This window comes from Geotrypetes seraphini, chromosome 5, assembly GCF_902459505.1.
Source record: "Geotrypetes seraphini chromosome 5, aGeoSer1.1, whole genome shotgun sequence".
NCBI classification, from domain to species: Eukaryota; Metazoa; Chordata; class Amphibia; order Gymnophiona; family Dermophiidae; genus Geotrypetes; species Geotrypetes seraphini.
In genome coordinates, this window is record NC_047088.1 from 222,667,500 (window position 1) to 222,739,588 (window position 72,089).

A 72,089-nucleotide genomic window follows, 5' to 3' on the forward strand; every position below is an offset into this window, starting at 1 on the left:
ATTTCAATATTGAAGAGCCCGTTTGCATGCCAGTGTCATAGACTCCTAGAAAGCTTGCTAAATGCCGAGATAAGCTGTTTTGATAATCTGCCGCCAAAACACGTGCATGCTAAACCATCGGAAACCAGTTTAGCGACTGTGTTAAATGTTTTGAAAATCTGGCCCCTAGTGGCCAAACACCTCTCGGAAGATAAATATTTTTAGTCTGATTTTAAATTTCTCAAAGGAGCTTTCTAAGCAAAAGATGAAGGGGAAGAGTATTCCACAGGTAGTGGCCCGCTACTCTAAAAATCTTGGTCCTGATAGAGTTGAAACAGAGTTGTGTAAAAGAAAGGAGTATAAGGCAGTTCTGTTAGGTAGATCTAAAATTTGGATGGGGAAGAGGGAATACAGTGCTGCACAGGATTGAGGATTCTGGGAATCTCATGTAACCCACGGGATTCCCATTGGTCTAAAAAACAAAATTGCCATGGGATTCCTGCGGGAGTGTAGTCAAAATCTCTGTTGACTCTAGAATGAGGCTTGAAATATACTGAGAGAGGCAGCACCAGAATGAAGGCTTGAATATATGGAAAGAGGCAATTGAAGTGCCAGAATAAGGCTTGGAATACTCAGAGAGACAGCTGAAGCACCAGACTGAGGCTTAGATCACTCATTGGTTGAACAGTGCATACCATCCAAAAAACCCATGAGATGCTGTTGGGATTGGGAGGAAACAGTGAACTTAACAACAAAAATAAATAGACAACCCCAAACCCCAGAGAAAAATAGGAAAAAAAAGTTTTGTGATTATTTTTGAGGGGGTTGTTGTGGATTTTGTGAATATTTTTGTGCTTATGATGTTGGGGTTTTTTTTTTTTTTAGCATTAAATAAAAGCTCAGCTCATGGGAAAATGGGTGGAAATAGAGATTAATTGTAGGGATGGAATGGATCTTAGCGGGAATGGGTGGGTATAGATTAAATTCCACTGGGGATGGGAAGGGCTGGTGAAATTCTGTCCCTGTACAACTCTCTGAGAAATCAACAGACTGGAGGAGTACTATGGAGATTTTGAGTAATAAGTCTTTTGAACTACTGACAGGATTTTAAAGGTTATTCTATGGGTTAATAGCAGCCAGTGTTCTTCTCACAGGAAGAGGGTTATGTGATTGAATTTGTCAGATCCTGTCATCAATTTCACAGTCAGAAGACAAAGATTAGTAAATAGACATAAAACTTCACACCTGTAGGTTGCCAGGTCAAAGCTAGTTTCAGGTCATTAGTAGAAGAAAAAAAAATCACTACTAAGTGATTTGGTGTTCTCAGTCCAGGTTTCAATAGACAGGTGTTATATCACTGAAAGCACAACATGGCCACCTTTATTGATTCTTTGTATGGGCATGGAAACTGAATTTCTCAATCACTCACATTGATAGATCCTCCAGAATAGGTCTGAGACACATGAGCGGAGCAGTATAGGGAATTTTGTACTGACACTGTCGGTACTGTAGCTCTTTCATTTCGTTCCATTGATCTTTCATAAACATTAAAACTTCACTAGGGGAAAAAATGAATTAATTTAAAGACAGAAAAAACTTCAGCTTAATTGCTCGATAATGCGGACATACCTTGAGTACTTAGAAGGGCATAATCAAAAGATATGTCTAAGTCTGATTAGGACATATGTTAGATGACATATGCTAGATGTCCAAAGTCAGCAGGGAGAAAATGTCCATTTTTGAAAAATATGCCTACAACCCCAGTCGCCCTTATGGCTCCAGGTGCCACCTATATGGTAGTAGAGTAGGGTTTGAGGTGTGTGTGTGTGGGGGGGGGGGATTGGTGGGCTCGCATTTTAAACCCAAGAATGTAGTAGTTAGAGTGGCTTTTAGGCCTGGGTCCTCCTCTCTATGGTTCACTAGCCCACCTGTGTGTGCAGCTCTACTAGGCTTTCCTATACTAAGTGCTAATGTTCTGGAGACATGTATGTACATTTTTATTCTGATTTTTGTGGGGATGTGAGGGGATCAGTGAATACTGGGGGAGTGTGTGTGGGTCTTTATTTTGTCTCTGCAGTGGTTATCTGATCACTTTGGATACCTTTTGGGCACTTATACCAGTTTTTACATCATCTAACTCACAACGTATAAGTTCTGTCCAGGAAGTCACATAAAATCTTTGATTATCCCAGCAGGATGACTAATCCCCTCTTCTATGAAACCACGCTAGTGGTTTTTAGCACGGGGAGTCATGCTCAATGGCCCGCACTGCTCCCAACACTCATTGACTTCCTTTGAGCGTCGGGAGCAGTGCAGGCCATTCAGCGCAGATCCCTGCGCTAAAAAAATGCTACCGTGGTTTCATAGAAGAGAGGGTAAGTCTAGTTCGGCACACATCCCGCCCTAACCACTCCTCCAGATACATCCCTTTTATCTCTGGGCACACAGTGGCATTCAGAGGCTTAACAAGTCCCTGGATACGTCCAAAAAATAGGTTTGATTATCGGCACTTGGATGACCTGTCTTTTAGGTCATCTAAGTGCCGACTTGGGTGGGTTTTAAGATGTGCTTATGTTTCGATTATGAGCCCCTTAGTGTGCAGTTCCAGTTGCTGGGACTCTAAAAAAAGAGAAATACAAAAAATGCAGAGCAATATTGCTGTACCCTGTCTTGAGTGAATCACTTCATCCACACACTTACCCCCTCTTTTATGAAACTGCGATAGGAATTTCTAGCACAAGAAGCTGCGCTGAATGGCCCGCGCTGCTCCCGCCACTCAGCGCGGCTCCCCACGCTAGAAACTGCTATCACAGTTTCATAAAAGGAGGCCTTAGTAAATCCCTATAAATAAATAAAATTGAAAAAAAATACTAATGAGAAAGGGGATAGAACAGTTCCCTTATGAAGTTAAGACTCATCAACCTGGAGAAAAAAAGATGCAGAAAGGATATGATAGGGTTTTATAAAATGATATATTACACTAGTCTTTAAACCCATTACATTAACAGGTGCTAGAATAGATGTGTCTGTCTTTTTTTCTTTCTTTCTCTCTCCTTGGCCGCTTTCTGTCTGTGTGTCTTTCTTTCTTTCTCTCTCCCTCTCCTTGGCCACTGGCTAGCTGTATGTCTTTTTTTTTCTTTCTCTCCCTCTCCTTGGACGCTTTCTTTCTTTCTTTCACTCTTCCTGGTCCCCTGTCTGTCTTTCTCTCTGTCTCTCTCCCTGGCCCCCTGTCTGTCTGTCTTTCTTTCTTTCTGTCTCTCTCTTTGGTTCCCTGCCTGCCTGTATTTCTCTGTTGCGCCATGCCTACCTGTCTCTCCATGGCCCCCTTCTGTCTCCCCCCCAGAGCAAAGCATGATTGCTGTCTGCCCCCAGCACACTCCTCCCCCAAAGCAGCCCCCTTTCCCTCTCCCCCTCCACTTCCCTGTGCAGCAGTAGTAGAATTTTTAAAAGCATAGGACACCTTGCAGCACCTGCACGACACCCTCCTGCCATTGCTGAGACAAACCGCCAGTCATTCCACTGCACGCGCCCCAAGCCGGCGCATGCGCCGCAAGCCGCCCCAAGCTGGAGCACATGCTGCAAGCCACCCCAAGCCGGCGCATGTGACACAAGCCGCCCCATGTGCTGCAAATGGAATGCGGCCACGGAGGCACACATCACGGCGGCAGGGATCAAGGCCTCGTAAGTACGCATGCGCGCTTAGGATTTTATTATAGAGGATTACAAAAACTGCAGTAGCACTAAGGGACACTCAATCAAACCAGAAGATAGAAGGTTTAAAACAAATTCAAGAAATTATTTTATCAGTGGATAGACAAATACACTTGGACAAATTCTTGGAGAGCAGGTCCATAAAACATTATTAGTTAGACAGACTTGGGTGTCTGCACCTTTGACTTCTAAGACCAAACAATATAGAAAGAATTTTCCAGTTGAAATCTGCCTATTTCCCAGTGACCATAGGACAGGGTGCTGGGCTTGATGGCCCATTGGTCTGACCCAGCACGGCATCTCTTATACTTCTGTGAGCACTGTTTGCTCATCATGGATTTGTTTGCAATCTCATCTTGCATCTACAAGACAATTTTCAGAGGCTAAATAGTTATTTACGTGAGTAAATTGGTTGGGCTAAAAACTGACCTTCTTGGCTCAGATAAAAGTATGTAGGGCTTTCAGAGTGTAACCATTTAGCTGAGTTAAAAAATGATGATCACAGGGGTTGTGCTTATGTCAAGAGCAGAAAATAACATTCTTGCTGCTTAGATCCTGCTTTGCTGCTCATAAATATAGCAGGGGCATAGGACATGCACACTTTTAGGGGGTAATTTTATAAGGAGCCCCCTAAATTTTAGGTGTTAAGAACATGTGTAAATACTGTTATTTTACTCATTTACATGCATAAATGGGTATTTTTGCTTTTAAATTACTTCATATTTAACCAATCCTCTTCCTGAGTCCAGTGACCGTCCTACCAAATACCAATCCATTGTAGTCGTGACTTGAGTACCTTGAATCAGCCACAGAGCTGGACAAACATATTAACCTTGCCCAATCTATTCGAAATGGATTAGGGAAATTTTTAAAATAAGTTTGACTAAAATAAGAGTGATTTTAGCATAGACAGCATTTTATTCGGTTTTCCAAGTAATTGGTGACACAGTTAACTCAGATTAAAGTGGAGTTTGATGTATTAAACTACAAAATGTTGTTGATTGCATGACTTTCAATATATTAACCCCCCTCTCCTACAAAGCCACCCGGCAACAGCCCTGAAGCCCTTTAAATCTCTATATGCTTCGGGGCTGTTGCCACGCGGCAGCCGCTAGCGTGGCTTTGTAAAACATTTCAAATAATCTTAAATATGATTATAATAAATAGCTAAAACCAATTAAAATTAGGTTCAGTTGAACCTTTACATCAATTAAACCTCTGTTAAACTCATCCCTTCAAAGGCTAAGGTGTATAATAACTACTTAGAAGAAACAGCCTGGCATGACAGAACAGCTTCCTCAGAACTCAAAACCAGATAAGTATTAGCATGTATCTCTTACTACTTTTGTAAAGCTATTTAACTTTTACTTTTGCTTTAGATTTAAAAAAAATTGATTCTTTGGGAGTTTTTTTTCTCCTCTACAGATGAAGGTTTACAGTGTTTGAAAAATGCCTAAAGAATCCTTCATGATAACTACCACAAAGGTTAGTATTATTTTTGATTTCTCACTATGTATCTCTGCCTTTAATTGTCCCTTTTTCTCTTTCCACGTGCAGTCTTTCACTTATTTGTGGTCTTCTTCTTTTATTAGCTCTTCTCCTTTCCTTCTGTATGCAGTCCCTACTAACTTGTCCAAAAAAAGACTTAGGGCTCCTTTTACTAAGGTGTGCTAGCATTTTTAGTGCGCTAACCCCATGCTACATGCCAAAAACTAACGCCAGCTCAATGGTGGCATTAGTGTCTAGCGTGCGTGGCAATTTAGCGAGCATTTAAATTTACTAAGCGCGAGCGCAGCTTAGTAAAAGGGGCCCTTAATAAGACATACTGATTCCCTGTTCTATTGCTGTCTGATTCTTTCCCATCGACCTTAAACCTGCTACCAAAGTTACTGGATTTTTTTGAACTACCTAGGTAAAATAACCAATAATTCTTTTTCCCTGATTAGCTATTCTCATTTTGTACTTGGTTCTCTAATAGATGGGTTTGTCTTGTTTCAGCAGTGGTCACAGTAGCTCCAGTTTATAATCACACTGCATATTCGTTGGCTTTTATTAAACCATGGTAGAGCTTCTTACCGCGGGCCGATGAGGTAAATGCTCCAACGCTCATAGGAATTGAATGGTAAAAAGCTCTACCGTGGATTAGCAAAAGGAGCCCATAGAAATCACATTTACATATATACTCACACAGGCTGTACCCCCTGTTACAAAGCCAGGACTTTACCAGCCAAACTATTCCCGGTCAGGATATAGAAAGCCACACTCTAGAAACATAGAAACATAGAACATGACGGCAGAAAAGGGCCACGGCCCATCTAGTCTGCCCACACTAATGGCCCACCCCCTAACTACCTCCATGAAGAGATCCCACATGCCAATCCCATCTTTTCTTAAAATCTGGCACGCTGCTGGCCTCAATTACCTGTTGTGGAAGATTATTCCAGTGATCAACCACCCTTTCGGTGAAGAAATATTTTCTGGTGTCGCCATGAAATTTCCCACCCCTGATTTTCAACGGATGCCCTCTTGTTGCCATGGGTCCTTTAAGGAAAAAGAGATCCTCTTCCACCTCGATACGGCCTGTGACATATTTGAACGTCTCGATCATGTCTCCCCTTCTCGATCATGTCTCTTACAGGCCTTTCCTTCTACTCAGTAGGCTGCACTCAGCCTTCCTTTATTTTCACAGGCCAAATTAACTTAAATGGTGTGAAATATTGAAACCTACTTAAAATCTTCCAGTGTGTTGTCAATATTCTTTAAACTAGAGAATACTCTTCCTAAGTATGCATAACTTAACATACATCCATTATCCTCCTCATTTCATCTAATAGTCTCCCAGATCCTCAGTGGTGCCACCTTAGACTCAAATAAATCTCATAGTCAAAGGCTTTATGCTCCCACTCGTCACTGGATCTTGCTTATTTTAAATATTTAATAACTTATTAAACTTTACTTAAATATTATGTACTAAAATAGTACTTAGCTGCATGGTCTCTCATATTCAGGGAGAGTTACGCCAAAATGTTTCACCCGTTGATTTTTTCAAGGCTACTAACCCATACAGCAAAAAGAGAAAAAAAAAAGATCTGCACACTGAGCCGAGGGTTTCAACATATTCTCAATGATGACACCTAGGGCTCCTTTGACAAAGGTGCGCTAGCGGTTTCAGCGCACGCTAAAATGCCATGCGTGCTAGCCGCTCCCGCCTCCTTTTAAGCAGGCGGTAGTTTTTCGGCTAGCACGCACTAATCCTGTGTGTAAAACCGCTTAGATAACCTTGATAGGCGGTATATAAAAACCTAATAAACTTGAAACTTGAAATCTTTGTAAAAGGAGCCCCTAGATCCTTTTCCTGGGCAGTGATTCCTAACATGGATCCCTGCATCACGTCGCTATAATTCCTCTTTCCCTTATGCATCACTTTGCATTTGCTCACATTAAACCATCTGCCATTTTGACTCCCAGCCTCACAAGGTCCTTTTGCAATTTTTCACAATCTTCTTGCAATTTAACAGCTTTGAACAACTTTGTGTTATCAGCAAATTTAATTATCTCACGAGTTATTCCCATCTCTAGATCATTGATAAATATGTTAAAAAGAAGCAGTTCCTATTTACCATGAAGACATATAGTATTCCACCAAGCGTGGTAATCAACTGTTCTGTTATGTATTGTGATTTTTGGAAACTTAATAAAAAACATTGAACTAAAAAAAAAAAGAAGCAGTTCCAGCACAGACCCCTGGGGAACCCCACTATTTACCCTTCTCCATTGAAAATTTTAACCATTTAAACCTACTCTGTTTTCTGTCTTTCAACTAGTTCTTAATCCATAATAGGACATTACCTCCTATCCCATGACTCTCTAATTTCCTCAGAAGTCTTTCATGAGGTACTTTATCAAATGCCTTTTGAAAATCCAAGTACAAAATATCAACTGGCTCACTTTTATCCACATGTTCAATCACCCCTTCAAAGAAATGCAGTAGATTGGTGAGGCAAGATTTCCCTTGACTAAATCTATGCTGGCTTTCTCTCATTAATCCATGCTTAAGTATATGTTCTGTCATTTTATTCTTTATAATAGTCTCTACCATTTTGCCTGGCACTGAAGTAAGACTCACTGGTCTATAATTTCTCGGATCACTTCTGGAACCCTTTTTAAAAGTCGATGACATGTTGGCCACCCTCCAGTCTTTCAGTACTATGCTGGATTTTAGAGAAAAATTACAAATTACTATCAACATCTCTTCAAGTTCATTTTTCAATTCTATCAGCACTCTGGGATGTATACCATCTGGTCCAGGCAATTTGCTACTGTTTAATTTGTTAAATTACATCATCCAGTGTTACAAAGATTTGTTTGAGTTTCTCTGATTAATCAGACTTGAATATCATTTCTGGCACTGGTATCTCCCCTACAACTTCCTTGGTGAAGACTGAAGTAAAGAATTCATTTAATCTCTCCTCTATGGCCTTGTCATTCCCGATAGTCCCTTTTATCCCTTAATTGTTTAGCAGTCCAACTGATTCTCTTCATGGCTTCTTGCTTCTAATATACCTAAAAAAGTTTTTACTGCGTGTTTTTGCTTTCAGTGCAATCTTCTTTTCAAGGTCTCTCTTTGCCTTCGCCATTAGTGTGTTGCATTTGACTTGACTTGCTGTTTACAATTATTTTCAGTCGGATCCTTCTTCCACTTTCTGAAGGATTCTCTTTTGGCTCTCAAAGAGGTCAATTTTCATGAATAGATATTACCCACGGATTTTGTATCAGTTTCAAAGTGAAAATGAAATTTCTCACATATGGTACTTTCATATTAAGAATTGCCAAAGGAAACCTGCCTGCAGATAGTTGCATATTTCTTTTTTCTGCAGATTTCCTTTACAGCCAGAACACAGCACACTTTTTTGAAAAATACACAAGCACACTGCTTGTTGCAATCCCTATCTTAATCTCACTGAATGAAAACCATTTCCACTGATAAAACGCTGTTTAACATGAAGAAATAATTTGAAAATTGCCTTCTGTGGGTGCAACTGAATAGAGTATGTTCCACACACATAACATTTGCTTGAACTGAAGATGCACGGGGGATGCCGGTGTCAGCGTTTGGGAGTGCGCCGTCAACTTCACCAGTTTTCAGACCACCTGAGGAGTTCTGGTGGAGGAGATCTTCAGCTAGCAGGCTTGGGGATTCCTGCCAGCCAAGATATTAATTTTAACACCAGGGAAGATGGTCTGGGGAGGAAATGCATGAGCCCACCCAGAAATTCACTTCTGGCTGCACTAGTGGTTTCAATAATCTGGCAAATAAGATAATTGTAAAGAAAGGGAAGAAGAGGTGCAGGGCCAGATTAAAGCCTGTAAGCATTTACTAAATGCATGGAAAAATCTTAGGCAACAAAAGAAATTCTCAGTCAATGGAATTAGACATGTCTGAATTTTCTGGCATATTTGGAAAAAATTTCTAAAGTAGCTAGTTGGAAAGTACTTTGATAACAGGTTGTCTAAACATAGAAACATAGAAAAATGAAGGCAGATAAAGACCATATTATTCTAAGGGCTCCTTTTACAAAAGTGCGTTAGCGGTTTTAGCACACGCACCGGATTAGCGCACACTATAGCACGCACTAGCCAAAAATCTACCACCTGGTCAAAAGGAGGCGGTAGCGGCTAGCGCGCGGGGCAATTTAGCTCGTGCTATTCCGTGCGTTAAGGCCCTAGCGCGTCTTTGTAAAAGGAGCCCTAAATATCATTGTGCACAACTTAAACTGGATTCAGGTTTCAATGGGCAGCCAATGACGATATATAAAAAATTCTGTCATGTTTGTGGGCAGAGTATATCAAACGAGCAGCTGTTTGGAATTGTTTGGAATTTTTTAAGAAATTTATGACAACCCACATAAACCATCCTTAACACAATGTTCTTCGTATTTATTTATTTATTAATCTACCCACTATCACTTATAGTCCAAGCACACAGAATACTTTCTTGAGTGCCTATGGGGTATCAGTATACCCTCAGAGCAGCATAGCTCTTAAAGGGTTAATTCTTCATTTTTTGCCCCCAAAGGCAATATCTTCATTTTTCGGCGAGCGAAACACGTTGGTCGAGGGGATTACCAGTAATGGCTGGAAAGTTAAGTTAAGTAAATTATCAAGCATTTTTTGAATGAGATTATTTATTGAAGAATAGAAACAAAGTATTTATGAAGTTATTTAAGTAACTACGAGTATTTAAATAAAATGGAACAAGGAAATAAGAAAAATATGAAAATAGTGAAGATATTGCCTTCGGGCGAAAAATGAAGAATTAACCCTTTAAGAGCTATGCTGCTCTGAGGGTATACTGATACCCCATAGGCACTCAAGAAAGTATTCTGTGTGCTTGGACTATAACCCACATATACAACATTGCAATAATCCAACTGGGATAAAAACAAACATTGCACTACATATTAACCAGAAAACCAATAGATCAAAATAATTCATCACTCTCTGTAAATTTCTCACTAATAAGAATGTTTTCTTAGCCACCACATTCTCCTGTAGCTCCGGTGTCAAAGTGCTGGGTTACAAATACTCTTAAAATCTTTATACGAGCTTCAAATTTAAAGCTAGGATTTCCCAAACGGAGTATATTATCATTCCAGGTATTATCAGATTGTTTGGTTAGCAGAAACATAGATTTAATCTTATTCAATTTCAAAGAATGCCCCAAGATCCATGAATAATCAAATTGAGACTTTTTTTTTAAATTCTGATATTTCTCTAGCAGATTGTAATATAGGAAGTAAAACCATAATGTCATCAGCATAGATAAAAACCTTATACCCAGCTTGATTAAGTTGTTTTTCTTTGGGGGGTTTTTGTTGTTGTTGTTTTTTACCTAAGGAGCACATGAGTACCTTAAACAAGGTTGGAGACAGTGGTGATCCTTGAGGGACTCCACATTTTAGGGCTCCTTTTACTAAGGTGCGCTAGCGGTTTTAGCACGTGCTTAGTCCAGGCTACAGTGCCACGTGTGCTAAATGCCTCCATAGAGCTTGTGTTAGTATTTTTAATTTAATGCGTGGTTAGCGTGCGCTAAAACACTAGCGCACCTTAGTAAAAGGAGCCCTTAGCTTCCATGAATATGACATGGATCCCTGAAATTTTACTTTATATGTTCTAAGAGTTAAAAATCCTCTGAACCAGTGAAACACCCCCCACCCGATGTTTATAAATAATTAATTCAAGAGTCCTTCAATTCATTCTTCTTTATACTTATTCATTTTCTACTTATTTAGTTTTTTTACTTATTCAGTTATTTATTCAACCAGCTAGACACAGGAAATTATTGTGTGCTACGCTTCTAGAACTAATGCCAGCTCAATACTGGCGTTAAGGTCTAGTGCGCGCGGCAATGTAGCGTGCGCTATTCCGCGCATTAAAGCCCTAGCACACCTTCATAAAAGGAGCCATAGCTTGCTTAACAGTGCTGTTAAGCAAGCTAAGTACACTGTCGCTAATCTTATGTGTGTCTAGCTGGTTGAATAAATAACTGAATAAGTAAAAAAACTAAGTAGAAAATGAATAAGTATAAAGAAGAATGAATTGAAGGAATCTTGAATTAATTATTTATAAACACACACAAAAAAAACCAACGGACCTAATGAGGAGTCCAGCCAGCTTGAGTCTGTAGACCCAGCTGGTTTTCTGAAGACCCTATAGTTGAATGCTAGCAAGTTTGCATAGGTTTTGAAAATAAATTGCACTTGATGAATACTTTTCGTATGGTTGAGTTGAGATATTTATATGGCATCCTTTTTGTGAAGTTCACAGCAGTACCCTGTAAGGTGCCCCACTACTCTGTGGCCATGTCTGAGTGGCCAGTCCATCACTTTGCTGGCCCCTCCCATGTCCAAAAGGTCTGGTTCTTGGTGTTTGGGACGAGAATGTAGTATAAAGTTAGACATACTAGCGGTCTAGATGATCATATGGCTACATGTAGAAGTGGACGATTTATTTTATTTTATTTTATTTATTTTGGACATATTTTTTGAGAATGCTGACTTTGGGTGACTAGCGCCCTAGGCCCAAAATGGATTTAGACATTTGTTTTGATTATGCCCCTCCACCTCTACTGGATTTCTGGACATCTTTCCCAAACCCAGGAATTGCAACCTATTTGCTTAACCAAACATTTTAGGCTGCAAACTTAGGTCTTATTTAGACAGGATGCTTGCTTTTCAAGCAAGCAAACAACAGTCCTGGTTGGGTAATTATATCAGTGGAGCCATGCTGTCCTATGGCGCTTTTAGAAAAGAAATCAAGACAATATTATTTGATAAATTTATCTCTTAATCTGTGCTTTCATTTTTAACATAATTAATTTTATTCCATTAATGTTAAATTTGTAATGTCTTTTAATACAATAGGTTGTATTCATTTTTTACTATTTTGTATTTCACTGATTGTCCAGTTTTTTCTCTTTTGTGGAAACTGACTAGAATTCTTTTGATTAAGGCATCATAGAAAAATAAAGTTATGTTGTGTTATGTAAAACATCCAAACTCAGACTTAGACGTCCTATCGAAAATACCCCTCCATGTCAAGTAAACAATGTGAAGATCACAATATTAAATGAATGACACTTGCATCGGTCTAGAAATACTATAACTCTGTTATGTATTGCATTACTGGATTTATTTTTCATTTTCTGCAAATATACTATTGATAATATAAAACATTCTAGTGAGCTAAAATTATTAGTCTATCTTGTGAAGAATATTTTGCATTGCAGTTTTAGTATTTAACAATTAAACATATCAGATAATGTATTTTGAAACACACTGAAAATGTTTCTCATGGGATAAATATTCTAGTCACATTTATAAATATAATATGCTTGTAGGGTGAGGAATGTATGTTAACAATCCAGGCAATCTGCCGATATAAAATACATTCAAATATTGCACTATAAAATACTAGCATAAATGACCACATGCAATAATAAAGAACGAAGTGTATTTTGCTGATGGATTTATTGGAAAAATCACAACATTCCAACACAGGATAGATGATAAGAATGTTAGCACATAGCTATGTTTAACAGAGATTAATGGGCATGGTGATAGCTCTTAGTTTTCAAGGGCTAATTTCAAAGACTATTTCCCCCTCCCTCCCCCAAGCCGGTAGTGACACATCAAAGGCTATAAAGACAGAGATTGTGCAAAATGTGCCATCCAACAGCAAAGATCAGCTATATCTGCATGGGTGGTCCTTTAAATGAATCCATACAGTATTCAAAACACATTGCCAAAGCCTGTAGCTATTCTACCCACACTGGATTCCTCCTAGCAGAGGTATCTGTAATTTCTAGACATGACAGGGTTGCAGCACTGCAGCAAAGATATTTTGGACTTGTTAATTGCTCAGAAAGTATCATAACTGGTTAGTTAGCTGAGCCAGTCAATGCAGGTTTATTCAGTTGACTACCACATTTTTGAAATGAGTTTCTTAGTTCTTTTGTTAAAATACTTTACATTTAGTAGTTATCACACTATAACAGAAGAAATTAATGGCAAGGTAAGTGCAAATTAAACATGGCACTTATTAGGGGGCATCCCCAGCAATTCATTTGCAGGTTGAATGCTAAAATGTCCATTAGCACACAGTATCCTGGTCACAGTTAATGCAGATGCACTTAGCACCTCCTATTTTGCAGGCATTAAGGGCTTGATTCTATATATAGCATCCAAGAAATAGGCACCAACTAGAATGACAGCATGATTCCGCAAGGTGTGTTAAAACGCATGCAGATTGTGAAAAATGTCAGGCAGACCTTAGGAAACTGGAAGACTGGGAATCCAAGTGGCACATGAAATTTAATGTGGACAAGTGCAAAGTGATGCATTATTATGAAGATTAACCCAAATCACAGTTACCGGATGCTAGGGTCTACCTTGGGGCTTAGCACCCAAGAAAAGGATCTGGGTGTCATGGTAGACAATACGATGAAACCTTCCACCCAATGTGCAACAGAGGCCAAAAAAGCAAACAAGATTCTAGGAATTATTAAAAAGAGATGGTTAATAAGACTAAGAATGTTATAATGCCTCTGTATCGCTCCATGGTGAGAGCTCACCTGGAGTATTGCATTCAGTTCTGGTCTCCTTATCTCAAGAAAGATATAGGGCTTCTTTTACTAAGCTGCGCTAATGGTTTTAGCACGCGCTACAATGCCGCTAGATGCTAACACCTCCATAGAGCTGGTATTAGTTTTTCCACATAGCGCGGGGATTAGCGCGCGCTAATCTGCAGCGCACGCTAAAACGCTACTGCAGCTTAGTAAAAGGAGCCCATGGTGGCACCAGAAAAGGTTAAAAGAGTGACCAAGATGATAAAGGGGATGAACTCCTCTCGTATGAGGAAAGACTAAAAAAGTTAGGGCTCTTCAGCTAAGAAAAGAGACGGCTGAGGGGAGATATGATTGAAGTCTACAAAATTCCAAGTGGAGTAGAACGGGTACAAGTGGATCGATTTGTCACTCTGTCAAAATTACAAAGACTAGGAGACACTCGAAGTTACAGGGAAATACTTAAAACCAATAGAAGAAAATATTTTTTCTCTCGGAGAATAGTTAAGCTCTGGAACACATTGCCAGAGGTTGTGGTAAGAGTGGATAGCGTAGCTAGTTTTAAGAAGGGTTTGGACAATTTTGTGGAGGAAAAGTCTATAGTCTGTTATTGAAAAAGACATAGGGCAATCCACTGCTTGTCCTGGATCAGTAACATGGAATGTTGCTAATCTTTGGGCTTTGGCCAGTTACTAGTAACCTGGATTAGCCACTGTGAGAATGGGCTACTGGGCTTGATAGACCTTTGGTCTAACCCAGTAAGGCTATTTTTAAGTTCTTATGTTTGTACCTTTTATACAATAACACTAAATGCCTATGCATTGTTTCAGTTAAGCATAGGGTTGCCAGATTCCGCCCTGTTCTGCCTCCAGCCCCGTCCTGTTCTACCTCCTGTCCCACCCCTTTCTGCCTCCGGCTAAGCACAGTTCCTTCCCAGCCCCACCCTACAAACCTCCCGAGCTTGAAGTCCTTGTGCATGTGCGGTCATCGAAGCAATGATGTCACATGCATGTTGTAGCCAGGCCGTTACCTGTAGTTCAGGCCAACACGGCCCACGCTCCTTGTACGCTGCTCCGACGTGCCTCCCGAACTGAGGGAGGTCCTGCTGGATTCTATTCACTAGTTTCTCAGTGAAATAAAACAAAACAAACTGAGTCAATGTTCATCAAACATGAACTGTCCACTTTATTCGGTGGCCAATTTGTCTAGCTTGACCTAATAATTTGCTCCACAAATACACACTCTTAAAGCAAATACTTTAACTTAGGAACTCAAGCTGGAGTGGTTTCAAAAGGCAAAAGGAACCACTCTGTCCTTTCATCAGGTAAGTAGCCAAACATCAAAACATCAAAGGAAAAATAAAAGAGTGTAAACAGTTCTTTCCACTGGCACACCAAGTCCAATTTCTCTGCACCACTGAAACGGTTCAGGTGCACAAGCCTGCCGCTGTTCTGGCTTCTTCCCCAGCCAGCTCTTCAGGAGTTGGGGAGGGGAGCAAGAGAATTCACCTAACTTCATCTGTATTACAGACTTGCCAATAATGGCCCCACTATCCCAACCAGATGTATAGTGAATTCTTCCCCACTTACTTCCCTTGGGTTCCCTCACAACCCTGACACAATCAGTCAGCTTCACCTTCAGCTGACTCATTAGACTTGAAAAAAAAAAACGTTTTTTTTTTTTTTTTTTCCTTGCTGCTTAATTCAAGCAGGGCAGATACAGCCAGCACAAGTCCTTCAATGGGGTTTTCATTGTAAACACCCTTTCCCTAAGCCAAAAGGGAAAATGAACCTTACAATCTCTAACCCTGCCACTTAACTGACTTCCATAAGGACTTCCTCAGACAGACTGGAACTTTCAATACATTCCATGGGTTCCTCCCCAGATAGCTGACCGGCAACAGTGTCAGCATCAGGCTCCTGCATTTCCCAGTCTCTCGCCTCAGGAGTACATTCAGGAGGGTTCCTTCCCTTGGCTGGCTCAGCAAGGACTGACCTTCCTCTCCTTAGAGCAGCCTCCAAAGTAGTCAGAGAAAACTGCCCTGCCCTCTGAGGGGGAGGAGCTTTTGGCTTACTCTGCCTGCCTGCCTTTGGGAGCCTAATTATTCCCTTCAGCTGATAATCCCCTGGGAAAGAAAGGTTTCTCTGGGGCTGTTGTGGGCTGTTCCAACTCTCCTCTTCTCCTCCCTGGAGATCAGACCTGTCTGCTACCAAGGGAAAGCTAGGTTTTTCCTTAGGCTTGGTCACAATCCTATTCCCGTGATTTGCCCTCTGTATCCAAGGGCCAGGTTTAACAATAGCCTGCCCTGGCAAAGCTGCGTTTTAGGGATAGGATTGTGACAATGTGCATGTATGTATGACATCATGCTGATGGCTACGCATGTGCAAAGTCTTCCAGATGCATCCCCGAGCTCAGGATTTCCAAGACCCGGACAAACTGCCAGGTTTTGGAAATGCCGCTGGGCGCCCGGACAGTCTTCTTAAAAGAAGACATGTCCGGGTTTTCCCAGACGTATGGTAACCCTAGTTAAGCACATCCATTTAGGCCAGCTAAAACCAGGCCTAAATACCTGCGTCTAAATTGTGTGCATATTCTATAACAATGTGTCTAACTTTTAGGAATGTCCCCTTTTCAAATTTGCACACTGCAACTGGTGCCTACTTTTTATAAAATCTCGCCTCCCAAGTTGGAAGTGTGGAGGGGCATAATAAAAAAATACGTCTAAGTCCGTTTAGGGCCTAAGTCGTTAGTCGCCCAAAGTCGGACATTTCTAAAGTCCATTCTCGAAATATACGGCAAATATATATATTTTTTTTCAAGAATTGTCTACTTGTACATCCAACCGTTTGATCATCCAGACCGCTAAATCATCTATCTTTATACCCCATTCTCATCCAAAAAATCATCCAAGTCAAAAACACCTAGAACAAGACCTTTTGGATGTGGGAGGGGTCAGCAAAGTGATAGACTGGACACCCAGACATGGCAACAGAGTAGTGGGGTGCCTTACAGGGCACTGCTGTGAACTTCACACTAAGGGTGCCACATAAACATCTCACCACAACTCCCTTATAGTTCATGGTGAGCCCCCCCAAAACCTACTATACCCATCAGTCTACCACCCCAATAGCCCTTATAACTGCAGGTGCCATCTATATGGCAATACAATAGGGTTTGGGTGGGTGCACATGTTTCACCATGAATGCGGTGGTTAGAGTGGCTTATTGGCCTGGGTTCTCCTCTCTATGGTTCACTAGCCCACCCCTAGACTATTTAAGCCACCTGTGCAGCTCTACTAGGCTTTCCTATGCCAGATGCTGATATTATGGAGGCAGGTATGTATGTTTTTATTCCGATTTTTATGGCAGTGTGTGTGTGTGGGGGGGGGGAGTCAGTGATCACTGGGGGAGTTTGTGGGGGTCGGTACTTTGTGTCTGCAGTGGTTATCTGGTCACTTTGGATACCTTCAGGGCATTTAGATCTGTTTTTAGATCACCTAAGTCACTACATATATGTTCAGTCTAGGCAGTCATGTTAAACTTTCGGTACGACTAAGTCTAGGTCAGCCCATATCCCACCCAAATCCTGCCCTCACCAGTTCTCCTAAAATGCCCCCTTTCAGCTCTGGGTGTACAGTGGCACTGAAAAGGCCAAACCTTTTTTTAGATACGTGTAAAATCCGTTTTGATTATTGGCACTTGGACGACCTATCTTTAAGTGCCAATTTGGATGCCTTTAAGTGCCAATTTGGGTGGGATTTTAGATGTATTTCTGTTTCGATTATGAGCCCCCATAACTTTTAATTAGACCTCTCATCATACAATTCTATTCTTTCCTCTGCTCTGGACACCCTTGCTCCCCTTGTTTCCTGTTCTGTCAGGTGCACCAAACCTCAGCCTTGGTTCACTCCCAATATCCATTACTTACGTTCCTATACTCGCTCCGCTAAGCGCCTTTGGCTTAAATCTCGCACACATGTTGACTTCCTGCACTTTTAAACTTATGCTGACCTTCAATTCTGCTCTTACACTGGCTAAGTAAGACTACTACACCCAGTTAACTAAATCTCTTTCTTCCAACCCCTGCCATCTCCCTGCTATGTTGCACTCCCTACTCAAAGTGCCCCCTCCTCTGACCCCTCCTTCCCTCTCCCCCAAGACTATTGCTGAATACTTCCATGACAAAGTTCACAATATCACCCTTGAATTCACTGCAAAGTGTCATCTTTCTTCTCTTTCTCTAATCCACTCTCCTTACCTTCTTCTTTTGCCCGAACAACCCGGAAGGAACCCACACATCCTCCCCCATCCAGACCCACCTCCCCTTGCTTGGTTCCATCCTCTCGACCCTACATCAACTCCCATCAATGTTTCTTCTTCTCTGAAATCACAGAGGAAGAAACCATACAACTGTCCTCAGCCAAGCCCCCTCATACCTCTCTATCCCCATTCCCATCTCTCTACTTTACTCCATCTCACATACTGTTATCCCTGCTATCTGTCATATACTCAGTATATCCATTTCCACTGCAACTGTTCCCGAGGCTTTCAAACATGCAGTGGTTAAGGAGCTTCTAAAAAACCTTGCTGGACCCTACCTGCCCCTACAGCTATTGCTCATTGTTCTTCCGTTCCTATCCAAGTTACTTGAGAGGGCAGTCCTCTGTCACTGCCTTAACTTTTTTTCATCTCGACTGATTCTTGATCCTCTACAATCTGGCTATCATCCCCTATAACACACAGAGACTACCCTTACCATAGTCTGCAGTGACCTGCTCCTGGCCACATCCAAGGGTCTTGACCTGTCAGCTACTTTGACACTTTTAATCACTGCATACTCCTTGATACACTGTCTTCGCTTGGATTCCACAAATCTGTCCTTTCCTGGTTTGCCTCCTACCTCTCCCATTGCACCTTTAGTGTATGCGCTGGTGGATCCTCCTTGGCTGCTATCCCACTAGCAGTTGGTGTACCCCAGGGTTTTATCTTAGAACCTCTTATCTTCTCCCTTTACACCTATTCCCTTGGTGTCCTGATTTCTTCCCATGGGTTCAAGTATTACCTATATGCTGATGATTCCCAGATCTACCTCTCCACACTCTAGATTTCAACAAAAATCCAAGAAAAAGTCTCTGCTTGTTTGCTGCTTGTCCAACCACTACCAGAAACAAAGAGAACTGCTCCTCTTTCCTCCTAAATCCTCCTCTCCCTCCATTTGCCATCTCTGTAAATAATACTGTTATTGTTCCTGTCTCCTCGTCTCATCATCTTGGAGTCATCTTCAACTCGAACCTCTCATTTTCTACACACGTCCAGCAGATTGCTAAAGTCTGTCGCTTCTGTCTCTACAGCATCACCAAAATTCACCCCCTTCCTCTTTGAGCACACTACCTGGACCTTTATCCACACTCTTGTAACCTCATGTTTAGACTACAGCTGTATACTTCTAATAGGTCTCCCACTGAGCTGCCTCTCCCCCTGCAATCTATGCAATCTATGCAAACCTCTGCTGCATGACTCATTTTTTGCCAATTTTACTAGACTCACTTTACCCCTCTCCTCAAATTACTTCACTGGTTCCCTATCCACCTTTGCATACAGTTCAAACTCCTATCACTGACACAGAAGCAGTGGCGTACCTAGGGTATGTGGCACCCGGGGCCCATCATTTTTTGACACCCCCCCCCCCATGTAAAAAAATTTTTTTTTTTTTTTGCAATAACCATGAAATGGAATAAATGGTCAGAATAGAAACAGGCAGTGAAAATTTTCTTTTATTGAACCTCATATATGTAACCATTATTCCAAACATAACAAAACATAAATTATGTCTAAATTGTCATGACATTAGAAGTACATATGGAGTAGTTGCAGGCAGTGGCGTACTTAGGGTATGTGGCACCCAGGGCCCATCATTTTTTGACACCCCCCCCATCTATATGAAAAATATGATTTTTAGTACCAATCTACATATCGCACCACAAGAGTGTACCTAGGAAAAGGCTGCATCTTAAACACTGCAGTGAGCACTAGAACACCAACACATACATTGTAAAACTAAACAAGCCAGATCCCGCACAGTCAATTGGTCCTGTAGTCAATGCCAACTGAAAACTATGTCTTTTTCATACACACAGAACAGAGATACACCCTCGCCCAAAATGGAATAATCACAAACTAAAAATAGAAATATGTAGACAAAAGTTAAACTGATCCGCCAAGAAACCAGACCCTGGATACAATGCAACACCACAAAAAACAGTAACACATGTCCTCTAATACAGTGCAAAATATAAAGACAGTAGATGTAAATTTGAAAAAACTGATACATAACAATCACCACTTTATAAATTAACAAATAAAAATAAAACAAATAATGAGATATAAAAAAATACAATTTTATTGGACTAATCCCCGTAAGCTCGGTCCCCATCCCCGCAAACCACCTGATTCCATCCACACAAGCCTTGAATTGTTTATATTAAAGTATAAAAAGAAACAATATTCTGTACAATTGTCAATTTATAAATCAGCGTCTTCTCCCCACTCTCTTCCCCATTTCCCTTCAGCATCCTCAGCCCACTCTCTCTCCACTTTCCTTCAGTGCACGCACATAAAAACAAGCAAGTAATTTTATATCATTTTCATTCTATTCATTCATAGAAATTAAAGTCTAGATAATGCCAGTCACATAACAAAACATGATTTTACAAAAATAATTCCCTGCAGTCAAGCCTGCAAGGATTATTAGATGTCTTTCAGCAGTTCCCCTCCCTCCCTCCCCCTTACCTTTGTGGCCAAGTCAAAATGATCTACCAACAATAAAATTTTAAAAACACAAAGCACGCTGTACGCAGAGAAAATGTTAATTATCATTTATATTCCGCGGGTTTTCAAAGAGGTCAAGGCAGATGACTTTATGCAATGTCACCTCAGTAACAACTATACAAAAATAGACAAATATTCCCCCTCCCTTTTTACTAAACTGCGATAGCGGTTTTTAGCGTAGGGAGCTGCGCTGAATGCCCCACGCTGCTCTCGACGCTCATAGGCTCCCTGCGCTAAAAAACTCTATTGCGGTTTAGTAAAAGGGGGCCATAGTGCAAAATATAGACAGCAGATATAAATTTTCAAAACGGACACATTTTGATCACTAAGTTGAAAATAAAATCATTTTTCCTACTTTTTTGTCTGGTGATTTCATGAGTCTCTGGTCCTTCTTCTGATCCTTCTTCTTTCTCTCTCCCCCTGGCTCCCCTCTTTATTTCTGCCTTTCTTTCTCTCTCCTCCTGGCCCCCCTCTTTCTTTCTGCCTTTCTTTCTCTCCCCCTTGACCCCCTCTTTATTTCTGCCTTTCTTTCTCTCCCCTTGGTCCCCCTCTTTATTTCTGCCTTTCTTTCTCTCCCCCTGGCCCCCCCTCTTTATTTTTTCCTTTCTTTCTCTCTCCCCCTAGCCTGCACAAAGCCATCGTGCCGATTTCTCCACTTCCACGATTCTTTCCCTACCCTCACCCCCAAGCCAGCAGCCGATTTCTCCCTGCTCCTTCCCCGATGTCCTGATGTCCTGAACTTCATCGGGCAGCAGCAGCATTCACAATTCACTGATGTTGCCCGCTTCAGGCCTTCCTCTCTGTCGGGTCCTGTCTTCATGAAAACTGGAAGTAGGCAGGACCCGGCAGAGAACAAGGCCTGAAGCCGGCAACAGCAGCGAATTGTAAACGCTGCTGCTGCCCGAAGAAGGTAATGGAGCACCGAGGCAGTCCGCTTCTCCCCCCTCCCAGCCGAACCCCCGCTGACCCTCCTATCTCCCCCCCCCCGTGAACCTTTCCGACCTTCCCAGCGAGAGCAGCAAACCTCCTTCGCGGCTTTCTCCTCCCTCTGCCGCGTTACTGATGACGTCATCAGTGATGCGGCAGAGGGAGGATAAAGCCGACGCTACTGGAGGGAGGTTTGCTGCTTTCGCTGGGAGGGTCAGAAAGGTTCACTGGGGGGGGGAGAGAGATAGGATGGTCAGCGGGGTTTCGGCTGGGAGGGGGGAGAAGCGGTCTGCCTTGGTGCTCCAAGGCCTGGCGCCATTACCTTTTTCGATAATGGCGCCGATGCTGCTTTCGCTGGGAGGGTAGGAGCGCGATAGGGACCGGGCCAGCTGTGCACCCCCCCCTAAGGCGGCACCCGGGATGGACCTCCCCCTCGCCCCCCTTGGTACGCTACTGCCCTGTGGAAACAGCCTGCAACAAGATCGCGCGATGCCAGAGATCTTTGCCTGCTTCGGCTGTTTCCTCCGCCGCGGTCCCGCCCCTCCTCTGACATCAGAGGAGGGGCAGGACCGTGGCGGAGGAAACAGTCGAAGCAGGCAAAGATCTCTGGCATCGCGATCTTGCTGCAGGCTGTTTCCAGACGCGACACCCGGCGCAGGGGGGGGTAACTGGACCGGACCGGGAGCACCCCCTCAGGGCTTGGTACCCGGGGCGGACCGCCCCCCTCGCCCCCCCTTGGTACGCCACTGCACAGAAGTGTGTTCATTCTGCAGCTCCTCAGTATCTCTCCTCTCTCCTCATACTCCTCCCTGAGAACTCTATTCCTCATATAAGTTACTTTTATCTGAACACTTCTCCCCCACTGCCAATTCCAAACTTTGTTTCTTTCACCTTATTGCTCAGTATCCCTGACATAGACTACCTGAGTCCATGTGTCATGACTCTTCCCTTGTTCAAAAACAGACTGGAGGCCCACCTTCTCGAGATTGCCTTCAATGCATAACTTTTTCCCTCTGCTCATCACCATAGCCTGCAGGTTAACCATTCCAACTTGGCTTTGCGGTGGCAACTTGAAATGGATAGCAGTATGCTAACAGCTCCAAGCTGAAACAGTCTTCCCCTGAGGAAGAACACAAGGGGAGACATGACAGCTACGGAACCCATAAAGAAAGCTAAGGGCTCCTTTTACAAAGGTGCGTTAGGGCCTTAACGCGTGGAATATCGCACGCTAAAATGCCCCGTGCGCTAGCCGCTACCGCCTCCTCTTGAGCAGGCGGTAGTTTTTCGGCTAGTGCACGCTAATACTGTGCGTGCGCTAAAAACGCTAGCGCACCTTTGTAAAAGCAGCCCTAAGTCTGAGCTGTTCATTGAATTTTATTTTTTTTAAATCTTTATTCATTTTTATACTTCCAACAAGTGTTTCATAATACAATACAATCATACAAACTTTAATATCACTTTTCTTTATTGAATTTTTTTTGAAAAATATCTATATCTTTTTGAATAATATCTATATTTATAAAAAAAACCACAACTTTAGATTAAGCATTTCATACACTTTATATACAAGAATTAAGCAAAAGGAAAGAAAAGTAAAGAAAAAAAAACAGGACTAATGAGGATTGCAGCTGTGTGGGTTTTTAAATTTCCAGCGGCAGTCTGAAGATCCCTTATAAGTAGAAGAATTTACTTACCGGTAAGTGTTTATTAATGTAGTTCTGCTGATGTTCGAGTGGGACACAGTGAAGTGATTATCCAGTTTTGTGCAAGCATTGAGTATGGTTCTATCCCCAACACAGAATACCCTAAAGCGCGAATTAGTGAGTGCTAATTGTAAAATTAACATAGAAACAGTTATTGCATCTGTGCAATAGCACTCAATGTGCAACGATTCACGTTTTAAATGCACTTTAGTAAAAAGACCCTTTAGATTTCAAGGAAATTTCCATTTGTTTTGAAGGTATTAGAATGGTGGCATATCTACTCAAAATAATTTCATTCTAAGAATTTCCTCTGCATATTGCATATGTATGAGAATTTAAATTGATGGCAACTGTGCTCACAAATAATGCAAATCTAATTGCATGGATATCAGAAGAGCTCTTTGCATTCCAATACATATACTGTATTTATGTAGCTTTGGACTGCATTTTTATAACCTAAACTTGTCTATAGTCATGTGCTTGGATGTGAAAATATATGGGGACTGGGAGGCAGAAAAGCAGCAGAAATGTTACTTTATTATTTCTCTTAAGACCAACTTGTGGTTTTTGTAATATTTTCCTGGATCAAGTTTCCAATCATTCAAAATGGCAAGTTGGAGGACTGTGTTTACGTCTCCTTTAAAGTTCATATAGGCAAATCTGGCCAGCATAAATCACTTCTTAAATGTCTCTTCAAGGGCTCCCCACTGCTATTTTTATAACCAACTAGCTGATGCCCCGGCGTTGCACGCGTATTTAATTATAGCAATAACACTGTAAATGGATTCAAATAAAGATACTTTATAGTGGTGAATGAAAGTATTTTTTTACAGCTTTATAAAAAGTACTATATTCAAATTATAATGTGAAATATTTGACAAAATGAATACAATACAACTAACACAAAACTTGATTATAAACAACATTTTTAGTTTTACCTCCAGGAGCAAGAACATATAAATTCTTGGGTGAAGAGACCCCCAGAACATATCACCCCAGGTAGTGAGGGATCTGCATACCAAGTTTCGTTCAAATCGGTCAAGCCATTTTTGATGTACTATGAGAATGGCAGCTGTTTACATTTTTTCCATTGACATGAATGGGTGAAGTCTGATTTTCTGTTTGTAGCTCCGCCCACGTGTGCAGGTGGGCCGCGAGACCCCCAGAACATATCACCCCAGGTAGTGCAGGATCTGCATACCAAGGTTCGTTCAAATCGGTCAAGCCGTTTTTGCATGATCGCGGCACATACACACACACACACATACATACATACATACACACATACATACCTCCGATTTTATATATATAGATTTTCCTACTGTATAGTAATGCTGTTCATTTAGGCCTAGGCAATAAAACTTACAGAAAGTCAGATATATAAAAATGTACATTTTGTAGCATGCATTTGTTTCATTATTACTCCTTTAAAAATTTAGGGGTCCTTTCAATGGCATAGCAAGGGAAGTTTTCTCCTGGGATGGAGATGCCCAGCATCACTGTGCCATGAACCCCCACCCCCCAGTATTACAGTGTTGTGCAGCATCCCGATACTTCTTCAAATATTCGCCAACAGCGAACAGGATCCTCTACCCTGCTCACGCCTACTGAGCCATCCCTCTGATGTCGCTTTCTGGCCCTGGAGGGATGAGGCTGGCGCGGGCAGTGGGTAGGAGATCCTGCTCACTGCTGGAAAGATTTGAAGAGGTATGTGGGGGAAGGGGGTGTGCAGTTAAGAGACTCCTTCCATCACAAGGGTGGAGAAAAAGGAGAAATGCTGGCATTCCACCTCCCCTTGCTACACTGCTGGGTCCTTTTACTTAGGGTTACCAGATTTTCTGTAATGAAAATCTGGACCCATGACCCCGCCCCAGGCGGGAGGTTTCTCTCTCTCCCCCCTCCCCCCCGGATGTCTGAGCCACCGCCGCCCCCGGCGTTCATCGTGTGTCTCCCGATGTGACTTCCTTGAGGGAGACCCTGGCAGCAGGGGCTGTAGCTGAGCGAAAACTGCTGGAGGGAGGAGAAATCGGAGATAGCTCCTTAAAAAAGAAAATCTGGGGCAGTGTCGTTGGAGAGCATTTGGGAAGCTCTCATGAAGATCAATACTATAGTTTCCAACTCTTCTAGAGAAATTGCAGCGCTCGTGAGTACAGTTAATGCCTTGGGGGGGGAAAAAACTGCAAGGTACTACAGAGCAATTTAATAAGGAAATTTCTCAGGTTAAATCTCAAGTTTCTGATTTACAGAACCTATCTTCAGATCTGGTTCAACACAAACTAAATTTGAACGGGAAAATAGAACAGGAAAATTACAACAGAAGATTAAATGTGCAGATTCTAAATTTTCCTCAAGCTACTGGAGTGCCTCCTATAGAAATGTTAAGAAAATACCTCATTGAAGTTTTAAAATACTCATCTGAGCTAATTCCACCAGTTAATCGGGTATACTATATTCCTTCAAAGAAACAGATAGGAGCCACTCCTGAACTAGGAGCAGCTGTGGAACAATTAAATCTTACAGAAATAATTGAGTCATCAATTACAGGTTCCACAGAGAGAGCTACATTACTAGTTTCTTTTGTTTTTGAGCAAGACGCAAATTCCCTTTTGAGATTATATTTTCGGAACTCTCAACTACCATTTCTGGGGAGAAGGGTTTGGATATACCCAGATGTTGCAAGACAAACACAAGAGCGGCGTAAACTTTTTCTAGCAATGAGAACTGAGGCTGTGACACTGGGCGCATCCTTTCTGCTTGCCTATCCATGCAAATGTTTAGTCAAATACCTTGCAGTTAAATATGTTTTCTATTTACCTGAACACTTGTGCACATTTCTTGACCTGAAGAAGTTGTCTACTGGTAGTGTTAATTAATGTAATATAGGGAACCTTCTTCTAAGCCTATTCCACATTACCTATTACATTATTATTGTTGTTTATCTTCACATTTTCCAGGAACTCTCCGATCATGGATTGTGGTCTAAGAAGGTTTTAATAATTTTTTTTTTCTTGGGATTTACTTTGCATCGTAATGGAGCTGTTTTTCTTAAGCAAGATTATCTTGTGTTAATTTTGAAAATTCAATAAAGACAAAGTTTAAAAAAAAAATTACAAAGACTAGGGGACACTCGAAGTTACAGGGAAATACTTTTAAAACCAATAGGAGGAATTTTTTTTTTCACTCAGAGAATAGTTAAGTTGTGGAACGAGTTGACAGAGGATATGGTAAAAGCAGATAGTGTAGCTGGTTTTAAGAAAGGTTTGGACAAGTTCCTGGGAGAAAGACATGGGGGAAGCTGATGAAGGCTGGTAAGAAGAGAAAGCAGCTAATCCATTTGAGCAACAGGGAACCATGAATCCTGTGAAAAAAACTTTAGGATCCTATTAAAATTCTTCAATTTCTAATTTACATGTACAGGCCGGTGTTCGTTCTCTTTGGGAGTTAAAAGGTGTGTCCACTTGTTTTTTTGGTTTAGTTACTTAAATTATTGGTAATTTGGGGGGGGGGGGAAAAGGGGGGTTGAAGCCAAAACTAATTCAGAGCATTTTAGTATATTCTGCATTAGGTCATTTTTATTGCACTAGGGCCCTTTAGTCCACACAAAATCAATGAATTAATACATTTTAAGTAAATTAGTGCACATTAAACAGTTCTAGCGTGAAAAGAACTGGAAGCCGTGTAAACTTTTGAAAAAGCTCAAACTGAAAATTAACCAAGAGATTTTTGTCCTGTGCACATCCCTATGAGCTCACAAAAATTGTAACTTGCATTCAGCTACCAAGCAAAAACATATGAGCTCAATCCAAACAAATACGAGGTACAAGAAAATTTTATAAAGCCACCTAACGAGTGATTTAAAAAAAGTAAATATAAAAAATAATCCGCTCAAGCTATTGCCATGCATGGCAAAGCCAAATGTATTTACTAATAGTCTGAGTATAATGCTTTCCAAGAGCAAGTCAAACGGTATAAATACAGAAAACTAACCCTACTCGTACTTAATTCTCTTTCCCTCCCTATCTCTTTCCCTCTCTATTCTTCCTGATGGCTTCTAAGATATGTAGCTCGTGGAAGCCTTGTCAGTATGGAAGGCAGAAATGTAAGTTACTACATTCCAGGTGAAAGAGATCAAAAGAGGACAGACCACCCAATCTTCAGCGCTATTTACGTAGCTGGCCAGAAATGGTTCCTGGCCAGCTAAATAGTGCTAATCCAGCTAACTGCTAATATTCAACAGGAGATAGCTGGCTAATTCTCGCTGAATAGTCAGTTAGTGCCAACATTTGTTGGCTAACCAGCCAAGTTTAGTGGCCAGATCAACCCGTTTAAATAGCAGGTCTGTCTTTGGCAGCTATGACTTAGCCATTCAGCTGAAGAATATTGGTTTTGCCGGCTATGTCAAACTCAACTAAAAACAGACTGGAAATTCAATTTCTTCACACAACGTAATATGTAGAAATAAAACAAAGACATATAGAGAAAACATATCTACATTAACACCCCCTCACCCCCCTTTTACAAAACTGCAATATTGGTTTTTAGCACAGGCCGGTGCACTGAATGCTCTGTACTGCTCCCGACGCTCATAGGAATTCCTTTGTTTGTATATGTCGGAATGCAAATTTTAAGATGCTTATGCTACGATCTTTTTGGGTCCCCTTAATATGCTTGCTATCTTCTTGCTTAATTCCCTGTTTTTCACATGCACAAGATTATTTTACCATGCACACTAACATTTGCTGCAAAAACCCCTATTGGGTATAAATCTTTTGTTTCTATTGGCTAAAGTTTAGCAGAGCCATCCCAAAATGTCTACATGAGATGAAATTCAGATGTTTCAACTAAAAAATTAAACTTGTCAGTGTATGTCTTTTATTTCTGCGTGTGATATACAAATTGGCACATTACATGATACAAACGAAGTGATTCATATACTGAACCAACCCAGAAAAGAAAATAAAACCCAATGAGGTTTGCTTTAGGTTTCTGCTAAAAATTAAGACCTTTATGCTTGGAATCATTTACTCTGTATTTTGCTATATACATTGTTAACTTCCTTTTCAGCTCGTCTTTACACAGACCCACAAAGTTGGAAACTGCAGCCCTCTGTGGTTTACCCTCCACAGCGAGAGCTCTTCTGACCATGTTGGCTGAGCACACAGACAGCATGGATTGTTGGAAACTTCACGGGCTTTCATGGATAGCCACATTTTTCCCATTGTAATTTAATCTTATCCTTGCATTTAATTCTATCCTCAAAATCTTGTCTAATGTCATTAAATGCAGAATATTTTTTTTCATCAAGGATGCCCACTGCAATATTTCTGGAGTTCTGAAGTATGGCACTCTTATTTAAAAAAAAAAAAATAAAAATAACACACCTTTCACGCACATGCATCTTAAGGAGGAAATCTAAAAGGGCCCAATATTCAGATCATGGGAGTTAGCTGTCAGCGTTGAGCCTGGATATTCAAAGCCAAGCCATAAAGAATGACACGGTGACAAAATTCATCACCGTCCCCGTCCCCGCGGATAACCGCGGGAAATAATCCCATGTCATTTTCTAGTGTCTATTTCAACCTCAGTCCTTCTACGCCAGCATTCTTCAAAGCAAAGCTTGCGGGTCAGTGGTTGTGGCCATTAATACTCTGATTCTTCCCTCGCTCCTTAAAGAATGACATGAAGATGGTTTCCCGCGGTTATCCGCGGGGACGGGAACAGTGATGAATTTTGTCACCGTGTCATTCTCAATATTCAGTCTAACTTAGTCAGCCATGTCAATATTCAGCACTGGCCAGCTAACTTTATAGCAGCCAAAAAAAGACCAGTTATTTAAGCGGCCTGATGTCAGCTCGACTTTGCCAGCCGGCGGTATGAATTTTGCAGATAGCTGGCTATCCACTAATATTTAGTGGCCATCTTGATTTTACATTCTTTGTGTATGGCTCAATTAGATTATGCCAATGCAGTTTTATCAAAGTAGATTTACGCAAATTGCAGACTTTACAAAATACCACTATTCAGATGATGAGGGGAGCGTATAAACACGAGCATGTTACACCTCTTTATATTTTTCACCATTGGCTGCCAATGTATTATCCTTGCACTGATTGCACATTCAAAAACTCTGCACCTTCAAAGCCTTGGTCCTCGCTTTCAAAACCGTCCACGAAATGACTCCACACTATATGACGACTAAACTACAAATCTACCTTCCAAAGTGACCACTGAGATCCCAAGGAGAGAAACAACTGACTATGCCGCCTGGTCGCTCTCTCAAGACTGAAACAGCCCGCAAACGCTCCTACTCGCATTTATACCCAGACTATGGGACATCATCCCCCCATCTATTAGATCACTAAATGGACTATGGAGCTTCAGGAAGGCTGTAAAAACCGTCCTCTTTACAAACCCAGCGCATTAATGACATGGACCTAGGAACAACAGTCAGAGTTCAACGTACAGATACTACATAGTTAGCCCATGTATTTTTGTAAATTATATCATCTCTGTCCTGTCTCAACTTTATTGTGAATGTACCTTGCAACCCATTCTGGGTTCCTTTGGGAGAATGGGCTAAATAAATGAGCAAATACATAAATGTATAGTTTATAATTTTGGTGATAGTATATATTTATATATACAGTAAAACCATGGTTTGTGAGCATAATTTGTTCCAGAAGCATGCTTATAATCCAAAGCATTCATATAACAAAGCAAATTTTCCCATAGGAAATGATGGAAACTTAGACGATTTGTTCCACAACCCCAAAACTTTAATACAAAATACTATACGTACTCGTATTGCAAGACTTTGCTCGTTTAGAACAGTCACTATACTCCCGCAGCGTCAGAGAGAGAAGAACCATTGGCTCAGTTGTGATGTGTGTATATTGTATGTACTTGTATTGCAAGACTTTGCTTGTATATCAAGTTAAAATTTAATCAAATGTTTTCCTTGTCTTGCAAAACACTTGCAAACCAAGTTACTTGCAATCCAAGGTTTTACTGTGTGTATGTATATATATATATATATACACTAGTTGTTTAGCCCGTTACATTAACGGGTGCTAGCAGCCCTTCTCCCTTACTTTTACCTCCTCCCTGTCCAGCAGCACCCCCCCATTCCCTGCTCCCCCTGTCCAGCAGTAGCTCTTCTCCTTTACTTCCTGCTCCCCCCCTGTCCAGCAGTAGCTCTTCTCCTTTACTTCCTGCTCCCCCCCTGTCCAGCAGTAGCCCTTCAACCTTACTTGTACGTTCCCCACTGTCCATTAGGAACCCTTCTCCCTTATCTGTAAACCATGCAGCCTTACATTTTAGAAGTCCCCAACCCCATTCTGGCCAGCTCTCTTGCCAAATTTCAAAGCCGCAGGCAGCGGCGGCTCCTCACCCGATTCCTGCTTACAGCGGCCCCGCACTCGCGGTCTGGTTGGCTCCCTTGCTGGAGCTTTTCGCGGTGTTGTCTCCTCTTGGGCTTATCCGAGGGCTGGCTCCCATGAAAATGTTGTGTTGCTGTTCGGGGCCGCCGCGGCAGCTTCTCTCCGGAGGTGCACCGGCGTCGGAAGCCTTGTCTCTGACATCGGAGGGGTTTCCGACGCTGGTGCGGCTCTTGGGAGGGGCTGCCGCCGCGGGTTTGAATGGAAGGGTAGCATTTTCATGGGAGCCAGCCTTCGTGGAGGCTTTGGATGCGGGGCCAGATGCGGGAGGAGCAGCTACCATAGGGGGCTTTGGTGGGAGAGCCAGCCGGACGCATGGACCGAGCAGCTCGGGCCCCGACCACCCTCAGAGGCGTCCTCTGAGCCCCGGGAAGAGACGCAGCGGGGCGACTTGTCCGGTCGGTAAAAGGGGCGGATTTTAACCCTCCATTCACCACTCCCCCTTCTTCGCTCGCTCCACCATTTGCCGGGAAGGACTAAAGATCCTTGTAAGCGCGCATGCGCACTCTTGTGGCCACATCCCGACAGATCAGGACTCAGGGAACACGGGATAAGAGTGCGCATGCGCGCTTAGCATTTTATTATTAAATAAATATATATATATATATATATATATATGTGTATATATATATATATATATAATCTGCAAGGCGGAAACCTGTATTTTTGATTTATTTAACCCATGGCTGGAATAAAGCTATTTTTGTTTTGCCATCTCTGACTTGGACTCTTTGACCTTGCTTAATCCTAAGGCAGATATTGTGCTGATAGTAAGACCTGAAGGATCCCTTGGTAGTAAGGGACACGCTGGATCATAATTTTGGTCACGTACCCGTGTGGTCGCTGTGCCTACAGGAGCGCGGGTTGTGACAGTATGCTCAGCTAAGTGAAAATTGAGCAAGCATGGTGGGGGAAGGTCCAGAGTTGCAACAGCAGTAGTTGTGATTGGAGGAGCACTTCCACTGGCAAGACAGGGAGATCCCTGCCAGTCAGGAGCCTGAACAGAAATAGGGGGACCCAAGGCCCCACCCTGGCTATGCTCCTGTAAATGCCTCTCAACATCCCCTCCTCACTCACTCAGTAGAATTTAACCAGGGAGGAACCTCTTCTGTCTGGTTACATAATTTTGAATATTGAGCCCATTTTAAAGTAGAAACACTGAGCCAAGTAAAGATGCGTGTATAATTAATAAGAAAACATATTTGTAATCATCAAGATAGAAAATTCTCAAGTTCACAATAAAGAAGGAATGTGAAGCTGAAAAAGAAGAAAGAAAGAAAATCATGTGGTAAGGGGGTGTCTACAATGCTAAAATGAAGGCACAGGAACTATTAAAGACTTATGGAGCATTATCAGGGGGCCTACGTAGAGACTCCACAGGAAATCTCCACAGGAAGACAGAAATGCAGGTAATTTGGAAGGCTTAAAATATACATATTTCTGAGACTGATATTCACCACACACTTACAAATGAATTATAGAAAAAAAAACAATGCTCCTAAGTATAGTACACCTGGTCATGTCAGCAGAAATTGCTTCTGTCTTTTCGGAGATTCTTTAGATACGGTACATCCCGGAATGCCCAGACTTTTGAATTATAGAACGACATATCATGATTACAAAAATACATTTTTAACAGCCGTTCCCAATCCCTAGCCAAAGCAAAAGCTACTAACAAGCTTGCCAATATCTTAGAGTCTGTAAGTGATGTCTCCAACATATAGTTATAAAATAAAAACCACTTCTATTAGGTGATACCTGAAATAAAAGATATAAAATCCTTTCTTCAGGCAAATACAATAGACAGAATAAAAATACAAGCTCCTGGACTTAGGGCTCCTTTAAACTCCTCTTCCTTGTTCTCTTCTGTTGAATAGTTTTCAGGTGGCTACTTTCCTCTCCTTTGCCCCCTTCTTGCCACAGCTTCTCTTCCAATAGTTTTGGATGCTTTAGGATAGGGTTTAGAGAATGACACGGTGACAAAATTCATCACCATTCCCGTCCCCGTGGATAACCGTGGTAAACCATCTTCATGTCATGCTTTAAGGAGAGAGGGAACAATCAGAGTATGAATGGCCACAACATTGACCCTCAAGCTTTGATTTGAAGAATGCTGGTGTAGAAGGACTGAGGCTGAAATAGACACTAAAAAATGACATGGGATTATTTCCCGCGGTTATCCGCGGGGACGGGAACGGTGATGAATTTTGTCACCGTGTCATTCTCTAGTAGGGTTGACAGATTTTGCATTTATAAAATCCGGACCCCTAGGAACCCCCCCCCAATCCCCACCCCATTACATTTCAATCCTGCCCCTAGTCCCATCCTTGCCTCGCCCCCGCTGCTTGCTCTGGTCGGCCCTCTTACCTAACACAATTTGGGGGGAAGCTTTTCAAAACCCGGACAAAGTGCTGGGTTATGAAAAACTGTCCGGACCCCCAGATATGTCCTCTGGAAATCCAGGCGTCCGGTAACCCTACTTTAGGGTTCCTATTATGAAGCAGCAGTAGAGCTTTTTACTGCGGGCCAGCGAGGCAAATGCTCTGACACTCATTCAATTCCTATGATCGTCGAAGCATTTACCTCGCCAGCTCGCAGTGTACAGCTCAACCGCTGCTTGATAAAAGGAGCCCTTAGTTAAGTAGCCCAGTGTAACTATTGCTTGGGGGGCTTTCTAATGAAGAGGCTAGCTAGAAATAGGCTTAAAAAATACCCACCTCCTCTCCTTTCATGAGTGCAAGTGTCTCATGTCTGGGAGGTTTTAAATGAATGTCCTCTTTTTGGTGACGTGTAAATTTTAGACTACAGATCTTGTGCCTAAATTTACATGCATACATTTAAATCAGTGTATTGCAAACTGTGCCGTGGTGAGATTCTGGGTGTGCCGTGAGATGCTGGCAAGGAGGAGAGGTGCTGGCACTGGCTGACTGCTTACAGGACATGCCTCTCCTCCTCCAGCACCCCTCCACTGGCATAGTAATATCAGGCTCAGGATCCCATCTGGAGAGCTTCCGCACATGCACAGATGTCAACATGACATCACGCATGTGCATGATGTCATTGCATCAACGTCCACACATTTCTGGATGCCCTCCAGCCGCGGTCCCGAGTTTAGTGTGCCGCGGCGTCAAAAGGTTTGCAAGACACTGATTTAAATTATGACCAATTAATAATTGCTCAAAGCACCATTTATGGAATTTGGACGTGTACGTATGCATTTTTATCCATTTTTATGTATTTTTTTTTTTCCTGCCTAACCACTGAGCACATATACTATTGGTTGGCTGGTTTCACTTTGGTTTTGAAACTTTGAAATCTGATGGTTGATTCTTGCTGTGTTATGTTTGCCAACTGACGATATTTGAAGACTCTGTGACTCTTAAGAAAGGCACGTGCTGCTGAAACACTGGCATTGTCGAGTCTATATCCAATAAAGCACGATCAGTTGAAATCCTTTGTGGTTGATGACATCTTTCCTCACGACTCTTGTGTGTGGTGTAATTTTATAAAAGGCATTATACAAATGTATGTTGGCAAACACACCCAAAAATGCCTTCACAAAATTACCTTTCAATTGCTCAGCCCATGTCTTACCAAGTCTTCCTCTTCAGAAGGTCTTACAAGATACTTCAAGTTGTCTAGTTTTGTGATCTCTCCTTTTCCTCCTGCAGCTCCTGCTCTTCTGTTTCTCTGTCTTGATATTCCTCTTTCTCTTCTTCTCTCTCATATGCTCTCTCTCCCTCTCTCTATGTATGTCTCTATGCCCCCCCCCTTTACAAAACCGCACAAGAGGTTTATAGCGCCAGCCGGCGCACTGAATGCTCTGTGTTGCTCCAATGGTCATAGAGTTCCTTTGAGTGTCGGAGTAGCGCAAAGCATTCTGCGCACCAGCTGTTGCTAATACATCTTGTGGGATTTTGTAAAAGGGGGAGGAGGGGTAAATCTGTGAGACTTCAGCAATGATACTCCAAAGAACTTTGCTATTGCAATTACAGTATATATATATATATAGATAGATAGATTTTACCTGTGATCTTTATATGAAATTTATTTATATACCACTTATAGCCTATGTGGTTTACATTTGGGTACTTGAGCATTTTTCCCTATCTGTCCTGGTGAGCTCACACTCTGTCTAATGTACCTGGGGCAATGGGGGATTAGGTGACTTGTCCGGGGTCACAGGGAGCAGTGTGGGATTTGAACCTAGAACCTCAGGGTGCTGAGGCTGTATCTCTAACCACTGCGCCACACATTTTCCTTTCACATCTGGATGGATGGTGCCTGCAACACTTAATTTTGCAATAAATTTTTATTAGCCAAGAATTTACATTTTGCTAATATGCTGCTTAAACAGAATATTTAATTTTGTAATAAATTCTCATTAGCATGGAAATTTATGCATCACATAATTTTTGTCCAAAGGAGCTTTCTGAGTGGAAAAATAGACTTTTCATGCATTAAATCAATGCATTAATTTTTGTTTTTATTGAGTACAGCTATATACGAGTAAATGAAATACACATTATCACATTTTAATGAATAGAACTGAGTCATAAAACAACAGAAAAGGGCCCAATTAGTATGACCTCAGCGTAACCATAATACAGCTTATTTCCATGTGCCTCCAATCATTTCTAATACTGATTTCATAATGTTTCATCTTTACACTAGGAAAAGAGGGAGAAGGATATATTTTGGAGCTTTTTCCCAAGCCCCGCTAAAAAGTGGCCTGCGCTATCCCCATCCAGGTCCTTCCTACCCACTGAGGCCACTTAGCCCCATTTTTCATATTTCCTAATAATGGTCACATGATAACTAGAGTGTGGCCATTAGTGACTGCTTTATAGGTAATAAGAGCTCACATGCTATCTACATGCTAATTGGTTAGCGTATGACAATGTATCTGTTCTAACCAAATAGTGCAGAACATACCTATTCTCTGCCACAGAGGCCCCTTGGTGCTAAAAAAATAAATTGTTTTTTTTAGTGCGTGGACAGTGCATGCCAATCTCGAAATTAGCACAGGATGCCTGAGCATGCCCCGCAGTAGTGCATTTTAACCTGTGTTAAGCACATATTAGTGCTTACCGCAGCTTAGTAAAAGGACCCTTTTGTTAGCATTTGCAAAATGTATGTTCCTGCCAGAACCCAGGAAGCTCAAGCTTCAGAGTGCTATCCTGGACATGCTAACAGTTTCAGCTCCGACAGCCTGGCAGTTTCTGCAGGTCTTGGGTCTCATGGTGGTGTCTCTGCAGGTCTTGGGTCTCATGGTGGTGACCATGGCTGTGATTCCGTGGGCACGAGCTTACCTCCGTCCTCTCCAATTGTCCCTTCTGACTTGGTTGAATGCTCAGCGGGATGCACTGGGAGTAAAGTTGCCTTGGTTGGCGGCAGCGCGCAGCAGTATGCTTGGTGGTTGAACCTTGTTCCTCTTGTCAGAGGCCTCCTGAAAGCCTTAGATGGGCTGACCCTGACAATGGATGCGAGTCTCTCCGGTTGGGGAGCAGTTTGCAGGTCTGGGCTGGTGGACTGTGCTGGAGAGCAGGTGTTATCCTGTAGCTTGCATTACATAAGAACATAAGCAGTGCCTCTACTGGGTCAGACCAGTGGACCATCTTGCCCAGCAGTCCAGGACCTGTATAGTGATCTCTATCTATACCCTTATATCCCTTTTTTCTTCAGGAATCCAATCCCTTTTTGAACCCTGATACCGTACCCTGTCCTATCACACCCTCTGGAAGCGCATTCCAGGCATCTTCCTAGCATTGGTTCTGAATCTGTCCCCTCTTAATTTTTCCGAATGCCCTCTGGTTCTTGTAGTTTTTGAACGTTTGAAGAATCTGTCCCTCTCCGCTTTCTCTATGCCCTTCATGATCTTGTAAGTCTCTATCATGTCCCCTCTAAGCCTCCGCTTTTCCAGGGAAAAGAGCCCCAGTTTCTCTAATCTTTCAGCGTATGAAAGGTTTTCCATACCTCTTATCAATCGCGTCACTCTTTTCTGAACCCTCTTGAGTATCGCCATATCCTTCTTAAGGTACGGCGACCAATATTGGACGCAGTACTCCAGATGCGGGCGCACCATCGTCCAATACAATGGCAGGATGACCTCTTTCAATTTCGTAATCAATAAGTTAATAACTTGGCTTTTTAGCAGGTAAGTTATTAACTTATTGATTATAAATTAATAAAGAATATAAATTAAGAAGAACGTTATACATGATAAAATAATGCTATACCGGGAATTATGAAGAACACCACCACCACGAGTTAAACTACTTGGGTGGAGATCTGAACTTCCCTATAGTGATAGCATTATTGGTTATGCATAGGAAGAGATAAAGAGCGGATAAACAGTAAATTGAGCGCTACTGTAGTTGATGTTAGGACCTTAAATATAGACCAGCATTATGCAGGCCTACATTTAAGGTATCTGTCTCTCATCTATGGAGATGCGTACCGACGCTTAAACCTGCCCAAGGCCACTTCTGGGTGAAACCACACCCATACCTCACCTTGTGTAGTTATGCATCTCCATAGATGCACCACAGATGCTTTCCTTGCAGGCATTCTTCCTTGGCAGCATTTTTTCTAAAAATTTGCATCCCGATTGGCTGCCGGACAGTGGTAGGATGCCTACCACCGCCTAAAATCAGGATGGATGATTTGAGAATAAGCCTCTTAGTGTGTGCTAATTATTAGTGCACATTAAGGAGGGAATTCATCAACATGTGCTACTAAACTAAACTAAATCTTGGACTTGTATACCGAGACATCCTTGAGAAACAAGGCTCGACTCGTTTAACAATAGTTGTAGTTAATAGAAAGAATTTGCCTGATGGAAACTTATCTGCTTGAAAAAGCTGAAACAGAGTAATTTTCAGAATTCTTCAAAAAAACTTGAAGGGATAGACAGGATCTTATTTGAGAAAGTAGGTTGTTCCAAATTGCTGTTAGTAAATAGGGGAAGGAATGAACAATTTTACTGATGGATCTGGCATCTTTTACAGTGGGGAAAGAAAGTTTAAATTCATGGATAGTTCTGCAACTTGAATATCTCGAAGAATTTAAAGTTAGAAGGACCAACGAATCAAAGATACCATGCAAGATTTTAAAAACTATGCAGACTCCCAATTGAAAAGGAAGCCAATGTAAACGCCTTAACAGAGGTGACACATGGTCATACTTTGTTTTACCAAAGATCAATCTTGCGGCGGCATTTTGAATTAACTGGAATCTTTTTTTCATTTCCTTTGCTCAAACCCACGTAAATGGAGTTACAATAGTCCAGTTGTGCCAAAATGATGGATTGGACCAAAACTGAAAAATGATGTTGATAAAACAGGTGATGGACACTTTTCAGTGTACTCAGACTGAAAAAAAAGTTTCTTAATCAGATGGTTTACCTGACAATGGAAAGAGAGGGAGGAGTCTAAAAAGATTCCCAACACTATAGATGAAGACTCAATTGGAAGAACGTCACTGAATTCAGGGCTCCTTTTACGAAGGTGCGTTAGCAGGTTTAACGCGCGTGACTTTTCATCACGCGCTAACCCCCGCACTAGCCGAAAAACTACCACCTGCTCAAGAGGAGGCGGTAGTGGCTAGCGCGGCCGGCGGTTTAGTGCTCGCTATTACGTGCGTTAAACCGCTAATGCGCCTTCATAAAAGGAGCCCTAAGTGTAATTGAACTAGGAAGGTTTGCAATTTCTGACCCACACCAAACTAATTTTGTTTTTGTTTGTACTGTTAAGACGGGTTATTTTACCACAAGTCATGCTATTTTAGCGCAAGATCTCAGGCCCCTGTGCTAAAATAGTTTGACTTGTAGTGAAATAACCTGTCTTAACAGTAGCATCCATTGGTGAATTTCCCCCTAATTGCATTAGTGCACCTTAGTATAAGAAGCCCAGTGACAGTTTAGTATTCCAGCTCTGAATGCAGTATAGACAACTGATCCTCTCTTCTCTCTCCCCTCGGTAGCGATTAACTTGTTCTATTGATCACTCTCTCCTCAAAAATGGATTTCCTGTCCTATTAACCCTCTTACTTCCTCCCCTCTTAAAGTCAATCAATTTGTACCTTTGTAAACCGCATAGAACTTCACGGTATTGCGGTATATAAGCTGTTATTATTATTATTATAGTGTATCTAATCTAATACACAACGTATTAATCGCACTATACCACAAAGTTCAAGGTGATTTATATGCAAAGAAGCCATAAAATCTATAGGAGAATACGTAAACAATCAATAATTAAAATATTATCATACTATGAATATTACAACAAATCATAGAAAAAAAAGTTTTCCAATTTTTACAAAACCTTAAATAATTAATATTGATCCTAATGTGAACAGGTAGATTATTCCAAATTGTAATAGCAGCATCAGCAAAAGAGGAGTTGAACTGTTGTTTATACCGTACTCCTCTAATTTGTGGAAAGTGTAGCAATAAAGTACCTCATAATCTGGTGGAAGAATAATGCAAATGAGCAAAAAGCATAATCAGATTATCTGAAGAGTCAGCCTGTAATATATGATGAACTATGCAAGCTGATTTAAACTTAATTTGCCTCTCAATCAATAATCAATGAAAATTCTTATAGACTAATGCAACACTTTCATATCTCTTTAGACCCAAAATTAATCTAGCCGCAGTATTCTGGAGCAACAATTTTTTTGATGTTATGTTCAAATATAAAGAAATATAGTAATCAAGATGAGGTAGCATTAACATCTGAACGAACAGTGCAAAATGATGTTCAAAAAAGCATGACTTCACTAACCTAAGTTTCCTCATAATATATATAATCTTCCTCCATAAATTTGAAATTTGATTTTCAAATGTAAGAGAAGAGTCTAAAAGAATGCCCACAATTTATCTATTTTACCATGCATTCTTTAAAAAAAATAAAATCTCAGGAGTTTTATTTCAAACTTTTGATCGAGAGTTTCAGCACATTTCACTGCAAAGTAAGAAGCATTCATATTAGAGGCACAGCGTTTTAGAAGTGAAGCAATGTTTACAGTGTTCTGATAGATGCTTCTCCTGTGACATCAGATAATAAGCCCTGCATAATTATAGTGAAGCCAATTCCAGCTAAAGGTCAACAAGAGATTGTGGAGACACAAAAACACACCGAGAATCTGTGGTCATAACAAATGTGAACTGGAATCTGTGACCATCTTACAAAAAACCAATCGAGTCACTTTGAAATTCAGTGCATACTGGTACTGTCTTAGACATCTTAAACACTTTTGCTCAGTAAGCAATGAAAAACCACAGACTGAGGGACCAAAGCTGAAAAAGAAACATTGGCACATTTGGGAGAAAAAAAATGGCTGAGCATATATAATTTAGGTACCTCAAAATCTGACCACCTAAATTAAGATGACTTTCAGCTGAAACTAGCTGGCGATGTTTCAGGTTGAAGATTATCCTAAATCGAAATAGCTAAAATGAAGCACTTCAAATTAGGGTGTAAGCCTTTTGGTTACCCTAATCCAGTAGTCTCAAACTCAAACCCTTTGCAGGGCCACATTTTGGATTTGTAAGTACTTGGAGGGTCTCAGAAAAAAATAATGTCTTATTAAAGAAATGACAATTTTGCATGAGGTAAAACTATATAGTTTATAAATCTTTCCTTTTGGCTAAGTCTTAATAATAATATTGTAATTTATGATCAAGAAACTGTTTTATTTTACTTTTGTGATTATGATAAACATACCGAGTGCCTCAAAATAGTATTTGGTGGGCCTCATGTGGCCCCCGGGCCACGAGTTTGAGACCACTGCCCTAAACCCAGTTGATGCTAAAAATGAGGTACTTAGCAGTCTTTTATCAGTTATCTGAACTGTATGTTAAACCCAGGTCTGACAACCCCACCTACTTGAATTGGATGTCAAACCTAGGGAAGACAGAAGCTCAGTGTTTTCTCACCCAATAAATAGGTGGTCCACCAGCCTCCTGGCACACCTCTCTGTGTACTGCCTGATTCCCCTACTCCCAACTAAAATTAAAGAGACTGCCACAGATCTTTCTCCCACTTTTGGAAAATTAATCCTTGTAGGTGGAAAGGAGTGCAAAAGAACTTGGTTCCGTTGTATGGTATGAATTTTAAATTAATTCTGAAGTTTAAAATTCATCTTTTTTTTTCTGCAGATTTTGAGAACTCTACAGAAAGTCCATACTGGTTCAATCATGGATATCCATGGTGAAATCTTGTAGATTTTGCCATTTGTCATCTCCTCTCCACCTTCCCCCAAAAATTGCAACCCAGTTTTACGAACCAGCTGATTTTCTGCTGCTTCAGGGAATTAGACTATGAAGCTATTTAAAAGAATTCCCCAAATCCCTTTGCTTTGGTAACTTCCACTTGCTTGTCTACAATAAGATGATGCTATAAAAAAAAAACCCTAATAAAAAGAGCAACAGTATCCCACCCTGTGGTTTCTTTCAATCCTAAACTATGTTTTAGGTCAGTAGTCAGCAAAGACCAGATAAACTCCTATAATTCCACTGCTGCCTTGTGCCTTCAGTCTTAAAAGCACACTTAACTAAACCGTGAAAGCAGTTTTTAGTACTGGCCGGCACGCTGAATGCTGTGTGATGCTCCGATGCTCATAGGGTTCCCATGAGCATTGGAGAAGCACAGCATTCAGCGTGTTGGCCAGCGCTATAAACTGCTTTCTCGGTGAGGGTAAGCTATTTTAAAACATTTCTTCCTAATTGAGACTGCATTACGATCTGGAAAAACCTCTTGGCTCGGACTCAAAATGCACAGTAGCATGAAGATAGATAGATAAGAGATGGGATGTAGCTTACTCCTGACTGGGAAATCTTTTTTAAAACGTAATCTTCTGGCGTTCACAATCAGGATTAGCACTTAGATGAGATTCTGGAACATCAAAATATTTAAATCCCTCCATCGCCCTTAAAGGGCACTCTGGTAGATGTGCAACATCTTCAAATAAGCAATTATACTAAGGACCAAAACTTATACCTAGGTCATTTTCTAAAATAAAAGCTAGACGTCTGGCAAATGGACATTTTTTCTGCTGGGTTTGTGGTCGTCTTACCCAAAACGTCCAACCTCAGACTTACACGTCCTATCGAAATGCCCCTCCACGTATTCTTTAAAGTTGTTGTTAGGTGCCACTGACTTGTGTTTGAGTCCTAGCGACTTGATGATGATATCAAGTTTTCGTGTCAGAATACAGAAGTAGATTGCCGGGCCTTTCTTCTGCGCAGTTTAAATTCGATGTTGTCACTGTTATATCAAACGCGTTCCTCCGCCTCCAATACTGCCCATGCTGCTGCCCAGATGGGTACATCATTAGTCTGACATCGCCGCTCAAATCTGTCCACCTTGGGAAGCCCTGCTGGTAGTGAAACTACCGATGGTGTAGCTTTCAGCTTCATAGATGCGCGCAAGCCCCAGTGCCACAACAAGCCCAAGTATAATGACAGGGATTCTTTAAAGCAGGCATAGAAACATGATGGCAGATAAAGGCCAAATGGCCCATCTAGTCTGCCCATCCACAGTAACTATTATCTCTTTCTCTCTCCGAGAGATCCCACGTGCCTATCCCAGGCCCTCTAGAATTCAGACACCAGTCTCTGTTTCCACCACCTTTTCCAGGAGACTGTTCCACGCATCTACCACCCTTTCCATAAAAAAGTATTTCCACAGATTACTCCGGAGCCTATCACCTCTTAACTCCATCCTATACCCTCTCATTGCAGAGTTTCCTTTCAAATGAAAGAGGCTCGACTCATGTACATATGATATTGTCGTATGTGGAATGTTATTACTTCCTAAACCCCCTCTAGATCGATATAAAAATCGACTACTCCTTGTCATGACAGGAGTAGCTATGCAGATGATTACTCATAATTGGAAAAATTATGATCGCCTTTGTTTTCCTTTTTGGTGGGCAAATTTATGTGTAATCTACAGATATGAGAAAATGTATGCTGATATGTTGGGACATAATAATCTATTCAAACTGGTTTGGGGCCAATTGATGTCTTTTATTACCATGTTATAATAGTCTTTATTTGCACACACATCCAGGGCGGGAGGGAGGGAGGCAGGGAGGGGGGGATGGATATCTCTTTGATTCGTTTTAATCTTTGATTGAATATATTGGAAGAGATAGGGGGAAGTTATATTCTTATGCATGGTTATTGAATGAACATAAGTGCTTACTTTATGATTCATATTTATATACTGTTCTGCACTTTTTGTTATCTTAGAAAATTAATAAAGAATTATAATTATATTATGTAGGTATTTAAACAATTCTATCATATCTCTCCTCTCCCGTCTTTCCTCCAAAGTATACAGATTGAGATCTTTAAGTCTGTCCCCATACGCCTTATGATGAAGACCACGCACCATTTTAGTAGCCTTCCTCTGGACCAACTCCATCCTTTTTATATCTCTTTGAAGGTGCGGCCTCCAGAATTGTACACAATAGTCTAAATGAGGTCTCACCAGAGTCTTATACAGGGGCATCAATACCTCCTTTTTCCTACTAGCCATACCTCTCCCTATGCAACCTAGCATCCTTCTAGCTTTCGCCATCACCTTTTCAACCTGTTTGGCCACCTTAAGATCATCACATACAATCACACCCAAGTCCCGTTCTTCCGTTGTGCATATAAGTTCTTCACCCCCTAAACTGTACCATTTCCTCTGGTTTTTGCAGCCCAAATGTATGACCTTGCATTTCTTAGCATTAAATTTTAGCTGCCAAATTTCATTCCATTCTTCAAGCTTCGTCAGGTCTTTCTTCATGTTATTCACACCATCCAGCGTGTCTACTCTATTGCAGATTTTCGTATCATCTGCAAAGAGGTAAATCTTACCCGACAACCCTTCAGCAATATCATTGATAAAAATGTTAAAAAGAACAGGCCCAAGAACAGACTCTTGAGGCACACCACTGGTTACATCCCTTTCCTCAGAGCGATCTCCACTGATCACTACCTTCTGTCACCTTTTGTTTGTAGATCATCAACTCAAGTTACAGAAAACATTTAAGGTGCATTCACTTTTTCTACCCCTATAGCTGGTGATAAATTCCCATGCGTAGATATTTTGGAGGGGGCATGTCAGGGGCAGAGTGTAGAAGTTCCTTCCTTTTCCAGCTTATCATGTTATGATTAGCACATGCTAAATGAATAACACAGAGCTAACTTGTGAGCTTTAGTGCATGGCCTGTAAATAAAAGGTAAAAGCCCTAAAAATGTGCCACGTTAAATCCGGGCTTACTAGCACAAAGGAAAGGAAAGTCTCAGGTTAAAGTGCATAAAGCACAGATTTTGCCACACTTAGGCCCCTAAATTAGTAACTGGGATGCTAACTGTAGTTTTTAGAATGCACACTAGCAAAGTCTACTTGGCTTTTACAATCTTGGATCATTACAAAGAAAGAAAAGCATACATGAAAGCATTTTTTGGAGTGTAGAATAAATGAAACATGCCAACTTGTAACCAGTTTTTTCTTTAAAGGAAGAGAAATAAGGGTGGGGGGAGAGAAACCATAATCTTTATACTTGGCAAACACTGAACAGTAAATTGATTCCATGGATAGCAAAAGTAATAGTTCTTGAAAAAAAAAAAAAAAAAGCATCCCACAGATCTTTATTTTTCTGTTTGCTCAAAACATCATGGGCTTGATCAAACGATTCAAAATCCAAAAAATTATTATTATGCCTTGGAAACCCACACAGTGACACCAAAAGAACAGCTCGGCAGATGTTTGCACATAAGTAATTACTGCCTTGCACATTCTTGAACTCAACAGAGTCCTATAATAATATGCAATCACTGGAGTCTATTCAGAAGCATAAAAAGCTCTTTGAGCAAGTTTTCATGATTGGTTTATTAACTTCTCAATTCACTTTTTAAAACAAATCATGTGAATCCCTATAGAGAAAGACAAGTGGCATGCTAAGGAATATAACCTCAGATTTAATTTAATAGGTTCTTTGTAGCTTTGTTTATTTAATGTTAAGTCTTTGTAAATAAATAGGAGTGGAAAACACATAGACCATTAATTCACGAATCCCTTTTTGATTTGTATGGGACACTGAGGAAAGGAAAATACATTTTAAGAACTGTGAGTGACTGCTAATTAACAAAGAGGGAGATTACTGGGTCGGAGAGAGTTCTACTCACTTATCTCTTGTTAATCAGGTGTTCCCTGGATTTTCCAGTGGCATATAATCAGACGATACCACTGAAAATCCAGGGAGACTACCTTGGCACTGTGTATTTGATATGAATTCTATAATATAGTATAAATCAGGAATTAAGTTTGAATATCTATGCTAGCTGTAAAGGCTGGTGTAAATGCTTGCACCTAACTGATATTACTCTATAACTCGAGCAAATAACTGCTAGGCACCCCCTGACCCATCTATGCCCCTCCCAGGTTCATGCCCCACTTGCACTTGTGTGCAGTGGATTTTATGCGTACAATTTGCAGAATATCAAGTTAAGGCAATTAAGTGTGAACTGCTAAAAAGTGCCAATTATAGCCAGACGTACAGAATTTGAGATCACACACACACAAAAAAAAAGTGGCCAATATTTTGAAAATGCTTTTTAAAGTGTATGCTAACCCTCAAATTCTGTATATAGCACCATACATTGTGCACAGAAATCAGTGCACCTATCCCTGGGGAGAGTGTGGTGCAGTGGTTAAAGTTACAGCCTCAGTAGCCTGATAATGTGGGTTCAAACCCGCGCTGCTTCTTGTGACCCTGGCCAAGTCACTTAATCCCCCCACCACTGCCCCAGGTACATTAGATTGTGAGCCCATTGGGACAGCCAAGGAAAATTCTTGAGTACCTGAATAAATTCATGTAAGCCGTTCTGAGCTCCCTTGAGAGAACGGTATTGAATACTTAAATAAATTCTCAGCAGTCCTCCCAGATTGCTTTCTCTCTCACTTGACTCTCTGAAGTAATATTCAGCTGGCAGCAGTGAGTGCTATTCCCAGATATTCATGTCCGAGCTTCAGCAATAAATATCTGGTTTATGTGGCTCTGGCTAATCCATAGCCAGTTAAGTCGATATTCAGAATTTAAATGACCATGGTTTGCTGCATAAGAACATAAGAAGTTGCCTCTGCTGGGTCAGACCAGAGGTCCATCGTGCCCAGCAGCCCGCTCCCGCGGCGGCCCATCAGGTCCATGACCTGTAAAGTGATCCTTTGTCTGAAACCCTTCATTCCCCTTTTTCCTTCTGTCTATTAACCTTTCATAGTCTTATCTCTACCCCTATCTGTATCCCTCAATCCCCAAATCCCTCAGGAATTTATCCAATCCCTCTTTGAAACCCCGTAATGTACTCTGTCCTATCACATCCTCCGGAAGCGAATTCCAGGTGTTCACCACCTTCTGAGTGAAGAAGAATTTCCTAGCATTGGTTCTGAACCTGTCCCCTTTCAATTTTTCCGAGTGCCCCCTTGTTCTTGTGGTTCCCAATAGGCTGAAGAATCTGTCCCTCTCCACCTTCTCTATGCCTTTCATGAGCTTGTATGTCTCTATCATGTCTCCTCTGATTCTCCGCTTCTCCAGGGAGAAGAGCCCCAGCCTTTCCAACCTGTCTGCGTATGAAAGGTTTTCCATACCTTTTATCATTGTTGTCACTCTTCTCTGAACCCTCTCAAGTATCGCCATGTCCTTCTTTAGGTACGGTGACCAATATTGGATAGGACTGTGTTTTATTTAATCACATTTATGTGGTTATTCTTGCCTAAGTCCCAAATATCAGCACTTAACCAGTCAAGTTCTCACTCCACCCGAGAATGCCCCCACAATAGCCCGTTTTCATTTAGGCGCAAACCGCTCATTTTCAGTGGTGATAACCAGTTAAATGCCACTGAAAATTAGTGAAAACCCTGAACAAGCAGTGGTCTTTTCTGGCTGATTAAATCATTTTGAATATCAACCAGTCTGTTGCCACACCTGGATCATGCTGGCCGCTCTCTACTGTGCAGTACTAATAAAGGTCCCCTTTGATGAAGCCGCGTTGGGCTTTTTTACCGCCAGCCTTGATGGCATTAGCTCCGACGCTCATAAGAATTCTATGAGCACCGGAGCTTTTACTGATGCAGTCGGCGATTTAAAAAAGCCTAATGTGGCTTCATAAAGGGCGAACAGAATGCTTGGAATGATTAAGAAGGGGATCACAAACAGATTGGAGAAGTATATCATGCCGCTGTACCGGGCCGTGGTGCAACCCCACCTGGAATACTGTGTCCAGCACTGGTCACCGTACTTGAAGAAGGACATGGTACTAATCGAAAGGGTCCAGAGAAGAGCGGCTAAAATGGTTAAAGAACTGGAGGAGTTGCCTTACAGTGAGAGATTAGAGAAACTGGGCCTCTTCTCCCTTGAAAAGAGGAGACTGAGAGGGGACATGATCGAAACGTTCAAGATAATGAAGAGAATAGACTTAGTAGATAAGGACAGGTTGTTCACCCTCTCCAAGGTAGGGAGAACGAGAGGGCACTCTCTAAAGTTAAAAGGGGATAGATTCCGTACAAACGTAAGGAAGTTCTTTTTCACCCAGAGTGGTGGAAAACTGGAACGCTCTTCCGGAGCGTGGGGTCGCACCATGGCCCGGTACAGCGGCATGATATACTTCTCCGATCTGTTTGTGATCCCCTTCTTAATCATTCCAAGCATTCTGTTCGCCCTTTATGAAGCCGACTGCATCAGTAAAAGCACCCTCCAGGGATTCAAGACAAAGTTAGACAAGTTCCTGCTGAACTAGAACGTACGCAGGTAGGGCTTGTCTCAGTTAGGGCACTGGTCTTTGACCTAGGGGCCACCACGGGAGCGGACTGCTGGGCACGATGGACCATTGGTCTGACCCAGCAGCAGCAATTCTTATGTTCTTATTTGTGTGTGTATGTATGTGTGAAAGTAATTTCCACAGCATGTTCTAGTCTTTCTTTTATTTATTTTGGGAGGGAATGGGAGAAACTGGCAAGAAAAACAACAATGTACATGCACAAAATAGTAAACAGATAGTAAACAGCATGGCACCCTATCACATTACCACTCAAGCTTTCAATTTTTACTAATATACAAGATAAACATTTAAGCCTAGATTCTATAAACGAAGCCACTTTGTGGTAGGCATCTATTCCGAGGTACCTACCAGAAAGTAAATGTGGTTAGGGGCAGATTTTGAGAGTAGTTTGACATAGGCATTGGTAGGTGCACTCATTTAGACCAAGAAAACTCTGGCATAAAAGGAGTACAATGCTGAATGAGTGATAATAAAGAGTATAAAAAAAGTATAATCTAAAAAATAAAAAAATCGTACCCACGTCTATCACGGGTCTATTGGAGACGTCTTAATGACGTTTCAGAAACCTGCGTCTATCTTGCGCCAAGCGGTTCTAGAGACGTCTACCGCACGCCTAAGTACCGTTTGATTGACACTTGCGTTTGCCGGATGTCTAAAGCACGCCGAAGTTAGACGTACTAATAGAGAATTTACTCCAAAATGTTTATTTGCATTGCCTTAGGCCCATAAAATTGCATAAAATCATTTCTGCTTTGAGCAGGGAGATGAGAGGAAAAAATTAAGACTGCAGGGATGGTGATGGGACAGGGATGAATCTTTGTCCCCACGTCACTCTCTAGTTAGGAACTTAGGAGCATTAGATTTTATATTACTTCTGGTCTCAAGTGAGTTTTTTTTTTGCTACTCACAAAGAAAGATAATTACAATTTTTGAATTGCCCCATGTTCTGGTTTTAGAAAACACTTTTTTTAAAAAAAAAATCAGATTATCTAGGCAGTTTTGCTCATTTTTGTAAAAGTATCCAAGCTGACAGCAGTTGCAGTAATGCTGGAGTTTTCTCATTTCCAAGTTTCCAAGTTTATTAGCTATTAATATACTGCTTATCAAGCGGTTTTTACATTCAGGTACTCATGCGTCTTTCCCTATCTGTCCCTGCAGGCTCACAATCTACCTAACGTACCTGGGATAATGGAGGATTAAGTGACTTGCCAAGGGTCACAAGGAGCAGCATTGTCACAGAGACATGCTGGCTTAGGAGTGAGGTTCATTTCTGTCATGATATGCATAACACTAACCCATTTGCAGAAATTGCCTCCTACACTACTGTAGCACCCTGAAAATTGGCCTGTTAGCTAAGCTTAATTGAAAATTGTAATTAGCAGCCGGGATAATTATAGATAGTAAGGAAATATATCAATTCTATGCAAGTTGTTGGTGAGGTTCCACTTGTAGTATTGTCTGATTGTGGAGACTGGTTTTTTTTGAGGCCATAGAAAGACTCCATACCATACCATACAATTTTTTATATCTCACAGTTTTCAACAAGGAATCATTGTGGCATATAATAAGATTGGGATCAGTTATTACATTAGCAATTAGATTCTAGAGAGCGAATTGAGTAGAGATTAGACATGAAGAGAAAAGAATGTCCAAAGGAAGATGACAACAATGGTATAGAGTTTGTGCCATAAGACATATGAAAAGAGACTGGAGGACTTGAATATGTATACACTAGAGAAATGGAGAGAGAGAGGTGATATGATATAGACATTTAAGTACTTGAAAGATATTAATATTCAAACAAACATCTTCCAGAGACATTGGGGCAGTAGAACTACAGAACATGAATGGAGGTTTCATGGAAGTAGACTTAGGAGTAATTCCAGGAAATACTCTTCCACAGAGAGGGTAGTAGATGCAAGGAAAGCCTTTCCAGGAGAGAGGGTGAAGTCAAAAACAGTGAGCGAACTCAAAAATGCATGGTATAGACACAGGTGATGCCTAGATAGAAATAGAATGGAAATGCAACGTTGCTGTTGAGGTGTTTGTTATCTTAGGCAAGAATAGTGGCAACCGATGCTAATGCCAAACAGACTTCTACAGTCTGTGTCCTGCAAATGGCAAAAGACTGAAAGAAAATCCAGCATGGGGGAAATGAGGCTAATGCCAGACAGACTTCTACAGCCTGTGTCTTGCAAATGGCAAAAGACATAAGAAGTTTCAGTAACTTCAGTGTTGTAGATTACATTATTGTCACGTACTATGAATGAGATTGCTTTGCAACTCGGTGGGGGGGGGGGGGGGGAGAGAAGGCATCTTGACTGGTAAGTTAAATATTGTAAGCAATACTTGGGGATATGTGGTTATAACCAAGAACCCATCATATTTGGCTGCCCCATAAGGTTGGCATGATGGAGACTTGACAACCAATGTTTAAGCATGGATTACTGGGGCCATGCAGAGTGGTAGGTGTAGCTCTGTCCCTTGTTGGGCAGGCTGGGTGGGCCATTCAGGTCTTTATTTGCCTTCAATTACTTTGACTTGTAGGGCACGAAAAGGATGGGGTCCCTCTTACATCATATCCTTGGTACGCCAAGTCTGCCTGGTTCAAACAGATGGGAGATCCAAATCTGAATCCTCTGTACCACACCATAGAGTGAATAAGGGGTGGGCCAGAATGAATAATGGGTTGACCCCAATGTTATTATTTTTTCATCTGATTTTTAATTAAGACTTTCAACTCCTAAGTCCTGTTTCTCAGTGAATCAAGTGTTTGTTTTTTTGCAGAATACTAACTTATAAATATCTACTGATATTTGAAAAAATAAATAAATAAAAATAACCAGCTATATAGCAGTAGTGATAGCCTAGGAATAAAAAACTGGATTATCTCCCTCAAATTCAAGCTTTTCCCAAGATGTAACATAAAGTTAAATAATAACAATTATCTTTTGATGGGCAGAGGTCATCTGTCTGCACTGAGGCCGTTACCATTATTGTATACATCAAGCTTTTGTCTTGTACAAGCTGGCCTTTTATGAACACTTCTACAATAACCGGGTTGAGCCCTGTAATTTGGACACATGCTAAACTCCACTCCATGCTGTGTCCAGCTGCATCTAGTCACAGCATGCACAACACATTATGTCCTTTGGAATTAATGGTTTGAGATGGGAACACCAAAACACACCAGCTGAGGGGCAGACATTATTGAGTTGGCCAATGCTCTCACTCTCTCTTTTCAGAGTATTTTGCAAAGCTAATTTCATTTATATTGTGGAGACTGCACAGACATTCTGAGTTTAGAAGCAATTGCCATCTTATGTTATGTTCAATCTTATATCCTTCTGAATCCTCATTAATTAGAGTTCTAGGCTGGTTACAGGCAATATATCGTTACATAGCATGTTGTATAGAGTTAAATATGTTACAAAGAATCATACATTATGACATTATACATAAAGTCTAAGGTAATACAGTATATCATAAATAGCAGCTATCATTAACATTGTCTTATGCACATTTTGCATTGTTTTTATATAAAGCAAGATTGACCAATAAACCTAGTGTTCCGGTTCATAGTCAGTGGCGCGTGAGACACCAGCACGCTGACAATCCAGCGCCGACAATTCGGCACAAGAAAGAAGCTTCCATGAGAAACTTATTTTTAAAGAGCTCTGCATAGTGTTTGCGCTGCTTTGGGGTTTGGGGGCTTGGGGGATTGGAACCCTACATTATAGAGAAAACAGAACTTTTTCTGATTTTTTTTGGGAAAAGTTCCATTTTCTCTAGAATGGGGGGTTGCACCCCCCACCCCACCCCCAACGGCAGCGCAAACACTATGCAGTAAAGTGGGGGGTAGGATTTCCCCCCACATACCCCGTCGGAGCTCTTTAAAAATAAGTTTTCCCACGGCACGCTTCTTTCTTGCGCCGAATTATCAGCACTGGATTGTTGGCGCGCTAGTGTCTGGCACGCGATTATCCCATTACCAGTGTTCCACATCGAAAAACCAACTAAATAAAATGACTAGATATTGTTATTAGGATATTTAATGGAACTTAAGGATGATAAATATCATTGAAATACAATGTTTTGCTATCATTTGGACAGCTACAGTATTTGTTCAAATTGAGCTATCCAGTAACTTAGCTGAATATCACTGCAGGACTGACTAAAGTATAACCACTACTCATGAATGTCTCTGATGTCTGGAAGCTTATATCCAAAAAGAAGTCAAACACTTTGAATAGTGGTCTCCTATTCTTAAATATACCCTGTGTAGCAGTTAATGGGGGTCATCTTCAGAAACATGGATTGGACAGCTCCTGTGACTGACTCCCACATCATGAAAGCTCGTTTAAAGGAATCAAATTTTGGGAAAAGGCACTTTGACCATTACGAGAATGCAAATCAAGCACTGAGAATTTATCCTGTATACCAGACTTGCAGTTGTTCTCGATATATCATGAGCTTTTTGCTTTGCACTGAATCTTTGTTGCACATTTTTTGAGGCTTTAGATTTATTTTTCTCTTTGGGGTCCTTTCACTAAGGCGTGCTAACCGATGTAGTGCGTGCTGATCGATTTATCATGCACTACAGATTAGCACGTGCTAAATGCTAAGGCACCCATAGAATATAATGGGCATTTTAGTATTTAGCGCGTGCTAATCTTCAGCTCACACTAAATCAATTAGCACACACTAAATCGGTTAGCACGCCTTAGTGAAAGGACCCCTTTATATTTTAAGCTACATTCATCTTGTTTGCCCCTGCTTCTTTTCTTTTGGTTCAGGTTTATTAAATTTGCATGCCAGCTTAGGGATTCAAAGTCCATACAAGCAGATTACAATAAAATCTGAAACTTGAAAAGAATGCCATTTACAACCAAGAAAGAAAAGCAAAGATAATTTATAATTCTGGGAATGCCACCCAAAACAAGTGGGCTTTAGGTTGCTGCTTAAACATCGACAATAATGAAATAGCATATAGAGAGAGTCCATAGTAGCTTGTTCCAAAGAATCGGGCCTACAAAACAACGGGTCATAAAGTATATATTTCTAAAAGTGTTAGTGGGGAATGGATGGCACTTGAAGAAGGGACTGTTGAGAAGAACGCAGAGATATTGCTGGCACATATGGTAGTATATTTTGAGACAACAAGATTGAAAAACAGCCCTTGCGAGTCTGAAACACCAAAAATATCTTACAAAGGACTCTAAACTCAACTGGCAGCCAATGTTCTGTTTGCAACAAGGGGCTTACTTGATCAAACCTTTGGTCTCCTAGTAGTTTCAATGCTGTGTTCTGTACGAGTTGAAGCCATCGCATGTCCTTCTCATAGATACCCTTTAAAACAGAATTACAATAGTCTAAATGCGAGATTGTTAAAGCATGTAAAACAATCCAGAAAGCTTTCCATGTCATTAGATGCTTAATTGGTCAAAGTTGCTTCAACTTGAATAAACATTTCTGAACCACTGTGGTTATATGCAGCCAAAACGATAGGACCAGATTGAAAATGATCCCCAAGATCCAGAGTGATGAACAGATGGGAAGACAAGTATCATACAGCATCAATAAGGTTTGAGAAGGGGTAGGGTGTTTCACACACAAAAAATAATAATTTGGTCTTAGACACATTCACATGCAGCCAACATGTAATTCAAGATAGATGTGCTGGACCTTATCTTCCAGAGGCTTATCAATGATAGCAACAATCTGGATGTCATCGGCATAAAGAAATGGCATAAACCCCATGGGGCTCATAATAAAAAAAAAAAAAAACATTTAAAAAGTGGTCTAAATGGCTACTTGGACGATCAAAAAGCCTGATCGTCCAAGTACCCATAATCAAAGCTGGTTTTAGACATATCTAAAACCAGCTTAGGCCTTTCCCCTGTCTCTAAATGCACAGAGAGAAAAGAGGCGTTTTTAGAGGAGGGGAAAGAGCGGGCAGTGGGCGGGAGGTGGGCCGACCTAGACCTAGGTGTGCAACAGGTATAACCAAAACTTTAGGCAGGTTGCCTAGTCGGCACTTATACGTTTTGACTTAGACCAAGTCATAACAGGTATAAGTGCCAAAAAGGGGCCGCTGAGCTGATCGTGGCTGCTGCGATCAGCTAAGCGGCCCCAGCAACCTGCCTAACCACTATACCAATGATCGCGGCAGGAGAGATGGCTCATCTCCCCTGCCGCGATCCACCTTTCCCCCCAATGATTAGGGCAGGAGGGAGTCCAAGCCCTCCTGGCCCGAGGCACCCCGACTACGTTTGGGGCAAGAGGGAGCCCAAGCCCTCCTGCCGTGCGATCCCCAAACCCCCCTGATGACATCGAGGCAATAGGGAGCCCAAGCCCTCTTGCCCCACGGCACCCCCGACCTCCCCGACAATATCGGGGCAAGAGGAAGCCCAAGCCTTCCTGCCCCACGATCCCCAAACCTCCCCGACGACATCGAGGCAAGAGGGAGCTCAAGCCCTCTTGCCCCGCGGCACCCCCGACCTCCCGGACACTATCGGGGCAAGAGGAAGCCTAAGCCTTCCTGCCCCATGATCCCCAAACCTCCCCGACGACATCGAGGCAAGAGGGAGCTCAAGCCCTCTTTCCCCGTGGTACCCCAGACCTCCCCGACACTATCGGGCCAGGAGGGAGCTCAAGCCCTCCTGGCCCATGACCCCCTCTAACTACCACCCCCACTACAATATGGGCAGGAGGGATCCCAGGCCCTCCTGTCCTTGACACAACTCCACCAATGACCGCCCCCGCTGAACCCCCGATTGGCCCCCCTGCCGACCCGTGACCCCCTGCCGACCCCATGAACCCCCCACCCCCATCCCCTTCCCCATACCTCAAAAAATGTTGGCTGGATGGACGGGTGCCAAGCCAGCCCGTCCGGCAGGCCAGCCAGTGCAGGAATGGAGCCGGATTGGCCCAGGCGGCTCAAACTCCGTCCACAGGTGGGGCCTGAGGCATCTGGGCCAACCAGAATAGGCCCAGGAGCCTTAGGCCCCTCCTGTGGGTGGGGCCTTAGGCACATGGACCCAACCCGGCCGGGGGGGATTGCGTCGAGGAAAGGAGGGCCTGGGATCCCTACTGCCTGTATTTTAGTGGGGGGTGGGGATTAGAGGGGGTTGCGGGCCAGGAGGGCTTGGGCTCCCTCCTGGACAGATCGTGTGGTGGGGGGAAGGGGGAGAGATCGCCGGGCCAGGAGAGCTTGGGCTCCCTCCTGGCCCCAACGGATTCGGCCTGGGGGGGTTGGGGATCACGGGGCAGGGTGGCTTGGGCTCCCTCCTGCCCCGATAGTGCCGGGGAGGTCAGGGTGCCGCGGGGCAAGAGGGCTTGGGCTCTCTCTTGCCCCGATGTCGTCGTGGGGGTTTGGTGATCGCGGGGCAGGAGGGCTTGGGCTCCCTCTTGCCCCGAACATAGTTGGGGTGCCACTGGGGCAAGAGGGCTTGGGGTCCCTCTTGCCCCGATGTCATCGGGGGGGGGGGGGGTGTGGATTCTGTAACCGGTGTTGTTTTTGACAGACACCGGTTACAGAATCCAGCTTTTAGGCGAAGGACTGGCTCCTCCTTTGCCTAAAAGCCCTTGTTTTGGACGTTTGGGGCTTAGGTTTTTTTACAGTTGATTATATGGTATAAGTTTAGACGTAGTGGTGGTCTGGGCGTTTAAACAGCTGAACATAGAGGCAGGCCATTATCAAAAAAAACCTCCTTTTGGACGTTTTTTTTGCTAATGGACATTTTCCCTGCTTCTGCTTTCAACGTTTAAGGCCTTAGGCTAAAAGGGGACTTAGACGGTTTTTTTGATTATGCCCCTCCACGGATTCAATAAAGGTTGTCAGCAGAGCCAAAAAAAAAAAAATTAAATAACAACGGGGCCAACAAAAATCCCTGCGGCACTGCATACAGGGATAATATGAGGTGGAATATTTTCCGTACCATAATACCTGATATGTATGAGACACCAGGTAGGATGTAAGCCAGGACAAGTCCATGCCTGAGATACCTATTTGATACAATCTAACCAGAGGTAAGTGATGATCAATAAGATCAAAAGCCACAGAGATGTCCAGGGATAGCAGCAGGGCCGATGGGCCAGTGCACTATGCCTCCTGGATGGCCTATTTCCTACTGCTGGTGTCATAATAGCAAATGAATCAGACAGGAAGGTACTCTGTGCTACAGCTTTTGGTGGGGGGAGGCAATGCCTCCACACAAACCATTGTCATGGATAGGATGCAGTTTTGGCAACTGTGTCTCACTTGCACTCTGTGTGACCTCAGTCACTGGCCATACATATCATATATTGCTAAGGTCCTGCAACATTTAGTGGTGCGCTCTCTGTTTAAATTGGACAGATGTGAGCATGTAACAGAATATTTTATAAGGTTGTATTGGCTAAAAGTAAAGGATAAGATCCAGTATAAGCTACTGGTGAATGTCTTTATGTGCTTACAGAAGCTGGCCCCTAAACACCTGATCCAGAGCATCTTGCCGCGTGAGCCGGCTCGACTGCTCCGCTCAATTGAGCATTGTGATCTGTCTGTACTATCTGTGCAGGAGTTAAGGCTTTCCTCTTCCAGGAACAGTGTCTTTCACTACATCGGCCCCTGGGAGTGGAACAATCTTCCAGGATACATTCGCCAGCAGCAAAATGTTCAGAACTTTAGGAAACTGCTCTGTAAAAGGAAATATAGGGTCTGAGTTTGGTTGAGGGTGAAGGAGGTGATGACTTTTGAGTGCTGAGTGCTGGTCACGGAGGTGTTTGATGGTCTGGTTTGTTCTATTTGGTTTATTGATGTCTGTTATTGAGGCATCTTGTATGATTTATGGAATTTTATATTTTAATGTATGTGTGGGTTTGGCCAGTTGTGGCCTTAAATGAAATTTGTCGTTGATGCGACGTGTATGTTATATGTAATTTGATTTGATATGTAAGTATGTAATTTGTTATAGTGTGTCTCTGAAGTGTTTTGTACGATCGGATAAATGTAAATCTTTTATTTGGTATGTTAATATGTAACTCGCCCTGGATAAGGGCGAGTGAGAAATACACAAACAAACTACTGAAGCTATGATCTGCATAAAGAATACAGTTGCTGTGGCAACGAGGAGGTTCTGGGTCAAAAAGGATGAATACGGAATAGCTGTTTGGGTGCAGATGATGGAGCCCTCTTTCCCTGTCTATCACATATTGCCCCTCCATATGAGCTATCAGCTACATACCCTTCCTAGTAACAAAGTGGCATTCCCTTTCATCTGTGGTTCACATATGGTAGCCACTTAGATCGAAGTTGACCTAGAAGGTCTACGCCAACCAATGGAATAACTTACAGTACATGAAGCAAAGAACTCCCTGCAAAGTCCAACCGACTTAATGGTTGATGAATTACCCCAAATGCTATTGTTTGTAATTGTTGTACATCGCTTAACACTTTGGGCTCCTTTTACAAACTCGCGCTAGCGGTTTTAGCATACGCTAAAATGCCCCGCGCGCTAGCCACTACCGCCTCCTCTTGAGCAGGCGGTATTTTTTGGGGTAGCGCGTGCTATAGCGCACGCTAATCCGGTGCGTGCGCTGAAAACGCTAGCGCACCTTTGTAAAGGGAGCCCGTTGTGTCAAGAGAGGTATATCAAAAGAATAAATCCAATCCAGTCCAAACTTCAGTGCTCCCCCTAGGGTGCCCCATTGATCTGCTGGGATGTCTGTGTAACTGTGTGGCCCCCTCCTACATCCCAATGGCTTGTTCTGAGAGTTTTTGTTTTGGATGTTTGTGTGTTTATGTGTGTGGGGGGGGGAGGAGGGGCGGGTTCGGGGGTTCCCCATAAATGGTTCAAAAAGATAGACGCACTGAGCACAAACACATCCATTTTTGTAAAAACTAGACAAACATTTTGAAGTCTTCACTTCAGCACGTCCTCCACTATTGCCGGCTCATTGGAGTTTTACGCAAAACGTGATCTGCTTATAATACAGCATATTCCAGCTAAGTAAATGGATTACTATATTGATCAACCATCAACCGTCAATATTGGGTGTATAAGACTGAACTTTAAACAAGCAATTTGGAACTATTTAGGTCTTTATTTAACAAGGAGCTTTTTATGACTGATGATAGCTCCGAATAAGGAATTGGGCAAGAAAGTCTTTCTGAACTCAATATCCTGGAGCACTTGAGGTCTTTTCCTTCTTTTACATAATCTAGTAGGTGTGATTAGCCAGTTCATTAGATTTGTTTATCATTTGTACTTAATTCCAGACCAGTGCAACAAAGATTCGGTTATATTTGTTATGATACAAGATGACAGATTAAATTTAACAAGGGGAGGGGGTATATCTTTTGCTTGGTATTATGTCCTAATGGAAAATGTTGGATGTTTTATTTTTGTATTGATTTTGATTGATTATAAGTGCTTATTTGATTATTGTTATTTGTATGTATATTGTATTGCACTTTTTGTTGGATTTGAAAACTAAATAAAGAATTTTTTTTATTTTTTAAATAATTTAACAAGCTGTGTTGGTATAGATGTGTTCTGCAGCCATGGATGAGGAAGGAGGGTGGTGGATTTGGATCTGGGTCATATATCATTAGACCCTGTGTTAGATTTTAAAATGTACTACTACAAACTTAAAAATTATTATAACCTTCTGAACGTGTGTGCAGTCATTCACCCTTTGAAATAATAGTTACAGTTGCAATATATAGTCATTGTGGAATGAACAAATGAATGTAGCTAATTGGTATTGTAACCGCCATGGTTGTAAGTTAAAAAAAATTACTACTGCAATCTGATATGTGTATCTCCATGGAGACTGATGAGGTTTATAGCAGTGTAGGTTGCTAAATATCTGGCATCTTCACGCATTATTCCTTAAGAGATATTGTTACAGGATGATTTTAACTGGATAGATTTACACTATTCTGGACTAGTAGAACAGTTCATAACTGCATAATTTTTTTTTACACATGGCATGCAGCACCATCACTGGTCATATTAGATCTAATTTTTATTCAAATATATATTTGTTCAATCAAATATAAGAAGGGGGATAAAGAATCCCCATACTATTGTATATTCTAAAGCAGTGGTTCTTTTTGGTGAGTCAGTCTCGCGTGTTCGGCGGAGGTCAAAACACACCTCCGACTCATATAGAGCTTCGGTAACGTTCAATCATCTATCAGTTTTTCAGTGATTTTGATCAAGACTGATCGTGTACTCGGTTTCTTGATCTATCAATCTGTAACTAACGCCTTATATACATCAATCAATTCCTGATCAAAATTTGTGATTTAACTGATAGATGATTGAACGTGACCGAAGCGCTTATGATTCCTGATGATACGCCCCGCTTGTCCATAATTGGCTGCAGGTGATCACGCAACATCGCTTGGCCTATCTGTGCTGCAGGGGATTTGATGCGCACAGTAGTCGAATTGTAACTGTTGTGATGGTACGTCGTGTGATACCTATCTTAATATTTTAATCCCTTACTAACTATGTCGAGCAAAATACGAAAGTGGTCGGACGAATATGTACAATATGGATTCACATGTATAACGGAACGTGATGGGAGTCAGCGTCCTAATTGCACGATTTGCAATGCCAAGTTGAGTAATTCTAGTCTAGCTCCGGCAAAACTAAGGGAATAAAGAAGGGTTTGGTGAACACGCATATGAAACTGGTGGGGTTCAGTACCTCCAACAAGGTTAAGAACCACTGTTCTAAAGGTTCCTGAAATGCAGCAATCATTGCTTGTATGTGCATGGCATGTGGGGATGCATATATCAATGACCATTTGCAAAAGAGCAATCATTGCTAAGAATAATTTGTATATATAGTATATATAAACTCCTTCAACAGGAAGAGGTCTTAATTCATTCTCTTTTTCCCATTTGGGGGGAGGAGCCAAGAGCACCTGGGCTGCTCCAGCTATCCAAATACTGTATTTGCCACCCCATGCACCAATCCCCAAATTCATTCCAGTAACACACTCATCCGCAACACATATACACCCCACTCTGTTACCATCCCCATATGCAGCATATCACATGATAAATTCCTCACAAGATCCTTCACCTCCCATCTGAAAATGAAAATACAGCAACAACAGCACACACACAATTCTGCTCCATTCAGTCCTCATCCCACAGACCCACTACCAGGACAGAGCTTTGAGGCATCACAGCAGTTGCCAAACAACACAGCCCCAATACAGCTGCAAGGAATCTGTTACGAAAGATCACAAAATCCCATCAGTAAAGGATCTTTCCCAGTCGCATCTGGTAAGAAGAGAGGAACAACTCCAGACCAATGCACAGTACACCAGAAAATCATGAGGTGCCCCATTAGGTGTAAACCCCCTATAGCTCTGCAACACAAGTCCATCCCAGTGTAATCCACCCTCTGCTACACCAACATGTACAGCACAATTCCTAGGCATTAAGACATGGGGTTCCTGTTATTCAGGCTCTTCTCCCAGCAATCTCATAAAGTCCTTAAGCTCCTGCACAGTCTCCCACAATTTAACTGAACCATCATGAAAAATCTTCATCCATGCAGGATACTGAAGCAGAAAAATGAGTGACCTTATTCACCAACTGTGAACAGTATGGTGCCAGTGAGAGCGGACACATGTGCAGAGAATTCCTCAGAGATCTCTGTCCACAGGAATAGTAGGAATATATGCCTTGCTACTATGTATTTTTGTTTCATTTCGGCAGATGAAGAGAAGACAATGGAAAAGCAGAGAGACCAGCACAGAAATAGGCAGAAAGGGAGACATCAAAACCAGGTGGGTACATTGACATCAAGGCACAGAAGCAGCAAACAGATAAAAAGAGAGAGAGAATTAATAAACAGAGACAACCCAAGAGGGTAAAAAAAAAAAAAGATTAGTAGATGGGTGAGAGGAGGCAGAATATAAAGGAGCATAATGGAAAACACTGGCTGACCACCAACTCTCAAGCTAATCTCCAGTACCATTCCACACTCCAAGTTGCAAAAGGTGAGTTGTTTGAGGCATAGGCATTATTAGCAGGTATAAATGTGTGCACTACCCTTTTGTAACATAGGCACATACTTGTTTTGAATAAAATACATAGGATGCACCTCCTTACCCATCCCATCCAGTAAACACTCATTCCTTACCTAGAAAATGCCTTTTTAGTAGGCATAGCTAAGAGATCGTTGGGAACTCACTTCAAGGATTGATAAGTTAGTGGCCGCTATGATTGCACACTAGGCTAGATTCTATAAATGGTGCCTAACCATGCCTAATTTTTAGGCGCTGGTCTGCGCAGACCAGCGCCTAAAAATTAGGCATGGTTAGGCACCATTTATAGAATCTAGCCTAGTGTGCAATCATAGCGGCCACTAACTTATCAATCCTTGAAGTGAGTTCCCAACGATCTCTTAGCTATGCCTACTAAAAAGGCATTTTCTAGGTAAGGAATGAGTGTTTACTGGATGGGATGGGTAAGGAGGTGCATCCTATGTATTTTATAGAATGCACATCTTTTATAGAATCATGCCTAGCAATTATGGACGGACGGATATTACAGAATACTATCACTTACACACACGACTGCCTAACTTTACGTGCCAGCATTTACACCAGCCTTTAATGTGGCATAAGTGTTTGCACCCAATGTTACTTCATGCCAACTTATACCCTATTTTATAATGATGATTTTGTGTGCATTTAGGGCCAGATTCTTTAAAGGATGTCTATTTATATACATCTAGACTTGCTGAGCGTGATTCTCTATAGTTTGTCTATGCATTATAGAATCGTGGTCAGCATTTCTCCACTGGATGTCTAAATGATGCCTAACTTTCAGACGTCCTTTACAGAATTTGGTCCTTAATGTCCATATTTTGGGTGTGTAATTTTTGATAGCCCTTCTCTACCCCATAGTGTTTTGTAATTGATCACTTCTACAGCTGGAACTTTTAAACCACCACTGGATTTTTCATTTGAATGCTGTTTTTCTATAAGGGCTTCATTTCAAGCTGGATTTTAGATGTTTTCCTTTAAATGCCAATAGTGGGTACATGGGATATTTACATTTGTTTGCTCTGATGTTAGCTTTCCCATAGGGGAATGCATTCTCTGTATGATGATTAAGTTGTTGGACTATTTAAATATTTATGGGTTCAGAGTGTCATTTTTAAATGACAAATGCTTAGATAAGAAGTACTGTGAAGATGAGGGTCACAGTTGAAGGCTGTTTTCCTTGCTCCTGAAGCAGATCTCCTTTGAAACATAGCCTGTATTGGGCTCTGGGCTTTGTCACAATAGTGAAAGATGAAAGGATCAAGGTTTCGTTTTTCATCATGATAGCAGCGGTTGAAGTGACCTGTATGAATCAACTTCCTTCTACTGCAGCATAAGTGGGACTTTTGCAAAGCTTGTGGCGAAAATGTGAGCTTGAGCTATGCCACATGTGTGCACATAATTGTACTGAAAATTCTGTCTATATTCTTCTAGGTGTTTGACGGCTGAGACTGCGAGATGTATTCACAAAAACACTATTGAAGAATGTCCATTGATCTCACCTAAAAATACACGTTGAAGTTAAAAAATTATTTTACACTTTATTTCAGGAGTGTAACCAGACACCCAATTTTGGGTGGGCCTGGTCATAAGTTGGGTGGGCATATCTCTCCCTCTATCCAGCACTTCAGTGTCTAGAGAGTTGCGCGGGGACAGAAATCCCACCCATCCCCGCGAGGAATTCCCTCCATCCCCACCCATCCCTATAAACTTCAGAAATAGTTATTTCATTTAATTATGCTACTGAATTAAAGGCTCTGGTAGAGACCCATTTACAAATAAGTAAAGACACTTTATTAATTTGGAAATATTAATTGGGAAGAATACATACTTTGTAAATGGGTTTCTACCAGAGCCTCTAATCTTAAATAATAAAATGGTAGCCGCGCATGCACACTTGCCTCGCATGTTCCCTGATCCCTTTTCTGTCGGGATATTGCAAGACAAGTGCGCATGCGTGCATAGTATGTCAAGCCGGGACCGCAGCCAGCCAACAATCGCCTCCACAGCGCGGAATTACTTATCTGCCAAGCCCGCGAGGGGAGGAGGGAGAGGGCTGGGTCTGTCCTGCTGGCAGCATGGCCCCGATCCCCTTGCGCCGCAGCAGTGTCGGTAGAGAACAAGTCGACGACACCCCCTTCCCGCACCAATCGCTGCCACTCCTGTTTGAAGTGGCCTGATGAGGTTCGCGGCCGGCTGTAGCGAACCTCGCAGGCCGCTCTCCACATGAAGCACGTTCCCTCTGACGCGATCACGTCAGAAGGAACATGCTACCATATGGAGAGCGGCCTGCGAGGTTCAATACAGCCGCCCATGAACCTAAGCAGGCCGCTTTGAACAGGAACAGGAGCGGCAGCGGCGGCAGGAACCATGGATGGATGGAGGGAGGTAAGAACGGGAGGGGAAGCCAAAAAAGAAGGGCTATGGAGCAGGCAGAAAAGGGAGCTGTTTTGGTGGGAGGGTTGTGCTGAGTGCACGAAGCAGGCAGGCAGGCATTGCACAACAGGGGGAGAGGCAAAGGGGGCTGCTTTGGGGGGATGGTTGTGCTGGGGGCCGACAGCAATCATGGGGGGAACAGAAGAGGGCCACGGAGCAGGCAGGCATGGCACAACAGGGGGCCAGAGGGAGAGCGAAAGGGGGGAGAGTTGTGCTGTGGGCAGACAGCAATTATGGGGGAGAACAGAAGGGGGCCACAGAGCAGGCAGGCATTGCACAACAGGGGGAGAGGGAAAGGGGGCTGCTTTGGGGGGATGGTTGTTCTGGGGGCAGAAAGCAATCATGGGGGGGGACATAAGTGGGCCACAGAGCAGGCAGGCATGGCACAACCGGGGGCCAGGGGGGGAGGGAAAGGGGGCTGCTTTGGGGGGATGGTTGTTCTGGGGGCAGACAGCAATCATGGGGGGGGGAACAGAAGGGGGCCAAGAAGCAGGCAGGCATTGCACAACAGGGGGAGAGGGAAAGGAGGCTGCTTTGGCAAGCAGGGGGGCCAGGGAGACAGACAGAAAGAAAGACGCACAGACAGGGGACCAGGGAGAGACACAGACACAAAGAATGACAGACAGCGTCCAGGGAGAGAGAGAGAGACAAATAAAAAACAAAAAAACAGACATACAGACATCTACTCTAGCACCCGTTATTGTAACGGGCTTAAACACTACCGTGTTTCCCCGATGATAAGGCAGGGCCATCAAATAAGACAGCCCCCCCTTTTTAGAAAAAAATGTAAAATAAGGCACCCCCCCGCAAATAAGCCACCCACTGATACCTGCGCTTACCCGAATCGGGTGGTACGGTGGGTGACTCCGTGTGGTCCCTGGCACCCCCGACACGATCGGGGCAAGAGGGAGCTCAAGCCCTCTTGCCCCCCCGACTCCCCGACACGATCGGGGCAGAAAGGAGCCCAAGCCCTCTTGCCCCGCCGATTCCCCAACTCCCCGACAATATCGGGCCAGGAGGGAGCCCAAGTCCTCCTGGCCCTGGTGACCCCCCCCCCCCCCGCTAGTTGTTCGGGCCAGGAGGGAGCCCAAACCCTCCTGGCCACGGCGACCCCCTAACCCCACCCTGCACTACATTACGGGCAGGAGGGATCCCAGGCCCTCCTGCCCTCGAAGCAAACCCCCCTCCCCCCAACGACCGCCCCCCCCAAGAACCTCCGACCGCCCCCCCAGCCGACCCGCGACCCCCCTGGCCGACCCCCACGACCCCCCCAACCCCCTTCCCCGTACCTTTCTGTAGTTGGCCGGACAGACGGGAGCCAAACCCGCCTGTCCGGCAGGCAGCCAACGATGGAATGAGGCCGGATTGGCCCATCCGTCCCAAAGCTCCGCCTACTGGTGGGGCCTAAGGCGCCTGGGCCAATCAGAATAGGCCCGGGAGCCTTAGGTCCCTCCTGGGGGCGGGGCCTGAGGCACATGGGCCCAACCCGACCATGTGCCGCAGGCCCTGCCCCCAGGAGGGACTTAAGGCTCCCGGGCCTATTCTGATTGGCCCAGGCGCCTTAGGCCCCACCAGTAGGCGGAGCTTTGGGACGGATGGGCCAATCTGGCCTCATTCCGTCGTTGGCTGCCTGCCGGACAGGCGGGTTTGGCTCCCGTCTGTCCGGCCAACTACAGAAAGGTACGGGGAAGGGGAGTGGGGGTGTCGTAGGGGTCGGCCAGGGGGGTCGGGTCGGCTGGGGGGGCGGTCGGAGGTTCTTGGGGGGGGGGGGCGGTCGTTGGGGGGAGGGGGGTTTGCGTCGAGGGCAGGAGGGCCTGGGATCCCTCCTGCCCGTAATGTAGTACGGGGTGGGGTTAGAGGGTCGCCGTGGCCAGGAGGATTTAGGCTCCCTCCTGGCCCGAACAACTAGGGGGGGGGTCGCCAGGGCCAGGAGGACTTGGGCTCCCTCTTCTTCATGGGTAAATAAGGCATCCCCCCGAAAATAAGCCCTAGAGCATATTTTGGCCTTCCAAAAAAAATAAGACAGTGTCTTACCATCGGGGAAACACGGTAGTATAAATATAAAATATAAATACTCAGCTGATGAGAGGATCCCCAAGCTGTCAGCTGAGGACTTCCTTTGCAGTTGGCCGGGGGTCCCTTTTGCCAAGCTTAGCAGGCAGCAATAGCATCCCTGAGTCACAGATGCTGGCACCTCAGTGGCTCATGGATGTTGCCAGCGACGGCTGTGCTTGGTGGAGGGGAGTTCTGGCCGTCTCTAGAGGAGGTCCTCTGCTGGCGGTGCTTGGGGATCCCCACCAGCCAGTACTTCAACACTGTATAAATAAAACCAGAAATGCATTTCCTTTTCTTTTGAACACATTTGCTATATACATTTCCCAAAGCTAACATATTTTAGTCAATAAATTCCATTTTTTACCTTTGTTGTCTGGAGACTTATTTTTCCATCAAGTTGGCTCCAGTTTCTTTATTCCGCTTTCCCATCTTCTGTAAATTCTTCTGTTGCTGTCCATTGGTTCCTCCTACCATGGTCCAGCATTTATCCCTTTCTCATCTTTCACTCCTGCCCACCAGCCCCATGCTCAACATTTCTCTGTTCTATCACAACTCTCCAGCACCAAGCCACATCTCTCCCTCCATTCCCTTCACCACTATGTCCAGCATTCCTCCCTCTTGCATCCATTTCAATCTGTCACACTGTTCCCTTTCCACCACAGCATTTCTCCCTCTCATCTTTTTCTTTCCTATCATCTGTATCTCACTCCCTCCCTATGACCAAAAATGCTCCTCTTTCTTCTATTCCCCATGTACACCATCTCTTTCCCTCTAACTGACACACTCACGCCCAATTCTCCCTTTCTATTCCCTCCCCCACCTCAGCATCACTTTCCCTCCCTTCCTCCGTCCTCTCTCCCAAGTTTATGCCAACAAGTTATGGATGTCAAACCTAGCTAACTAGCTTGCTATAAAAAGTAAAGGCCTGTAGACAATTTCCCTTCCTTCCTTGCCTCGTTGTACAATGTACAGGAACACCCCCCCCAAAAAAAAAAATAAAAAAAAAAATACCCAACTCAAGCAGCCAATCTGTCCTCTTTACATTAATGTTGCTCCTCTCTTCTTTTCCCTGCCTTCTGTGTTGAAAAATGCACTCCCTCCTGTGTCCCGCGTTTGGGCCCCTCTCACGTCCCAACTACTTCCTAATTACAATGCATGCTTGCCCGCTTGCTTGCTCCCTCCCTTTCTGCCCCCCTCCCGCAAGACTCGCTGCTTCCTTCTTTCCACTCCTCTATGGTATGCGAGGCTCAGGAGCTGTACATGTGCAACAGCTGAGAGCATGTACGACAGAACCATCTCACAACCTCTCCCGACACACTCACGCCCAATTCTCCCTTTCTATTCCCTCCCCCACCTCAGCATCACTTTCCCTCCCTTCCTCCGTCCTCTCTCCCAAGTTTATGCCAACAAGTTATGGATGTCAAACCTAGCTAACTAGCTTGCTATAAAAAGTAAAGGCCTGTAGACAATTTCCCTTCCTTCCCTGCCTCGTTGTACAATGTACAGGAACACCCCCCCCCCAAAAAAAAAAAAAAACAACAAAAAACAACCCAACTCAAGCAGCCAATCTGTCCTCTTTACATTAATGTTGCTCCTCTCTTCTTTTCCCTGCCTTCTGTGTTCAAAAATGCACTCCCTCCTGTGTCCCGCATTTGGGCCCCTCTCACGTCCCAACTACTTCCTAATTACAATGCATGCGTGCCCGCTTGCTTGCTCCCTCCCTTTCTGCCCCCCTCCCGCAAGACTCGCTGCTCCCTTCTTTCCACTCCTCTATGGCATGCGAGGCTCAGGAGTTGTACATGTGCAACAGCTGAGAGCATGTACGACAAAACCATCTCACAACCTCTCCCGACACCAGACTCAGAGCAGCACTTCTTCACAATCACAGGGCAGTGGGCCCTGCATGTTGCACGTAGCTGACGAGAAGCCTTCCTCCGACGTCAGCTCTGACATCGGGGGAAGACTTCCAGGTCGGCTACGTGTAGAGTGCTGGAGTGCTGTACGCTGTAGGAAGGCATGAAAAGAAGATAAGCCACTTGGCTCAAGCTGCCTCCAACCCCGTGGGATCCTTGAGACCACGAAGGGCATCCCCACGGGATCCCCGTGACTCGAGGGGCGTCCCCACGGGATCCCTGCGACCCGAAGGGGGAACTGGCGGGATCCCAGTGGGTCCCGCAGGATTCCCGTTGTCCCCATTTCCGTGCAACTCTCTAGTCTCAATCCTGCCACTACATACCTTTCAGAGAGCTGATCTTCGACAGCAGTGAGGAGCGCAATTGTTACATGCTGCTCACGCTGACCTCACAGCCTTCCTTCTGATGCAACCTCCTGTTTTTGCATAGGCAGAATGCCTCAGAAGGAAGGCTGTGGGGCCAGTATCAGTCACGCTTCTCACTGCTGGTGAAGATCAGATCTTAATGCAGCAGGAGCAATTTTGAGAGAAGTCAGTTGCGTTGGAATGGCTGAGAACTTTTCAGCGGCCCCTTGTTCCAACTTCAAAAACACGGCAAGTGAGGAATAGAGGAAACACCTCCTGCTAAAAGAAATGAAATGGACTCCTGTTTGTGATAGCATCATTAACTCGTACAACTTTACTGGAAACAGAATCGCCAGTCCAATTCTTTATTGAAGCCATGCGGCTCAAAACTGTTTAAAAAGAAAATCTAGCATCTTTGTGCAGAAGGTGAATGCCCACATCTCCACCACATCAGGGGGAAGTTACCACTTCCAATGCACAAAAATGTAAATCTAGGGCTCCTTTTACTAAAGTGCGCTAGCGTTTTTAGCGCACGCAGGAAGTTACCGCACGCTACACCGTGCGCTACGCTTAAGTACATAAGTACATAAGTAGTCGCCTCCGCCGGGGCAGACCAGAGGTCCATCCAGCCCAGCGGTCCGCTCATGCGGCGGCCCATCAGGCATATTGCCTGAGCAGTGGTCCCTGACTAATTTTATACCTACCTCTACACTTATCTCTAAACCTTCCACTGTTCTTATCTGTACCCCTCAATCCCTTTGTCCTCCAGGAACCTGTCCAGGTCTTCCTTGAAACCCTGTACTGTGCTATTTCTTATCACGGCCTCCGGAAGGGTGTTCCATGTGTCCACCACCCTCTGTGTGAAAAAGAATTTCCTTGCGTTTGTTTTAAACCTTCTAGAACTAACGCCAGCTCAATGCTGGCATTAAGGTCTAGCACACGCGGCAATGTAGCACGCGCTATTCCATGCGTTAAAGCCCTAACACGGCTTAAGAAAAGGAGCCCCTATTGTTCTAGTTAAACAATGGGTCACCAATGGTACTCTTTCATCCTGCCAGTATAAGCAAATTTGATGTTCAATTATATGAGTTTTCAATGCACTTCGAGTTTTTCCCACATAAACTAGAGAATAAGGGCACCAGATAGCAGACATCACTTGTACAGTGCTGTGAGACTACGAGTCAAATGGCACTATTTTAGTTTGGTTTACTACTACTATTCTTAATTATTTCTATAGCGTTACCAGACGCACGCAGCGCTGCACAGAGTCACAAAAAAGAAAACAGTCCCTGCTCGAAAGAGCTTACAATCTAAACAGCCAAGACAGACAAACAGGATGTCATGGATACAGTTAAGGGGAACGGTTAATCAGCTGGCTGGGTTGGAGGGCAGAGGAGGTACAGAACAATCAAGCCATTGTGACATCACTGATGAGATTGGCTCTTATTGGTGGAAGAGCCATTATGACATCAGAAGCTCAGCTCTGCTTCCCAAAGACAAACAGGATGTCATGGATACAGTTAAGGGGAACAGTTAATCAGCTGGGCAGAGGAGTAGGGTTAAGGATTTAAGGCTGTATTAAAAAGGTAGGTTTTCAGTCTACTTTTAAACAAGGGAAGGGTTTAGTTTTATTAGTCTTGATATACCATCTTTCATCGGGGGGAGGGGCATCAAAGCAGTTTACAGTGCCATACTAAGAGCAGAAATGAATGGAAACTGTTCCTATTCGAAAATCACAACAGAGAGCTACTCAATTATACAAATCATTATTTTGGTAGCTCTCCTACTTAAAGCTTTCAGTAAAACTTTAATAGATCTTTGTGAAAAATTTCACAAGTTTTTCACTATAGCTTAATTGATGGAAGTTTCTAATCATAGGTTCTAATAGTTTGGCACGAACTCTGAATTGAGATATATATATATATATATTTGGATTGGCTGAAAACTGGTGCAGTCAATTATCACACCAATTAAGCCAATTAAAAAAAAAAGTTACATGTGGATCCCAAAGTTAGGCATCGCTAGGTATCCATGATCAGGGTGCCTAGCAGTGCCTAATGTAGATGCCATTTATAGAATCTGGCCTTCAATCTTTCGCTCCCAGTCTGAGTTCACATGGAATTGTGCTTTCTTTTTTACTGTTGCCCTCTTTAGGGAACTTGCTGCCCTCTGAATTGCATAAGGAACCCTCCTATCTAAAATTTAGGAAGGCAATACAAACTTACCTTTTCCAACTAGTCTTTGGAACGTGAAATCTATCAGACAATTATCCTTGTCTATTAAATATCAACTTGTTATTTTTTTTTTGAACCAGCTTCCTTTGGGACTTTGTGTTTGTGGACATGTAACTTCAGTTTAGGAAACTTCTAAAATGCTTTTTGTTTTCATCATGATTGACTTTTTACTGAGCTTAATTATTGCAATATAAGTCTTTATTTCAACTTAGTAATTCCTGGACAAGTTGATTGTTATCCGTCCTTGAACTAATTAGAAAAAGCTGGAATAGAAAGATCTGTATAACATAACATCTATTGATTCCCCCCCCTACCCTACTTGTGGCAGCATGACAGATTGGCAAGTATGTTTGTATACTGTATATGTATATGTATATGTATATGAGTATGTGGTATATATCCTCCTCCTTTCATCTACCTTTCCTATATGTCTTGTAGTTTCTTTCATTTTTTTTAAGATTGTAAATTGCTTGAGCATTCCCTCCTTAGGTGGTGTTATCAAGTGTAAACAATGAACAATGTTTTGAGGTGGGAACCACAAGAAATGCACCGAGATTAAAATATTTTAATCTAAAGTGACAGAGAAAATTAATTTATACACTGGACAGTCTATCCTTTTAAACCCGCTTTTAGCACTGCCCGTTCTTAAGGCACAGATATGGTGACGAGATAATTTGTTATTTGTAGCTCCCAGAGCTATTTTAATATGCTACGAGTGAGATCACCATCCTGCATTACAATCATGGATAGACAGTTCTCTATGCTTGATTAATCGAAACAACCGCCTATAGGACAAAACTGAAATAAGAAAATTATACTAAGATATGGACAAAATTTATAAGTTCTCTTTAATCATATCTGAACATGCACACTGGCTAAATTCATAATTATGTACCTAGGGTAGGCTTCCTCAGTCATCCATTATCTCCCTCTACAAACATTGATTTATTTAATATATTGTCCTTTTCAGTAAATCTGATACATATGTAAGTGCTTTATACTTTTACTGTTAGTGCTATGATTCCTTATCTATGTTTCTGGTTACTTTTCAAGTGGGGAGAGTGTGGCACAGTGGTTAAAGCTACAGCCTCAGCACCCTGAGATTGTGGGATCAAACCTACGCTGCTCCTTGTGACCCTGGGCAAGTCACTTAATCCCCCCATTTTTCCAAGTACATTAGATAGATTGTGAACCCAACGGGACAGACAGGGAAAAATGCTTGAGTACCTAAATAAACTCATGTAAACTGTTCTGAGCTCTCCTGGGAGAACGGTATAGAAAAATAAATAAATAAAGCAATGTATCTGTATTTTTTGAGTAGTTGACATATTAGAAAATGGACCAAACCCCCCCCCCTCTATTAAAGATACGTAAAATCAGGTTATTGTCAATTGCAGTGGTACCTTGGTTTACGAGCATAATTTGTTCAAGAAGCATGCTTGTAATCCAAAGCACTCGTATATCAAAGCTTATTTCCCCATAGGAAATAATGGAAACCCAGATGATTCGTTCCACAATCCAAAAACTAATGTATAAAATAACCCAAAAACTTAATAACCCACAAACTAATATATAAAATAAAAAGGAGAAAGATGCCGAGCCGCCTGAGGAGGAGGAAGAGAAGAACCGCAGCCTGGGTGGCACCCCAGTACTGCTGCTCCTATCTTAGCTGCTGCCGTTGCTTCCTGAGCTGAGCTCGGTGCTGCTGCAGAAGCCAGCGTGGCATTGCTGTGTGGAGCAGAAGCAGCGAACCCGCAGACGGTGTTCACCATGCTTTCCCAGGCCTATAACGGTGGTGGTGGAGGAGAGCCTCGCAGCTCCGCAGCGTCCCCAGTGCATGAATGTAAACACCACCAGCACCGTCCGGACTTGTACGCACGTGTCAACCCCGTCTCCCAGAGCTCCAAACACGCATAGTACAGGAACTCAAACCAGGCGTGCGAGCTGCACAGAAATAGCCCCGCCTCAAGCAAACGTGTGCACCGTCCCATTTCCGGAGGAAGGCGCGCTCGCTCGTGCGCACACCAGTACCTTCCTCAGATCCCGTCACCTCACAACAAGGATGCACTCCCAGCGGGAAGAAGTGTACAGTAGGTATTTGACTGCTGTTTTTACGAGTTAACGCTCGTTTTGCAAGTTAAAATTTGCTGGAGTGTTTTGCTCGTCTTGCAAAACATTCGCAAACCCCGTTACTCGCAAACTGATGTTTGACTGTATTTGGGTATACAAAGTGATTTTTGTTTGTTTGTTTTTAGATCTGGTGTAAAATATGCAATGTTTTTAGAAGTCCATCTCTTAAGCATCCCATATAACCCCCCCCCTCCCCTTTTACAAAGCTGCAGTAGTGGCTGCTGCGTGGCAAACACTCTGAGGCCCATTAAATCCCTATGGATTACCGTAAAAGGAGTCCAAAGTTGCCCATGTGAAAAACAAGGAGTTTCTAGAATAATACCGTCACCTTAAGTGCATATCCTTGAAATTTATTGATGGAGGGTCAAA